This window comes from Rhinolophus sinicus, chromosome 1, assembly GCF_057876585.1.
Source record: "Rhinolophus sinicus isolate RSI-liver-muscle chromosome 1, RSI-T2T, whole genome shotgun sequence".
NCBI lineage: Eukaryota > Metazoa > Chordata > Mammalia > Chiroptera > Rhinolophidae > Rhinolophus > Rhinolophus sinicus.
This window is the reverse complement of record NC_142501.1, coordinates 105,263,994-105,321,154: the sequence shown is the minus strand read 5'-3', so window position 1 is coordinate 105,321,154 and position 57,161 is coordinate 105,263,994. Positions and strand designations below refer to the sequence as shown.

The 57,161-nt window shown below is 40.9% G+C and overlaps 1 protein-coding gene and 1 long non-coding RNA gene across 2 annotated transcripts; both read right to left on the bottom strand.

Annotated features, from left to right (window-relative positions):
* Positions 1–9,293: 9,293 nt before the first annotated feature.
* LOC148759159 (optineurin-like) lies at positions 9,294–23,911 on the bottom strand. The gene is made up of 4 exons (XM_088800896.1): positions 23,730–23,911; positions 16,261–16,437; positions 15,374–15,577; positions 9,294–11,466 (listed from the first exon to the last, which is right to left on the bottom strand). Exons 2-4 carry the CDS (start codon positions 16,424–16,426, stop codon positions 11,387–11,389), a joined length of 450 nt encoding a protein of 149 aa, XP_088657022.1. The 5' UTR covers positions 16,427–16,437; positions 23,730–23,911; the 3' UTR covers positions 9,294–11,386.
* An 8,113-nt stretch (positions 23,912–32,024) lies between these two features.
* LOC148759158 (uncharacterized) lies at positions 32,025–35,080 on the bottom strand. Its single transcript, XR_016021354.1, has 3 exons — positions 34,760–35,080; positions 33,468–33,605; positions 32,025–32,051 (listed from the first exon to the last, which is right to left on the bottom strand). It is a non-coding gene; the product is annotated as an uncharacterized LOC148759158 (long non-coding RNA).
* Positions 35,081–57,161: the final 22,081 nt, after the last annotated feature.

The window sequence follows — 57,161 nt, the reverse complement described above, 5'->3', positions numbered from 1 at the left end:
GCAGATACTTCCTTGACATCAGACTTCTTTCAACCAGGAAATTCCAATTTCCTGAAAAAATGTTTCTGTGGTTATAATTTGATTTTCGAATCGGAGGCAGACCTTAATTTCCGGTGCTAAGGAATTCTTTCATGGAAAATGAGCTCTAAATCATCTTTTGAGGCATTAACAGCAAATGTCTTTGAGAGATGCTCCAGAGCCCCAGAAACAGGATGTCACTTGAGTTTTGAGACCGTGTAAGTGCAGGTTCACTTCCAGAAAACAGTGCTGTAGGAGGAGGTGTCAAACGCCTTCTTACCAGAAATTTCTGGATTGATCAAAGAAATGAGATCAACAGGAGCCAAGATGCCACCCAAATGGCCCACATTTTGTAGAGGAGACTGAAGGAAAATGCCAAGAGCTGAGTCATATGCATCCTTGCTGTGATTACAAAATGGTGCCATGGAAGCAGAAGCAGTCCTTTCTCTACGTTCTAGACTCAGTCGGCTACACCACAGGCAGATCAGTTCTTGAAGATTAGAGGAATCTCCCCATAAGCGATGATATTTGGGTGATATGCATTCATACTGTCAGACCAGACCTCTTAGTCTAAATTGATATAGTGATTTAATGATTTATATTTAAACTTGATAATGTACAACTACATTTAATAGGAAACACTTCCTTACTCTACAGGAATTAAAAATAAACATACCCATTGGCACTAATTGCCTGAGGAAATTATTGATTGAAAGGATGGCAATAAAAGTAGGAGAGGACTTGGAGGATGGTTGTGGAGTTGGCCACAACAAGGGCAGAGAGAAAAAGATGAAGAAGGAGAGAGTCAGGGAAGGAAGAGAAAATGAGAGAGTGAGAACGTATTACAGTAGATAAGGGTAAAATACTGTGCAATGATTGTATGTGGCTGAGCAAAATAAAAGAGTAATAACCATAGAAGCCAACATTTGTTGTCCACTCACCATATGCCAGGCAGAATGTCGCGCCCTGATTGTGCATCATTTTATGTGATCGTTTTTGAAAAAAGAAAAAGAAAATTATGTGGTGGAGGCAGATGGCTCAGCTGGTTAGAGCACAAGCTCTGAACAACACGGTTGCCGGTTCGATTCCCACACGCGCCAGTGAGTTGTGCCCTCCACAACTAGATTGAAGACAATGAGCTGCCACTGAGCTTCCTCCAGAGGGGCAGCTGGATGGCTCAGTTGGTTAGAGAGTGAGCTCTCAACAACAAGATTGCTGGTTCCATTCCCGCATGGGATGGTGGCTGCACCCCCTGCAATGAAACAGCCACTGGACTTGGAGCTGAACTGCACCCTCCACAACTAGATTGAAGGACAATCACTTGGAACTGATGGGCCCTGGAGAAACACACTGTTCCCCAATATTACCCAATAAAACAAAAAATTTTTTAAAAATTATTTTAAAAAAAAGAAAAAGAAAATTAGGTGAGCTTCCCCAAACTGCCAGAATTGGATGGCTTAGATAGGATTTTATCATAGAATTTTTCTCTTTCTTCAAAAATCTAGATCTCACATTTAATATGTGTGCCATTCTTCTTCCTCAGTACCTGGCATGGTGCCATTCATTGACTGAATATGTCAGGCACTTTTTTAAAGAAGAGGCTGAAATATTTGTAAAACTAGATACTACATGGCCATGTTAGTAGAGATTGTTGAAATCTCTTGAAATCACAAGTGAGTTAAGTGAATTGAAAAAGGAGACACAGGTGAGTGGGGGGGCTTTGCCCAGGGTTGGGAAGGTAGAAACAAGTGTTCTCTAGAGTTCTCTGGGGGAAGGTAGGGACTCACCTCTCCAGCTCGTCTAGGAACCTGGCTAGAAAGGTGGCACAAAACTTCAGCTGGCACTGTTTCCAGCCTATGCTGCTGGGTCCTGCCCTTCCAGTTTACTGGAAGGTTTGTGTGTGTTCTGGATCAAAATCTGCTATTCCATTTCTGCCTTATTCTCTGTATCTCAAATGTCATTTATAGTTTTAGGACTTTCTGGGTTGGTTTGGTTTAATTCTTAACCACATAATTTTTGAATGCTGACCTGCTTAAGACCCTATTTTGTGTGAATATAAATAAAAGGAGTCAGACCACTCTAGAAAGAAAGAGAAGACACACAGAGAGAGAGAGAGAGAGAGAGACAGAGAGACAGAGAGAGAGAGAGAGAGAAGTGAGGAGCAGGTCTTCCATGCTGAAGCTAGAAACAGGTCCAATCTCCTATCACAAACCTTGCATCAAATTAAGTTACTACACCAGGAATGAAAAACTAACTCACTTTGCAGAACATATGCACAGCAGCAGCAAATGCGGGGAATTCTGGAAATCCCCACTTAGTGTGGGCAGTTCAGGGAACAGAAAGGGCATACTAGGTTGCCAGCCTGTTTCCCAGCTTCTTGGAGGTACAGAGTGCAAAACCTACCCTGGAAGAGCTGCCAAGTTTATCCTTCACCTTGGCCCAAGGAGAAAACACTGAAGGGCCACATTCTAAGCACCATCGGCACACACTGGCAATAGCAGCAGCAAAGATTCAGCTAAGGGAGAAAAACCAGGGATTTTTTATTTGACATTTTAATGTTTCTGTAATCTAGCTGCTTAATAAATCCAACAGCAAACAAAACTTTCTGTCTTGGAAGATAAGTGATAATATAACGACCATTTCCTGTATGTCTGCCCTTCCTTCTGAATAGACGAGTTATCTTGTGCTACTTTAAAAAATGTATTCCCAATGAGGGTCTCTGTTTCTCTAACATCCTCAAAAGATTACTCAATGAGGTGTCACCAGCATACAACTGTGGTATATACATTTACCATAGTGAAGAAATATTTGTTATAAGAACTGTCCTTCCGTACTAATTAGTGCATTATCAATCCAAAGAAATTAAAGTCCCAAATGCTAACTTAAGAGTCTAAATCCATTCTCCTGGACTTCTCATCGTGCCAGTTCCAATCAGATGAACTGTCCATGTCGGCATCCCTATGGCAGCTGCAGCCAGGAGTGGGTGCAGTTCAGGGCCTTGCAACTGTGTGTGTTCACTGCTAAGCAGCTCAGGAGCTTTATGATTCAAACAAGTTTTGATTCAAAACAACTGCATGACAATTGTTTTCCACACTTACACATTTTTAGAAAAACAAACAATCCCCAACTCCTAGTATGGTTATCCCAATCATAATTATGTTCCCAAACCCAGTATTTAGTGTAATCAAAGGACATAGTAGAGACTCAGAAGTATTATTTATATATATATATATATATATATATATATATATATATATATACACACACACACACACACACACACACACTATATATGTATATATACACACACACACACACACAAACACACACACACTTTACTAGTGTGCTGGTCAACCAAGACGCTTGTTTGGGGTCTATGATCACGACCCTGAAAATCAATTAGCATCTCACGCCCATGTTCATACCATCATTACGTGTCATAGTGCCCAAATGGAAAAACAATCCATGCCCATCAACTGACAAATGGATAGACAAATGCAGTATATGCACACAGTGGAATATTATTCAGCTGTTCTAAGGAATCTGTAATGCTACACATTACAATAAGGATACAAATTGAAAACATGATGCTAAGGGAAATCATCTAGTCATAAAAAGCCACACCCTGTATGGTTCCATATACGTGAAATGTCCAGAAGAGACAAATCTGCAGAAAAAAAGAGTATTAAAGGTTGTCAGGGAGTCGGGGAGAGGAGAATTGGAACTCCACTCAGCAGGCATCCTGCCTCTCCTCCCCTCTAACTTGCTGGGGCCCAGTCACCTTTCTGATCTAGTAACAATGAAAGCACCACCCCTTTCCTGAAACCCTCTGTGACAGCAGGTAGACCACCCACATCTCACTCCCCTGAACTATGGAGCTCAATTCCCCCTCACATCTGTTGAGTCTGACCCTCCAAATTTCAACCATTATCATGAGGAAACCTTTCACTTCCTCCAGCGAAATCAACCTGAATTTCTTTACTCTGTTATTATTCGATTGCACCTATTCTTATAACAAGGTTGAAGCACACTTTTAGTGTGTCCTCCTAAGAACAGCTGATTCCTTGAGGATGAACCCTCCAGGCATGGGCTTTCTGAATTGCTTTTGGGGGCATCGGGCTATGGAAGCTTCATTGAGGTGATTTTCTATTATACTTCAAACCAAGAAAATGTGTGCTTTTGTTTTCATAATAAGGCTCAGATCTTTTTCTTTGTTGTTAATAAAATTCTACCACCTTTCTATGGTCAAAGCCATACTTTCAGTCTCAGATGTCACATCAATGATCAGTGTGTATCTAAATAAACAAATCTAGAGCCAACTTGAAACTACAAAGTGGGGAGTGACTCTTAAAAGCCTGTTGATATACCCATGGGTCGGCCCCTGCAGACATTGCCCCCTTGCGTGTTATTTCAGTTCAAAACACCACCAAAAGGGAACAACCTGTATTCACAGTTTAAAGCTAACTTATACACTAGTTGTTTGCCTCACTCACGGAATTTATTGCACTAAATGTCTGGCCTGCACACGTGGTTGAAAATTCAGATTGTAAAAGCAGCAATAATTATCCTCCTGTCCTTATAAGTGAATCCATGCTCCGGCTGCACTTGTTACCTAGGCCCCGATGGCACACCGTCTGCAGAGACCCAGTGAAGCTTGTTAAACAGGAGTGCAGTTCAAGATAAAACTGCAGTCATCCAAATTCTAAAGCCAGCCCTCTGGGCACCGTGAGCGAACACCAGCAGGAAAGACCAGCACGTGTCACAGCATCTGGCTGCATAACGACCACCACTTCCCCGGGCTCAGTGTGGCCAGGAATTACAGTGGTCACCAAGGTCAAAATACACAGCCTAAGACGGAAAGCGTTTGCAGGGGTCATGGGAGGTCAGAAAGAAAATAAAAGTCTCCACGATCACAGGGCACAAATAGGCCATTGCAAACTTGTCAGGGCATGAATCCCAATGGCCTGGCACTACAATAGCTCCAATCTCTGAATATTACTTTGTTCCTGATTCATGAACCAAAGCAAAGAGTAAAACCTTAAACGCAACCAAAGATTGTGGGGACAGGGGCAGGGTGTGGAATAGATTATGTTCAAAAAACGAACAGTTGGAGAACCAATTACTCAACAGCAATTATGGAAGCCAAAGTGCAACAGAATGTCATCTTCCATATCATCAAAGACACTAACTACCAACGTGGAATTCTCTACGAAGTGAAAATATGTGCCAACACTCAGACAAAATAAAAACAGAGATTCACCACCAGGCATTTCTCACTGATGAAAATTCTAAGGGATGTTGTCGTGCGGGGCAGCCTGCAGGGTCTCTGCTCCCGCTCCCCACATAAGAACGCAGGAAGTGGCTATGCCAAAAAAGAACACCCACGGAGCCATAGGTAGGGGAGTCATACCACTATAGTCTCACTGGTGGCTTGATTCACACGACGTGCAACCTGCTGTCCGCTTTTCTGCCAACTGACCGACTTCCTCTTGCTAGCTGCAATCTGCCGTGCTAACTGCAATCCGCTCTTGCTCATTCAGCCACCATCTTCTTGCTAGCCCCCATTTGCTGCTAGCGTAGCCACAGCAGTTATATTAGTGGCCAATGGCTCACTGGGTACAGCTGATGGCCAACTAGCCACAGCTGATGGCCATGCAATCACAGTTGATGGCCATTTACTACCTGAGCCAGCACCTTTCCACGTGAGGCCGAGAGCCTGGAAACTGCACTCCTGGCTCTGTCCCCACAGATGTAGTGTGGATTGCAGATTGCAGAGAAGAGGATTGCTAGCAAGTGAGATTGTTTGGCAGAGATACGTGGATGGCAGGTTGCGGATAGTGTGGCTCCTGCTTCCTGTGTCTCCAACCCAGCCGCCAGTGAGACTATGGTGGTATGACTCCCTTAGCTATGGCTCCATGGGTGTTCCTTTTTGGCCTCACCATGTCCTCCGTTCTTATGTGGGGAGGGGGGCTGAGACCCCGTGTGACTCCCTGCATGATACAAGACCAAGGCATTTGCACATGCAGTGTCTGGTGAGGGCCCACTTCCTGGTCCATGGACACCGGTCTTCTTGCTGTGACACATGGCAGAGGGGCAAGGGCTCTCTCTTAGGCCTTTTATAAGGGCACTCGTCCCATTCATGAGAGCTCCATCCTCACGACCTAATCATCTCCCAAAGGCTCTGTTTCCAAAGACTTTCACGTGGGGCATCAGGACTTCACCTATGAATTTCAGGGGGACATGACATGAGCATTCAGCCTATGGCAGAGCCCTTCACGGTTCGTGGCCATGTGCGCTCACTCAGGATGGCTGAGACTTCAGGAGGCAGCCAAGGGAGCCTCTCACTTCCCGGAGCAGGGCTCAGTCTTCTTTTAAAGGTTTTCAGCTGATGAAATCAAGCTCACTCAGATTCATTCCCCTTTTGATTGACTCACAATGATCTGAGTTACTTACATGTGCAAAATTCCTTCACTTTTTGCCACATTCTGAGCGTTAGAGGCAAGGGACAGATCCTGCTCATTCTCAATGGGAAAGGATTATGAAAGGTGAGCACAGCAAAAGGCAGATGTTATGAACTGACCTGAGGGTCTCTTCCTTCAGTTGTGTGAAGGAAGTTTTCTGAGTTTTATCATGCTTATTTTGAATCTGTTGAGAAGAAAATTTTTTAAAAATTTGTCATGTGAATTATATTGTTTGTTTGCATTAAATGATTCGGAAGGCAATTTAAGTGTGAAAAAAGCTGAAGTTTAAAATATTCATCATCATCAATATGGATTGAAATAAATCAGAATTATGAAAATATTTTGAATCATCTCATCTGACTGTTCCAAAAAGGGAATTAATTTTAAATTTTACAAATTGAAAAATATGACTTAATAATCTAACAGTATGGTGCAATTTTTAAACCACCCTTTTTATTTACTACCTAATAGTCTCGTTTTATATCAACTGGTCTTAAAAATAAAATGATTTTCCAGAAAGAATGATTCTCACAGATTAACTGAGTGATAATAATGATGGGAACTGAAATATTAAAAAAGAGAAGCAAACACCAACTTAGTTCCCAAAATCTAAAAATAAAAATGTAACTGCTGTTAACGGGAGTAGAGGAATGACATACAATATGTATATCAAAAATGTAATTTGCAGTGAAATGAATTAAGGCATGTTAAAAATCAATGAATTAACCTCTAAAAATAAATTTAAAAAATTTTTTCCAGTACATCGTGCCTTGCACAGTCTTCAATATCCCAGAATTTTTAGTGTTCTGCTTCACGCTTTTCCCCCTCATTCGTGACTATATGAATTTTGAGGTTTAATAATTTTTATCTCCACTTCTTTTTATTCTCTAGTTTTTCACATGACTTTTGTACTCCTTTATAGATAATAACTCCTGTTAAGATTGATTTTCTTCAACAAGTTGTAGACATCCTTTTTAAAAAAACTGTTTAAAACAAAATTTGTTTAACAATTGGGGAACAGTGTTTTTTCCAGGACCCATCAGCTCCATGTCAAGTAATTGTTTCCAATCTAGTTGTGGGATGCGCAGCTCAGCTCCAAGTGAAATCGTTCTCTTCAATCTACTAGTTATGGAGGGTCCAGCTCACTGACCCATGCGGGAATCGAACCGGCAACCTTGGTGTTATGAGCACGATGCTCTAACCATTGACCCAACTGGCCACCCCACAGATGGAGACATTCTGAAGATGCAGTTTCCAGGTTTGCTGTGAGATCATCATTCTGAACGAGTAAGATAGTATAATTTGGTTACGAAGGAAGTTGACTGAGAATAGGCTAACCCCAAACCAGTATCAACTTTTGAAATAAATTCAGTTGCAATAAAATGTCATCGACACTGTAGCAGAGTCTTAGAATGTGGAACCTTGAATTACTCAGAATGAAGAATAAACATAAAAGCACCAGGAGTCTCAAAAATGCATCCTTTATTGTCATCGACTTTGCCACATATCTGCACTTGATTTTCTACTATTTCTTGAATGATTGTTTCAAAACTTTCTTCTATAAAATGACTACAAGTCACCTCTCAGTTGATAGTCTCTCATCTGTTCCCCATTTTAACTCTCCATAATTTCTTAAGAAGTTGTAGGGAGTTACAAGTAACTCATCTTGAGTAACTTAGGCCTCAGTCAGCTACAAATGTTTTATGGTAATTTGAATTGCTTTCCAAGAAGAATTGATTCCCAAGGTTAAGGAGAAATCACATCTCACACTGTGAATGTTTAATGAGATGATCACTGCATTTTTTTCAACAAAAAAAGTCTTAATTCGATAATGCTGTCTGTAATCTTCTCTTACTTTTTGTTTTTTTGTTTTTTGTTGTTGAGTTGCATGAGTTCCTTGTATATTTTGGATATTAGCCCCTTATCGGAGGCACTGTTTGCAAAAATCTTCTCCCATTCAGTTGGTTGCCTCTTTATTTTGTCGATGGTTTCTTTTGCTGTGCAGCAGCTTTTAAGTTTCATATAGTCCCATTCATTTATTTTAGCTTTTACTTCCCTTGCCTTTGGAGTCAAATTCATAAAATGCTCTGTGAACCCAAGGTCCATAAGTTTAGTGCCAATGTTTTCTTCCATGCAGTTTATTGTTTCAGGTCTGATGCTTAAGTCTTTGATCCATTTTGAATTAATTTTGGTACACGGTGACAGATAGCAGTACAGTTTCATTCTTTTGCACGTGGCTTTCCAATTCTGCCAGCACCATTTATTGAAGAGGCTACCTTTTCTCCATTGCATTTTTGCTTCTTTCTCAAAAATTATCTGTCCATATTTATGTGGTTTTATTTCTGGGTTCTCAATTCTATTCCATTGGTCTACGTGTCTGTTTTTCTGCCAATACCATACTGTTTTGATTATTGTTGCCCTGTAGTACAAGCTGAAGTCATGGATTGTGATACTTCCAGCATTGTTCTTTTTCCTTAAGATTGCTTTGGCTATTCGGGGCCTATTGTGGTTCCAAGCAAATCTGATTAATTTTTTTGTTCTATTTCTTTAAAAAATGCCATTTGGATTTTGATGGGGATTATATTAAATCCGTATATTGATTTGGGTAATATGGCCATTTTAACTATGTTGATTCTCCAATCCATGAACGCAGAATGTCTTTCCATTTCTTTGAGTCTTCTTCAATTTCTTTTAAAAATGTCTTGTAGTTTTCAGCATATAGGTCTTTCACATCCTTGGTTAAGTTTATTCCTAGGTATTTTATTCTTTTTGCTGCAATTGCAAAAGGCATTGTTTTTTGCATTTCTTTTTCTGAGATTTCATTGATAGTATATAGGAATGCAATGGACTTTTGTACGTTGATTTTGTAGCCGGCAGCTTTACCATATTCGTTGATTATTTCTGCATCAATTGATATAATCATATGATTTTTGTCCTTTATTTTGTTTATGTGATGTAGCACATTGATGGATTTGCAGATGTTGAACCATCTTTGTGCCCCTGGGATGAACCCTGCTTGGTTGTGATGGATAATCTTTTTAATGCATTGTTGCATTCAATTTGCTAGAATTTTGTTTTAGGATTTTTGCATCTGTATTCATCAGAGATATTGGTCTGTAGTTTTCTTTTTTGTGTTGTCCTTACCAGGTGTTGGTATCAGGGTAAAGTTGGCCACATAAAATGAGTTAGGGAGTACTGTCTCTTCTTCAATTTTTTGGAAGAGTTTGAGCAGGATTGGTATTAGATCCTCTTTGAAGGTTTGGTAGAACTCACTGGTGAAGCCATCTGGTCCCGGACTTTTGGTTTTGGGAAGGTTTTGGAAGACTGGTTCAATTTCGTTACTGGTGATCGGTCTGTTTAGATTTTCCAGTTCTTCATGGTTCAGCCTAGGAAGGCTATATGTATGTATGTAAGAACTTGTCCATTTCTTCTAGGTTATTGGATTTGGTGGCATACAGTCTTTCATAGTATTCTCGGATGATCCTTTCTATTTGCACCCATGATAACTTCCCCTTTTTCATTTCTGATTTTGTTAATTAGTGTCTTCTCTCTTTTTATCTTAGTGAGTCTAGCATGTGTGTGTGATGACGATGATGGGGATGAAAGACAGTTAAATATTCATCCTTCATAGTGGGAGATCAATAAACTATGTTGAAAACAGGGGGGATATTTTAAGTGGCAATTTAAGCCTGATATGTGGAGGTAAATATGGAAAGAACCAGCTAAATTTGTTGAAAGTGGTTATCTGGGGAAGCAGGAAAAGCAGGTGGGGCGTGGCCCAGGAGCTGCAGTTTTTCTATACAGAGTTGTGGAAAAACCGAATCTTAAACTGTGTGACAGCAAAACTGGTTTTTAAAAAAGAACTTAGTGGTGATAAAAAGTAAAACAAACAATATTGGTATCTTGCAAATTGCCAAACCTAACTGGGGCACAGGCTCAGTTCCTGGCTCAGCAAGTAAGTGGGTTAAGAGCCATTTGGTGCAGGGTTGAAGGAGAGCCTTTGTCATACCACTCACTCATCCACAGTGTTTTGACCTACATTTGAACTACAGCTTATTTTCATTTTCTAGGGCGAATTTTCCAATTCGGGTTGAATTTCCTTGCTGCTTCTCAATTCTCCTGGGTCACACTTCTTACACACTTCCCCTCTCCTTACTGGCTGTCAGTTTAAGTTTGTTTAGAAAACACAAGTTACGTGACATATTAAACTTGACAAACAATGAAAGAAAGACAAATCTACTGTTCCCTCTCCCCACAAACCACCTAATTTTTTCAGAATCAATTTTATACTGTCTACACCCCTATTTCTTGTGATTATTGAAAATGAAGATTAACTTACTTCTTTGAGAAAAACACATGCTGAGTCTTGGGATGTGCTTTCATCATATCTTACATAGTATGTAAATCAAGCCAGGATGTTCCGGTATCAGGGATTTTAGTTCTAGGTTTCAGCCCTACCTTAGTTAGGAGGAACTCGTCAACCTGATACCCACGTAGAAAACATTAGTCTTGGCAACTAATCACTGACTTACCGGTTGTTAAATACTGAGAAGGCCGGTTGTCAGGACATACTGGAAAAAAGAAGGACGATCTCTTTTGTCATAAAAGGTAGTCGATATTTTTCCATTTCAGCAATGATCACCCTTACAAGCATTATGTGATACTTAAGAAATAAGAGCCAATTTATCTTTGCTACACTGAAATTTTCCCACTACTTGGCTCCTCTGTGTTGAAAAGAAATGGTGGTATTTGTATCAACTGTCCAGGTGAGGTTTTGTAATTTGCTTAAAACAAAACCAAAGCCAAAACACTTACAGCCATCCTAATTTCAACAAAGGAGTCTTCAGAGTGCTTTTGAGTTCAGCTTGAGTTGTAATTCAGACACAATGCCCAGCAGATCTGCCTTTTCAGCTTGAAGGCACGCCACCTGGGTCTTTAGCTGTTCTACTTCCTGTTCTGCTACTGCCTTGGGGTCCCCAGTGGGGTCCTGGAAATGACGAGGAACAAAGCAAATTAACTAATCAAACTAAGAACCTGGCTTTCAAACTCAAGTGCTCCACACCCACTGGGAAGGCAGTTTTTCAACATCTTTGTCACCTATGCTTTATAACAGAATATTCCAGCTTGTCCTTGGCAATTTATTTTGACATAACATTTTCATATCATTTTACTGTATTCAAATAATAGCAAATTAAAATCACCTCATGAAAGAAAGGCTTCCTCAGCATGCTGGAATAATCTGATATTATGAAAATAACCAACCAGACCTTGGCAATGGTAGACTTGCAAATTTTAGTCCAGAATATCAGAAAATAAGGATAAAATGCTGCCAAAATTCAACCTCTTGCTTTTTTACTTTACTCCACAAGTGCACACCCACCCCCTCGCTCCCCATACCTGTCATGTCCACTTAGAAGCCAAAGCATCAAGGACATCACTTGGCACAGTAACAGCAAAACACAATGAAAGGTCCAAAATTCTCCCAGGTATATAGTCTGGATACTATAATACTCTGGGTTGGTGCTTTAAGATGCTAAACTTAAGTCTGGTGAGAAATAAGCAAACTAAAAGTTCAGAGGCTGGTATGAAAGCTCAAAAAAAATTAAATTTCAGGCTCTATAAACATTAATATTTCACCAATACATCAAGTACGTGTTGTGTTCAGCCAGATGCAATCACTGCATACGACAAAGTCGGAAGAAAGACCCTGTTTAGAGGCAAGGTTTTACTTGGGAGCAGGGAGAACAGACTCGACTCCACACTCAGCTAATCAGTGTACGTGCTGCCATGAGCACATTCACTTAATGTCTTGGCCTCAGTTTACTTGAGTTAGAAAGAAAGACATGGCACACAGGGTCTCTGGTCTCTTCCAGCTCTGACCTTCTCGGCCTCTCTGATTTCCTCCTCAGGAAACCTTCACTACTCTTGAGGGCATGGCACCACCAGAAATATGTACACTTGAGATTGTCAGAGGAGGCAACACATCAGAAAACTGACATGCACCGCACACATACCCCTCTCTGTGACAGCTTTCCTAAGGGATGGTAACCAGGCCCAAAGGTTCGCAGTGGAACCAAAAAGTATCAGAAGGGCATGTGCCTGGAACATAAACCAGCTCGTCCATGAAATGTTAAAAACTGATGGACGGGTATTAGCTTGCAGCAGGGAGGTGCCCCTCCTACCATCGAGATCATGCTCTTCCTTCATTTGCAGCATTTCCTTGCTGGGAAACTAGCACAGGACTTTGAGCAAAGCAACTCCTTGTGAAACGGAAGAGTCAGGTCTGCAAGGAAAGATTAAGAGCCTGTGCCATCTCTCTTAGTAATGACTCACACCAAAGAAACGTACATGTAAAGGAAGGACAACATACAAGGAAAGGTACCACTGAGCCTGGAACCAGGAAGCAGACAGATGAAGGCAAGACTACATAGGATCATTAGGAATCTTCACATTTACCCACCTGATCTGTCAGAGAACATTTTATGGAATGGATTTTTTAAAACTACCTTGGCAGGAAGGTAGGAAATAGAGTTTTATTTTTTTTAAAAAGGAAGAGGCTTAGAGCTTTATTTGACTTTTCTGTCTCCTTATAAAAGAATGTTCCTGGAATGAAGTTTTAAACAAGTGTCTGAGGACCAGGGCTATAAGGCCGTGACACTAGAACCTCCGACTGTCAGGTTAATTTTCTTTTTCACAATTCTGAGCATCTCTTAAATGCCTTTGAGAAAATATGAATCTATTTGTTTGGCCATAGACACCTTGTACTCTAACACTTTAAATGTCTCTCTATTTTACCCCCGAGAGTCTGTTCACTGACTTCCTGGACTAGAACTCCCATGGTTTATTTTCTAGGATCTCAGCCCCAATTCCACCATTTGTCACACTGTCCTCACTTTTAGTCACTTACCATTGACTTTGTGAAACACAGCAACTTCTCTGTCTTTCTCTGTATTTAGATAATATCTCCATCCTACTGTCCTAGCAACGTGCCCAGTTGATATCCCATTCTATAATCCAAGAAGAAAAGCCTGTCTAATGACCTTCGCCTAGCAGTCTGCAATTAAAATTTAAAAACTACTCTGTAGAGACATTATATAAAGTATAATTCAGTGAAATCAAACAGAACCATTAATGCCTCTGCCTCACCCTGAGGATAGGAAGGCAGATCTCTAGAGGAAATTTCCAACTCTCTTCCCTGTGTAGGACAAAACACTTGAGAAGCCCTGATGCTGAGGGGGGATTCCCCCCTGTGGGAACAGTGGCAAACATGGGCCAGCATGAGTGAGACAAGTCCCAGGCCTTGAGAGATTTACTAAGTGAGGAAGATGACCGCCTAACCTCAAAACCACCTAAAAACCACCTCAAGGGAGGCAAGGGGTCAGCCCGGGAGGCACAGTTTGGGGGGGAGAAGGCTGATGACCAAGGGTATTAAAGAGCCCCAAGTATCTCATTGTCGCAAATACCCAAGTCTTGTGTCCCAAGGACTCGTTTCTGAGTCCTGCTTGTAGCTCACTTCGACAGATCGCCTACACTGACACAAGCTGTCCACAGTTTCAACTTCTGATCTCAACTTCTTCCAATGCTGGGCTCTGTAAGAAAACCTCCAGGCAGACAGTCTCAAACTGCTTCTGGAAGCTTCCTTTTTGGCTTCAATGTGCTAGGTCCCAGCCGGCTGAAGCCAACTGTCAGTTCACCTCCCAAAAGCCAAGGGAGGAAAACCATATAAGACATTTTCTTCCAGAGAATAGAAAATTACTCATATGTCCCAGGTGTAATCATTTCTTCAGAGTATTACACCTCAAAAACATTCAGACAATGAGCGATTTCCCCCCAAACGTGACTTAATGCTCTTCCAACTGGAAGACACGTTGAAGCATCAGATGTGGTAAGCCTTATCCACAGTGAAACATTTCCAACACTAACATGAATGTATTAAAGCTCAATGTTTCCATTGTCTCACGAGCACGAGTTGATGAGTAGATCACTGATACCAACTGATACTTTTCTAAACAACTTTTCATTCTTTAGATTATTCTATACCATCCCCTTTTCATTACTTTCTTTCCATTTTATTTCTCTGTTCACATTCTTTACCCATTCAAGGAATTAGAGATCATCAAAGTTCAAGGTAAAGTCTCAAGAAAGATCACTGATATCTGGAGTTACGTCCTCCCTGAATCAACCCAGTGCTCTGTCCTCCAAAGAGTTAAGATCCAGGTTTGGAAGAAAATGAACAGCAGTTGTGTCCATGTAAACAAATAATACCCAGTGAGCGCGAGCAACCAGGCAGAGGCTGCACATCTGCTCTGCTTTGTTTTTCACTAACATCTTTGATACCCACTCTTGGCTGTGAGCGTATTTCCCAGGTTCTTTGGGTCAGTGAAAACACGGCAACCCTGTATAATCTTCTATCACAAGATGACATTTCTTAAACCATCTTTCAGAAGTAAATGTACAATGAAAAGTGATGAATCTATCTTAGACAGAGAGGAAGGACAAGGTCAACAAGTAACACTTCTGAGTAACAGATTTCTTAAAATGCAATTTTATATCACAGACACACACTAAAAACACACTTGGATGGTTCTAGGTAGAGGTCCTTCTGCACTGTCTGTAATGAATACAAAATGTTAGTTTATAACTGCAACATTCTTTTGACTATAATCAATACGGTCAAAGCTTTACAAATTTCTTTCCCCCAACAGTGATTATTCATGGCCCTTAAAACTGCAACCAATCTTCTCAGCAAGAACACTTCTTTCAAGGTAATGCAAAACATCTGTCTAACCTGAACCATGAAAGGCTTTGATCTAGAAGTCCAGACAAATAAGGTTCTACAAATAAGATACTACAAATATTAGTAAAATAAAATCACAGCCAATCAGTCTGCTCACCTGGAATGACATTTCTGTTTTCCCCTTTTAGTTTTCCAAGTTCTTCCTTCAATTTTTCATTTTCATGACTCAAGGCCATTAGGCGTTCTTTGGCTTCTTTGCTCTGGATCTCAAATAACAGGCGTTCTTCTTTCCGTTTCTCTGTCCAGGCTGAAAGCTCCTCAAATCGTCCTTTCATAGCTTGGTTATTTAGCTTCATGGCTTCTGTATGGGGTTCAGAGTGAGGGTGTCACACACCAGGGGACTGAACCTGACTTCATGAATCTCACTGCCCCTCAGACCCCTTCACCAGGAGGCTCTGGATCTAAAGATGCCATGTTGGGCCTGGGCCTAAGGGTCAGCCAGAAGAAGACTGTAGCAAGATGAGGGGCTTTTGTTTTCAGACAGGACCAGCGGGTCTAAGGGTATTTCTAGTCCTCATAAGACTCAAGACAATAAAATTGATTTGGGTACCTCCATATAGCACAAGTACCTGTGTATAACTACAAAGACTAACCAGATTCAAACACAGGTCCTGCCAAAAGCCATGGCTTGAGATATTAGAATGCTTCCTCTTAACAAAGTAATGATATTTAGGACTAACTCTACAATAATAGCAGCCTTCTTTCGTTCTGTTTCCTTTCTTTCGTTCTGTTTCCTTTCAAATTAGCTAAATGTCATTATGCCATTTCCCTGAGACACATAAAATACTTTTTATTCTTACCTTCACCCAAAAGTAAACAATGAAAGCAGCTTTAGCCTTACTGAAAGCTTAATTCTGTGCTCTTTCTGCTCCTTGGGAACCAGACAGAGAGCAGGGAGTTCACCAACAAGCCTTATTACAAAGGGTATTATATTCAGGAAGGTCCAGGGTGAATGGAGAAACACGGGGGCCAGGTGTTGCTTACCTTTCAGCTGATGGTTCTCCATCAGCAGCTTCTTCATTTGCCGCAGCAGCTCCTCTGGGGTGAATGTGTCCAGGTTTGGGTGAGCCAGATTGGGGGGTCCATTTCCTGTGGTTTCGTTGGGGCTGTCCCCCTTTTCAGTTAGGCAGTTAAGCTGTTGGTGGGACATGGCAACAGATCCTATGGAAAAGTTACAAACAGAAAATATAGCTGTCCGTCCTCTGCAAGGGCTCCCCATGAATCCCCCCAAATCCATTAGCAATTGCTAATATGTATTCCAAAAGTTGCCTACTTTCCCTCCCATCATATTTTGAATATTTTTTGACTCTTTTAAACAAAGGCTATCCTAGCTCAGTGTGTATGTGTGTGCACTTGGATGCCTGTGCATATGGGTGTGTAAAGGGGTACAGTGAGGAGCTGGGAAATGGAGGAGGAAAAAAAGGGCAAAAGGGCACGGCATCATGATGATCAGGAATCTTAGCAAGAGTCATTCAAGAGGATTTCCATATATATATATATATATATATATATATATATATATATATATATATATGTATGTATGTAAATATATGTATATCTGTGGATATGGGCAAAGCATCAATAAGCTGATTTTCCCATGCACATCATTCCATTCGAGTCTCCATATTGTGGGTGAATTGCATGGTATGTTAAGTATATTTCAATAAGCTGTTAACCTCCATATTTTATTTCTTGTATTTTTGGCTAAGAAGAAAGGGAGAACTAACACATTTCAGATACTCACTATGTCCCGAATCACTGCATCAGACACGTCAGTTTCTAATCCTCACGGAAACTCAATTATATTTATTTTACAGGTGACAGAGCTGAGTTCACTGAGGTTTTATAGCTCTTCCAAGGTCACTTAAGAGGCACAACCAAGTAGCAAGGATGACTCCAAACCCAGACCTATAGGACCATAAAGGGATGACTGAATATTTAGGCTTCAATATTGGATCATTTTGCAAAGCACACTAAAAAGACTAAGAAATCTCGCCTAGTTATTGCATGTTCTGAGACTGTTTTAAGCATACCATTAACCTCTAGCGGGGGCAAAGCCGACGTCAATAAGAGACAAGTGTATCCCCACTCCACCTCTGTGGGGCCTATCACCTGGGCAAACAGAACTCTCTTCTCATGACTGGCTACATGCTACAGGCAAACATTTTCTTTTACACATTTCATGAAGAAGATGATAAGCCTTTTCACGAAACCCTGCAGTCAGTGAAGACGAGGAGAGAGAAGTCCACTCTCTGATGTCTCACTGCATCATCACGACTAAGAGTGCTCTCCCAGTGCCCATACAAGAAAAGGCAACCAAACACACTAATGCAGGGCGGTACTTCCACCCGATCCAACAGGAGGCGGCACCTGGGCTCTCTGGGGGTCCCCTGGAACCAGGAGACCGGCGACCTGCCTTTGGTCTAAAGGTACTTGTAGGAAATCAGAGATGGAGCTACTACTGATGGGACAGCAGGCCCCCAACAGTGTCACCTGTGTGACGTCTCCCTAGGGCAGCTAGCACAAGGAAAGGCATTCTCATGAGATTCTTTAATGAAGATGGCAATGTTGGGAAGTGAAAAAACACTGATAAAGTACAATATTCAAGTGTGAGCCGTTGAAGTCACCAATGTGCCCCATATCCCAATTCGTTTAGCAAAGAGGATACTGCTGACGTGTGCTCTCTGATAGTATCAGGGGACGAGAACGAACTGCTTTTGTTTTCCACAATAAAATAATCTGGATTATTTTGCATAAAATAATTTGGACAAAAATAATTTGAATAAAGCCAGTTTCTGGCTTTCTGTAAAATTCAGTTTTATACAGAATGATGTTGGTGCTAACATTTCATAAAATGGGTTTTTACTTAGTATCGGTGTTCCCATCAATTTTGCAGAGGAATACTAAAATTCTAGGTAATAGACCGAAAGATAAAATCCTTGTAACGTGTATCATTTACTTGTCCACATTAAATTTCCTCAGGTATTCAGTGATTACACTACACTTCGAAAAAGTAAATGGAAATATTTTACAGATTTTTTGAAAAAGTACCTAAGCAGGTATCCACAAATGTGTTTCGTTCCATTTTATTATATGCACACATTTCTCCTTAATAGTTTTTCCAAGAGAGGGGAAAGAGAAGGAAAGGAGAGGGGAGGAGAGAGGGAGGAAAGAAAACCACCCAGATATTTTTCCTCTTTGACTATCCTTTATGCCTCTACCAAGTCTTCAGACACACCACAAAGAAGTTAAACAGGTTCTAATTATTACATTGGTGCTTCTCACTTTTCCATGTTGCCCAGATTTTATAAGGACACCAGGAAAAAAATAGGGTTATACTAAGGAAGACATAGAATAAACACTGGGTGCCAATAACCAGATGTGTGACCTCCAGATGTCACCTGACCTCTTGTGATGGTTAGCAAATGTGACTTATGTAGCAAATGGTCATTACAGTACTTTTCAGCTCAAAAAGTGTTCTTAAGCTTCTAATAAGGTCACAGTCCAACCCATACCATTCAACACATGCACCCTAACAGCCTCAGGGCCATGCCACCCTCTCACACTAATAATACACATGCCTATCCTAGTTATAGTAAAGCCTTTGCTATTCAGCACTGTTAGGAAAACTTATTTGGTAATGCAGATGTCACAGTAAATAAACAGTTAGCCTGTATGCTGAATATAAGTATGTAAATACCAAAATGATAAGCATGTCAATTAGTACCAAAATATTACTAACAGCAATTTAACTGACTTGTGGTGACTCAAAGAGAACTTTATGATTTTAGAATATTTCAAGGGGCCTCATTATGAATTATCACAGTACAGTGCATATGTGAAAAGTCTCTTGCTAGAATGCCACTTAGAAGAAGCTGAGTACTTACCCTGTTTTTGACAACACCTAGAGCTACTTTCAATGAAACAGAGATGTATTATACATCCTTGAACGCATCTTCAAAGGTTATGGAAATTGGCACTAAGCCATTTATTCCAAGGTTCTACCTGATTCCAGATTTTTCCATAAAAGTCCAACTAATGTGGACCTGAAATGTGTCATTTACAAGCAAAGGTGATATTTAACTACAGAATGCTGAATTAATTTAACACGGGATTTGTCAAGATTTCCCTGATGAGGAAGAAAGAGAGCTACATAGAAGGTCCAAAGATCAAAAGCAAAATCTCGGGGATTTTATTCCCAGATCCACTATTTGAATTCCCGATTATATATTTTTATCATTCTTAACTCCAGAATGATAAATTCTGGAATTGCTTAACTACTTGTAGTTACAGCAATGGCTTGACTTTGTAGGCATGAGCTTAAATCTCATCCCTGAGTTGGGCTTTAAAATGATCCAGTCCAACTCCTTATTCTGGCTCTGGCGGCCCAAGATGGCGGATCAGACATTTAACCCTGGTCTTGAACAAAAGAAAAATAAGACAAAATAAGTCTTGTCTGGCTTTTGCGGCAGATGGTCATATAGACCAGGCGTAAATGACATCAATGACAGAAACTATGAGCAATGACCTTAGCAGGCAACTGCCCATTATATTACAGGATGGTTCTGATTGTCAGAAAGTCATTTTGTATTGAACTTAAATCTGCCTTATACTGACTTCCACCCACTAGACATTGGACCAGTGGGAATACCGTTGTTTCCCCAAAAATAAAACCTGGCCGGGCAATCAACTCTAATGCATCTTGCGGAGCAAAAATTAATATAAGACCCGGTCTGATTTTACTATAAGACCCAGTCTTATCTAACATAATACCTGTCTTATATTAATTTTTGCTCCACAAGACGCTTTAGAGCTAATTGTCCAGCTAGGTCTTATTTTCGGGGAAGCACAATAATACAGAATAAGTCTAACCCTACACTGTTGTGGTTGATTCTCCAAATTTGCTGATTAAGTATTCATAGGTTCAATCCCCATGTGAATGAAGAAATTTTAAACAGTGAAAACCTATTTGGTGATCGGAGACAAAAGCTGGTTATTGGCAAATTCCGGTTTGGGTTCACAAGGAAGCTGAGTCACATTCTGTCACATCCAGCGCAACAGGGGCAGTGAGGGTGCGAGAAGGGGCGGTTTGGGTTAAGTTTTTAAGAAAGAAACAAACAGAGACTTAATGCAGTTAAATCTCTCTGAAGGCCAGGGGTCTCTCAGTCTCAGAGGACTGGAGCCCAGAATAAGGCCTACTGGGGGTTTTTATTGAATAGGTATACAAAAACAAGAGAAACCAACCTTGTTTCTTACACAGTCTCTGAAACTCACACATCATAACAGAAAAACATTTATCTCAATCACCCATTGTCAGTCAACAGCTGAAGCACAAGGTCCCACAATGTCCTAATTAAGGTATGTACCCTTTGTCAGTCAACAGCTGAAGCACAAGGTCCCACAATGTCCTAATTAAGGTTATTTTGTAACAGTGCCCTTGAGCTAAGTGGAGAGAACTGATCTTTATTGTTTTTGTAACTTCTCTCACAAACAGGTGCCAGGGAAAAGCCAGAGCCGGCAACAGCTTTTCCCAGGCAGGGGGAAGGGGAGGCAAGGCCCCTTCCCATATTTTTCTAAGGCAGCTCATTGGGGGTCCCCACTCGGTTCCGCCTGGCTTAGGTTGTATCTCCTGTGAGATATCTTAGCCATCTTTGGCTGCAAACCTTCTTTTGGGGACCAGACAGAGAGACCTAAGGTGTAAACTTGAGGATGGAACAAAGTCCCAGAAAGGCACAGTCTCACAGACTCTTCTTTCCTTAAGGAAAGACACGGGGGGACAGTTGGCTAGGCTGTTGTGTGACTACAACATTCCAAGACTGCATCAACTAAACCCATCCCCATCCTGGGGAAATAACTCTAACTACGTATCCTTCTAGGGGGATAAAAACAACGCTCATCTTTTATGCCAGAAATGGTATTCTGATTTTGTAATTGGCTAATATACGGAAAATGGAAATAGATTTCACCTCATCATCCAGGCAGAAACCTGGGAGTTGTGTTTGATTCTTCCCATTTCCTCTTCCTCTAAGTCTAATGGGTCACTAATGGGTCACCAAAGGCTGTCACTTCCGCCCCCTCTCCATCCTCGCCAGCTTAGGTCAGACCCTTCTTGTATTGTCTGGACTATAGATATCAACGTTGCACTCTACAGAGTACAGGATTTCTGCCTATTTTGTCCACAGCACCTAGGACATTACCTGGTATATTTGGGGGTCCAACAAATACTTGCTGAATGAAATTTCATAGCCTCCTACACAGTCTGACTCTCAGATCGTTCCCTCTCAGCCCACTGTTTTTTTTCCCCAACATGAGCTCATCTGGCTGCTTAAAACCCTTCCCATACAAGACAGAGGTCCAGCTCCTTCCTGAGAGACAAATAGGGCCTTTCAGGATCTGTCACTTAGTCACCAATATCATCTCCTGTCGCCATGCCACTCACACCCAGAGGACATTACAGAGCTCACAGTTCCCTGCACTCTTGCTTCTACGCCCTTGTATCTGTGTTTTACCCTGTGCTTCAAATGAATGGCCCCCTTTTGCCCTGACAAACAGCCACTGGACAGTTCAATGTCCAGCTCAAGGAGATGTCCCGTTCTTTCCTCTGTGTACCCAATAGCGCGTTCCACCTGTGTTCCACCTCCCTGGCCCTTTTCTGCAAAGTGTTCACCCCATGCCCGTCCATCTTCCTGTCCAACTTAGGCCATGGTCTCTATTTCATTCTTCCCAGATAATGGCACACAGCAGGCCCTCAGGAAATGTTTGTTGAAATGATATGAAAATATAGTTTAACAAGGTATTTTAAAGTCTAACACTAATGAAACACTTCCTGCTGTGTAGGTGACAAACCCACACGCTAGTATTATGAGTTTTACTACAGTTCTACGGCATTCACTTCCAGATTCTTAAATTCAACTTTTAAAACTTACCTTGAAAATTAGTACTGTTTTTTATATTACTATTAGGTTGGTGCAAAAGTAATTGAGGTTTTTGCATTCATTTTTAACCTTTTAAACCACAATTACTTTTGCACCAACTTAATGCAAAGGTATCTGGACATCATTTCATAACATATATTCTGTTATTCAATCCTCATGCACATCAAAGTGAAAACAATGAAAACTTGTAATATATTTTTTTCTGCATGAAATAGATGTTAATTTCAAAAAGACAAAGTTTACTTTTTTCCTTTTCCTTTGTATTTACTGTTCCATAGATTCCAAAGAACATATCACACAGTTCAAGTATCTAGAAAACTCACAAGAAGCAGGGCTCGGAGATCTACTTAAAGGGGGGGCTTCCACAGTAAGGTAATAAATACAATGACCAGTTCCTTTCAACAATAAGTTTCCTTTGGTTTTTGGAGGGTTTATTTGGATTCCATAGCATAAGACGCAACCTGAGGTCAATTACAAAAAGACACTACTTTTATAATGCTGTTCACAGTATCTAAAGAACTACTGAAACCGTCCCAGTAGAAAAGCGGACCGTTCATCCCAAAGACTCTAATCATTGTCTCCTCTCTCCAGGGTAGTCCATTCCAGGGCGGTCCCTGGCCCGGCCTCCTCAGGGTCTCCCAGCTGACTACAGACTGGGCAGGGCCTGAGGGTTAGCCTGGCCCCTAGACAAAGAGCAAGGGGGGTTTGCCGTTCACATTGCCACTTGCTGAACCAGATCTCAGGCTTTCCATGTCCTACCACCACCTTACGGGCCTACAGCTTTGGTTTTCCTTAAATATGTCTGTGGCACACATTTCCGTACAACAGTTTTCCTGGTGGAGGAGGCAGACGAACCTGGTTTCATTTTCTCTGTTCCATGTTTATTGTCTCCAGCTTACACATCTCCAACAGTAAAAGCAATTCCTCAGCCTCATGAAACATTCACATTCTCTGTCTAAATACAAGTATAAAAGTATGTATATACACATTTACACACACACACACACACACACACGTACTAGACACAACGGTTTATGAAGATTCCTTTCAGGTGGCTGTTCAGTATCCCACCACCTGAGAGAAGTCATTTGTTCTCCAGTGTTCCTGGGCCGTTTCCTAAAGCTCGAGTAGTTTCAGTTTTTCACGTCTCCCAAAGGTGTACCCTGAACCACTTCCCTTGTAATGAGGCACTAGCTGCACAGTGATTCCCAACCCGCGGGAGGGTATCACTTTAAACCACGTTTGCGACCTACAGAGGAAAGTCACCTGCCGCCAGCCAGGCCGGTGCAGAGGGGGGAAGGGCGCTCAGGGATGGCCGCCCTCGCGGCCCTTTCCCACCAGGTGAGGATCCCCAGGGAACTGGAAACCCTCCCACAGGAGGGGACGCCCCACCCCTCGCCACCCACTCCCCTACTGGCTCAGGATGGCAGGGAAGGGGTCTGCGGGAACAGCTTCCAGGGTAGATAGAGAAGGAGCCACCGCCTCGCCCAACCCCTACCCGCCCCCGGCCCGGATCACCCCGCGCGCGCGCTCCCGCCTTTTCCCGGTCACTGCTTCCTCGGCATCGTGCCCGCCGGGGGAGGCTCGGTACCCGGATGCAAACGCGGACCAGAGGACACGCGGGAGGGCGGCGGCGGGGACTCGGGGAGCCTCGGGCTGACTTGCCGCCTTGCGACCCCGCCCAGCGACGCTCAGCTGACTGCCGTATGGGCTTCCCCGCCGCGGCGGGGAATGTCCCGAGCCCCGCCCCGACAGGCCCCGCGCCCCGACAGGCCCCGCCCCGACAGGCCCCGCCCCGACAGGCCCCGCCCCGACAGGCCCCGCCCCCGACAGGCCCCGCCCCCGACAGGCCCCGCCCCGACAGGCCGCCCCGCCCCCGACAGGCCCCGCCCTCCGAAGGCTCCAGCCCACCGAGGGCCCTGCCCCAAGTGTCCTTCCGCCCCTCTTCCCTGTGCCGACTCCCGCTGGCTCTAGGCGCCGACCGGGATAATGAGGATTGCGCCAAGGTGTCAGTGTGATAACCGTGACGAACGGCGTTCATCAAAATAAATTATTAATTAAACCATGTGTGCGGAGTCGTTCTTCCCCGCGGGGGTCCCTATATAAAGCCATATCCACAGGGGGTCGCTGCACCCCGTGGAAAGAGGAGGATGGTCCCAAGCATCCTTGGAACTAGGCGTCGATCTCTATTAAAAGCCTTACATCTGGATGTAGGTAACTGAGCACGCGTGGCTTTCCACCTGATTTTACGCTTAAAATAGACCTTTAATTCTAAACAGAAAGGCTGCGGGATGCTTTTTCCGCTTTTGTTACCAGGGAACAAAACACCTGGTTTTGTTCCTGGATGTGTCAGCTGCCCCAGGCAGGGGGATTACTGCATTGACCTGGATTGTACCTGGGAAGCAGGGGTATTGCTCTACTGGACCAGAGGAGGGAAGATGCTTCCGGATTTGTCAGAATTAAAAGGAAGGAAACAAGACGAGGAAGGAGGGAGAACCGCGCGAGTTTGCAGTCTAAGCACGGTGAGCAGGAACGAGCACACCTGACGCAGAAGTCATCTGATCTCAGCGGTCGGAGCACCAGGCAGGCAATGGGACCCTCGAGCAAGACTGGAAAACAGCAATTAGGGCGGGGTTGCAGGTGGTCTGGAAGAGTGTCTGGGAGCCGGTTTGCGCTGAAGACCAAGAAGGACGTCATACCTGGCAGCCTTGATTTTGGAATGAAGGAGCTGACGCTGCTGAAATCAGTGGGAATAAGCAGCGTGTGGATGAGCATCCACGCTGCTCACTGATGAGATGGAAATGAGCCGCAGGCACGGGGATGCGGGGGAATCCTAATACAAGTGGCAAGAGGCATATGCTCCCTTTCCTGGCATCCTGGAAAGATCCCGCAGGATTCTGCTTCGCTATCTAGACCGCCTGCTCCGGGCCGGCTCCTCCTGCCTGGCCCTTCACACCACCCTGAGGTTAACCCCCGGGAGCAGAGCAGGGGCAGCTAGCGAGTTAGTAACTGCCCCCAGACTCACTTCCAGAGCGCCCCTCCTGGGCCTGGTAGGCGTGCCTGGGCTGAGTCACACTCCACTGGGCTTTCTTCTATTTTAAACCATAGTAAGGTAAGATGAACTGAGTATGAGAGAAGCTGGGGAGGGGGTAGGGGATAGGGGGTGGGACTGGAGGAAGCTCATATGCAATGCTGCCCATGCTACAGAGTGGGAAGGTTGGGGATGAGTTTCTGGTACAGAAAGTGGTCAAGGGAATTTTCTCTCCACCTCCTTGCTCCCAGCAGGAAGGGCCTCTGAGGCATTGAGCACCTCCACCACTTCTTACTATGCAGCTATGTGACCTTGGACAAATTACACGCTGGTGCTGTGCCTCATTCGCTCTCTGTAAAATGGGGGCAGGACTACGGATCCCTAATAACAAAAAGTTCCGAGAACCAAACCCTTTCTTAATTCACTTAAAGACAAAACCTGGCCTAAACTGATGTAAATAAAGCCTTTTACAGGCTTTAGACCACTTGTGATTATTTGTTTCCCTGAAGGCACATTGACTAGTTTGTATGAGAAGTGCTTCAGATCCTCTTGGGGAGTTATGTTATATAAATTCCAGGCATGTGTTACCTTGCTAACATCCAAACAATTCTGAATTCTGAATCAGAGCTTGCTGCAAAGGCTTGAAATCTACAGCACCTACTGCCTCGTGTCCTGGTGAGGATTAAAGGAAGAATGCATGTAAAATGCTCAGAACAATGCCTGGTGCAGTGTTAATTGTATTATTAGATTGCTAGTGTTAGAGCCGGCTTTGTTTCTCAGCCTGACTAGTCCAGGCGGTACCTCATTCCTCTGTCACACTTCCAGGAGTAGATGGACTCTAAGTGCCCCTAAGAAAACTGAAACTGTACCTTGCTTTTAGCTGTTCGCTGATGTGGTTTTGTGGTAGGGTATTTAGGGAGGTACTCCTTCGTTTATGTAAATGATCTCTGTGCTCCTCCCCACCCCCTAGCTCCTTCTGTTTGAAGAAGGCAGCTAATCCCTGTGTTTCCTACTTCAAGGGCATTTGCACCATCCTTTTGAGAGAGCTCATTCTCACTAAACACCTTATATATCCCAGGTGTCATGGTGGGGAAAGGGGAGATAGGCTGGATGGGGTAGGGGGCTTTTCAGCAGTTGGAGAGAAGAATGACTACTCTAGAGTGGAAGGGGTGGGGATTGGTGGTCTCCTGAGCCCCTGCCGCACCAGGCAAGCTCTTGGTGTCACACAGCTGTGTGATGCATCTATTAGATCTAGAGAACCTGGCCCCACAGTTTTGGCAGATTCTGGAGTCCACACTTGTCACTGGAAATAATAGAGCAGCCTGCCTTCTCCTTAGAAGAACCCTTGTGTTGGGTAATGAGGGTATCAGCAGCAAGATTAATGGGCTGAAGAACAAGTGGTCCTGATTCCAATGGTACTGAAGGCCCTTCTAGATTTTTGCAAGACCCTAGAGAAGGAGAACCTCCACTCCAGGCCGCAGTGATGCCTGACAGTGGATCTCCCTACATCCCTACTGGCACGGGCTGAGTGGAAAGTAAAGCTATGTAATATTTTTATGTACATCTGAGCTAGTAAACTAATATTCATACTTGGGACACCAGATCCAAAAGATCTACCTAGACCATGATTGTATATATATAGATATGAAATGTCTGGAAAAGGGAAACAGAGACAGAAAGCAGACCTGGGCTTGGCTGGTGCTGGGAGTAGCTTTGACTGCAAACAAGCTCGAGGGTATTTTTGGGGTGATGAAAATATTCTAAAACTGGATTGTAATGACTGCACAACTATTAGTGTAATTAAAATCACTGAGTTTACAGTTATAATGGATGAATTTTGTGGCATGTAAATTATCCTTCAGTCGAGTTGCAGAAAAACACCAAAAAGAACATTAGAGCCTGAGGTAAATAATCATATTGTCCCAGAAAGGATATGTCCCTTCTCCTGTTGGGCCAACATCTACTCAGTAGCTGAGCTGGTCTGGGCTTCCTTTGAGCTTTAGATTCAGTTCACCATTGACTCCAAATATTCTGAGGATGGGTTCCTCGAAAAGTTCAACAGAATTACCACATGACCCAGCAATCCCACTTCTAGACATACACCTGAATGAATTGGAAAGAGGGACTCAGACTGATTTCCTCTTACTCATATGCAGCATCTGCCTGTACAGTCTGAGGAGTGAGGTGTGTAATCGAGGCCTCCATCAGAAAGAGGCTCTGGGAGTAGACTCTCAACTGCCGCCAATTTGCAGCAGATTCAGCCAAGTATCTTGAATTCCAGGGAAAATGGCGCTGCTTTATGAAATGCCAGAGTGTGTGTGTGTATGTGTGTGTGTGGGTGGGGGGGGTCCTTGTTCCTCTCCTTCATCCTATGTCCCTAAATCATGAAACAATAAACTCATTGGGAAGGAGTTGGGTATTTATCCTTTAGGGGATTGTTGGTCCTCTGTGAATATTAAATAGGAATACCATAGTAATAATACTACTTATTAATGGCTTCCTACTCCTTTCCCATTGCGTATACAGAGAAGCTGTCTTAGTGCCTGCCATCTTTGCTATCAAATCAAGGCAGAACATGGAGTTAACATTAAATCTTTGATTCCCTGTTTTGCTGTAAAACTGTTGAGTTCTTGGAGCAAAATTTTCTGTTAAAGTCTTAATTAGCCAGAGCCAGTGATTTGGAAAAATAATCATGATATCACAATGCTTTGTCATGGTCTGAAAAGTATTGTCATTATCTTCTATGTATGTTTGAGGAGTGAGAAATAGTCTCAGTACTTCATTTTCTGCATAAGTTCTTGCTTCTGATTAAATAATTCACCTGTCAGTGTTGACACACATGTGATTTGTCTGTTTTCCATCTCATTTATTTTTTCCACAATGAGACATCTCTCTTCTCAGAAGTCCCTGGTGGAGTGGGGGACACAGGCCTGGGTGTCAGGCTACCTGGGCCCAGCCTGAGACGCAGGAAGGGGCAGAGTACCCTGGGACTTACCTCTCTATCAGTGAGGTAAAGAGGCCAGGACAGGTGAACTCTTAGCTTCCGTCTAGCTCTAAAAAAAACGTGAATTCCTTTTGGTTCATTGTATTTGGTGTCCTATGTCACCAAATTAACTTAATTTCAGTTTAGGCTTTTTGTTTGTATTAGTCAGGGTTGTTCAGAGAAACAGAACTACCATGTTTCCCCGAAAATAAGACCTAGCCGGTCAATCAGCGATAATGCGTCTCTTGGAGTAAAAATTAATATAAGATCCAGTCTTATGTTAGATAAGACCTGGTCTTATAGTATAGTAAAATAAGACCGGGTCTTATATTAATTTTTGCTCCAAAAGATGCATTAGAGCTTATTGTCTGGATAGGTCTTATTTTCGGGGAAACACGGTAATAGAATGTAATATATTCATTTTCTGGGACAGATATCTACACCGTGTAAGCATGTCTGACTTTATATGAGGTAGAAACCCTAAGAATGTTAGGATGGGTGGTTGATAATTAGAGGATTGGGTGTTTGAATACTAAAGAAATGCCACTTTTTTTTTTAAAGATTTTATTGGGGAAGGGGAACAGAACTTTATTGGGGAACACTGTGTACTTCCAGACCTTTTTTTTTTTTTTTCCCAAGTAAAGTTGTTGTCCTTTTTCAGTCTTAGTTGTGAGGGCACAGCTCAGCTGCAGGTCCAGTTGCCGTTTTTCTAGTTGCAGGGGGCACAGCCCACCATCCTTTGCAGGAGTCGAACCGGCAACCTTGTGGTTCAGAGGACGCATTCCAACCAACTGAGCCATCCGGGAGCTCAGTGGCAGCTCAGCTCAATGTGCCGTGTTCAATCTTAGTTGCAGGGGGCGGAGCCCACCATCCCTTGTGGGACTCCAGGGATTGAACTGGCAACCTTGTGGCTGAAAGCCCACTGGCCCATGTGGGAATCGAACCGGCAGCCTTCGGAGTTAGGAGCATGGAGCTCTATCCACCTGAGCCACCGTGCCGGCCCCGAAATGTCACTTTTTATACCTCAAGATGGTGAAATGGGACACATCACTTACAGGTACTTACCGTTGAATTATTTTATTGACCCTCTCTGCTGCATTTGACACCTGTGATCACATGCTCTGTGCTTTCCCCGCTGCTCCGAATGCCCCATCTGAGAGCTCGCTCACAGCTGAAATCTTTGTGTTCCTGACACTCCCCCTCAGCACCCTTTAATGCTTAATGCTTCTATGCTCTCCTTCCCCACCCTGGACAATCTCACTGACCCTCATGGCCTTCGCATACCCTCCTCCAAGCTTCAGACGTCTGCAATCAATTGCTTGCTGGCATCTCAAAATCAACATGTTACAACCGCGAAATTCATTATCTTGGCCAAACTGTCTTGTCCTCGCTATTCTCCATCGCAACTCACGTCATTGACATTCACCCATTTGTATACATTAGAAATTTGGAGGCACCTCTGACTCTTCCCCCATAGTGAATTAATCATCAAGGCTTGCCCCTTGTTACTTCTTAACTTTTCTGGAATCTATTAGCATCTCTACCTCCATCAGTGATGTGCTGGTAAATGGTTAACCACCTGCTCTGGAGGGATGCCTTGCTTTACAGCAATTATTAATTTCTGTAGAGCAAATATTCCTACTGTGGATGATTTCAAGCTATCCAAGGTTTCACAGTCTCTCCCCCAAATTCCTGGAGACTTAATTGTCTTCTGTGAGATGATAAAAGCCAGCTCCCACGCACACTGGCCCCAGCTCCCATTGATGCTTTCTCAACCTGTGCATCCTGCTCCGACCTTCTTTTGCCTCAGCCATTCCATAGCCCATGCCAAAGAGGTCTGCTCCAAACTGAGACCTGACCATGCTGGTCCCCTGCTGAGATGCCCTTGGGAGATTCGATCCCCATCTCCTACCAGCTTACGCATTCATGCCCACCGCACCCGTGTCATTTCCAGTCACCTTGCAGTGTTGTCCCTGTCATACTGCGTGTATGTCTTTCCTTGCTACCCTTCTCATGCTGTCTGCCCACTTCCATTCCCTTCCTCTGTTCCTGGCTTCTATCCTTTTCTTCTTTGAGGCTCAGCTCAGCTGAAACCTCCTCCAGCCATTCTTCAGATTGGGTTGGTTGCCCCATCCCTGTGTGTCTATAATAACATTAGCAGGCTTTGATTGCTGCGCATACAACCTTGCACCCATGGGGCTTTGTTCTGTTTGTTTGTTTTGATCTTTTTTCTTTCTATTCTGTAAGCGACATAGGGAGAAATCACGTATTGAGATTCTCACCCCCATCTCTACCCCAGCTTTATGGCTACAGAGCATAGAACAGTGGCTCTCTCATTGAAATCAATCAATAAATGCTTCTTAATTATCAAATGTGTGTGTGTGTGTGTGTGTGTGTGTGTGTGTGTGTGTGTGTGTGTGTGTTTGGGATATGGCGGAGGTTAACAGTTGTCCAATTATCTATTGCTATTAATCCACTTAATTGAACCCTTATCTCTAAAAACTCTGTTTGCATAGGAGCATTTCCATTTATCTGCTTCATAATGGTACTGCAATGTGGTAACAGAAAGATGAAAATTATTAGTGAAGCGGTCTAAGACTAAATCATTCATATCAATGTGTATCTATCAACAATTTATACCTTAAAATTTCATAGTCAACACAATGCCTTTACTCACAGGAAAGCACCTCACAGGTCTAAGTTTTATTGGCTGGATACAATGTATGCTTTTAAGCTGTTAGAGCAAATACATTTGTAATCTATATATTTTTAATATTCAGCTAGTTTTCAACATTCAGCCATCATCAAATATTTGAACACTGAATTTTCTTTCAGGAAATTTGAAAACTATCTTTCTGGATACTTATTTCTCTTTCTGATTTATCCTTTTCATACTGGCATATTCTTCCTTCCAATTGATTCAATTTGTTGACTGCCTCCTTATGTCTCTCTTTCACAATACGATCTTGTTTTTCACATTCAGCTTGAAGCGCTTTTTTGAGCTGCTGAAGCTGCTCTTGAATATTCATTCCTGAGTTTTCCTTATTGTCACTTTTGTTGAACGCATCACCCAGTTGCCGTGGAAGAAGCATCTTTCCACTTTGCAGGTCAGAACCTTTCTCCTTTGGGGAGTCCGGCTCTCCAGTATATGTGCTCACTTTTCCTTGTTTCCTTTCATGCATGTGTTCAATGTCCTCCTCTTGACACTGAGTTTGGTTTGGGTCTTTCAGTACAGGTTCAAAAACCAATGTCCTTTCTCTGACAGCATATCTAGTGTGAGGGAGCTCAGTGTCTAAGCTATTGGATTTACTTTGAGCTTTAGAAAGTTGCTGAAAAAGAATCTCAGTGTTTTCTTTTAGGTTACACCTAGCAAACCTGATTTTGTCCATGAAATGCAAGCATTCATCTCTTGATCCCTGGAAAGCATTTTGTGGGTGTCTTATTAATTGCTTACAAAGCTCATAATGATGGAGAGAAGCACTAGCCAGCATATAAAGGTCGGATTCCGCTTCTATTTTCAATCTTTCTTTGCTTCGACTTTCATTCTCCAGTTGAGAATTCAGCATTGTATTGTCGGCTGTTGGAACATTAAGCTGTCTGTTATATTCAAATACTGTTTTTGTTAGTGTTTTGTCATTCAGTTTTATCATCTTTTGAAGACGGTCATCCTTTTGTTTTACATTTGCAGTGTCCTCAAGTATTTTTTTTCCATTTCCTGATTCTGAGGTTTCAGTGTGTCCAGTTGCAGTCTTAGTATGGCGATTTCATCCCGCAACATCTGATTTTCACGCAACAGGTCTTTTTCTTTTTCGTAACTCTCAGAAACCTAAGTAAAACAAAGGAGACTTGTAGCTAGCACTCAATGAAACGGCATATCATGATATCGTCTGAAATTAAAGAAGAACCTAAATGTTTATATAATGAAAAGGTTGTAGTAAGTGGATATCCCATTGGAAAAATACAACATTGAATGCAAACCTCCAACTTTATACAAGCATAAATTCCCCAGAGTTAAAAAAAAATTAATGTAAGATGCTGAATCCATGAAAGTGAAAAAGAGAACTTTAAAATCATAAGAGAATTTTAAGAGTCTCAGAACTGGAAAGGCAGCAAACCCAGAAGGCATGAAATAAAAGAGTAAGAAGTTTGACTACATTTTAAAATAGAGGTTACCGTCTGAATATACACCTATCCCACAGTAAGAGTATTCACTCTGCATATATTTGGACTGATTACATTTCCTAGAATTCTTTTTCCAAGAATACTCAAAATATATTTTACCTTTCTAATATTTTCAGAGTCACCTATAAGATTAAATCTACTAATCACTGATAAATCTAGGCATTGCGCTAAGCACTTCTTTATACATCAATGAACTCATTTCGTTATCACAATCTCGAACAGAATGATTAAAAAGATGAGCAAGGTCAGGATTTTCCCCAGGACTTTGGACTCTACAATAGTATGCTTGCTGCTCTTCTAGTGTAAACATATAAATTCAAAAGACGCCTTAGATTTCAAAATACTCAGGGAAAATAAGCTAAAAATTATAGAGCTCTTCTTAGAAAATAGTGAGATTATTTGCTGCTGCAATAAGTGTTATTTCCCTTTCATGATGTTGAAAGGAGAAATAAATGTGAAATAGGGGAAAATACACTGACTTCTTTGAATAAAATACTCACCGCTAAATTATCACTAAGTATGTATCGTGGCATCCAATATCTTCAAAAGTTCCTAGTACTGAAGTAGGACTCTACTGGGAGCAAATTGTTCCTTTTCTCAAAAGCAGGACAAGGAGATCTAAAAGACGGTCTCTGACCTGGCTATGCTTCTACTCCTTACAATCAGTGGAAGTGAAAACTAACCTCTCTGCTAACACAGCAAGGGGATGAAATCCCTGCCTCAAACTGAAACTTCTGTTCTCAGTAGCAATAGATTTGAGATTGTAAAAAGCTCATTGATCCATGTAAAAAGTATTGAAAGCCTCCCCTATAGATGAGACATTGGGAACGTCACTACTTGATTGTTGGACATAAATGGATTTCAGTCAAGAATATCATTTATTGCAATGGACGGAAAATCTCACTTCCCCTAAAATACACACACACACACACACACACACACACACACACACACACACCTTTAACATCCTCTAGAATTCCCATAGGTACAACATTGGTTTTCAAAATATGTCCATACACAAATACGCACACACGTATTTGAAAATAACTAAACAAAATACCTCAGAATTCATTTTCTTAAGATTTATTTTTGTCTCCTTTTGTTGTTGAAGGCAATTGGTCAGAATTGCATCTTCTAATATTCTGTTGTCCTGTTCTTGAGAAAGTGGCCTCTGCGTGTCGTTTTCCTTTTGTACAACCTAGAGAATCGAATAGGAACAAAGAAAAATTAGAATGTAACTAAAATTTAACTGTTAAAAATCTTAATCTACGTTTACTTATTCCTAAATTATTGGATTGTAACTAGAGAGTGAAAAATAAGTTGCCTTAGTCTAAATTAGAAGAAAAACATGAACCCGCAAAACTAATTTTGTCACCGTTTGCACTAAACAATCGCTTATATGTTAAACCCACCCCAAAAATGAAATAGTAAATGATTTTTAATGTCACAGAGGCTTCCTCACTTAAAATAGTTCACCACACCACATCTTAAATAGTGAGCCCCTATAGTGAATTTAAGAATATCTTTTGAAGATTAATAACTGGAGAATAGGCAAACTTTAATTAGGAGCCCACATCATTAACATCAATCAGTAAGAGAAGTAAATTCCTACATATTAATACAAATTATACACTATGATAGTGTTATACATTGACATAGTTATCTGTTGCATCCAATTCTAACTTATTCAACACCCACTAATAAGAGCAGATCAAAAATTAAGTCACATTTACTGATTTCCTACACTGAAATGAAAGGAATTAGAAAGTTATTGTTTGTGCCCTAATAACCAAAGGTCCCATCCTGGAAGGCGTGATTCTCTTAAAAGTCAGTTGAGTTGATTGCATGACCCCATTCTCTCTCTGAATGTAGACTCAGACGTCCATTACACAGAGGTCACAAGGAAGAATCCATCTCTAACCTTGGCCTTAGTGACAAGCCATAGGGAACTGCACATTTTGAACCACTGACTCCTTTCACGTGAGCCCGAATCAGTGGCCATCATTTTCACATGGTTCATAATTTCAACTGTCTCATCACGTGATTCAATATTTGATGTTACTTTCTTTATTATGTAAGGGAGTTATAAAAATTAAAGGAGCAAACAATATTCAGGACTTTATTATTATTATTGTTTGCCTCAATTCAAGGATAAAGTTGAGCTGTGAATATGTATAGATGCTAACAATATTTTAAGTTTTCTAACTAGTTCAAATGTTATACATATCATTCAATTATGACCGTGTGACTCTAAAAGGCTAGCTTGAAAGGTAATTTCAATTGGATTCTATTATATTATTAAAGCACAGAAAACCATATTATACTAGAAATTTAAGCTTAATTTTTATATACACGTGTGTAGTTCTTTTCATTTCCATCAAGCCTCGCTTGCCCTTCCTCCGATGTCATTCCTAGGTGTTGTCCTGCTGACAAGTCTACATATTAGTTAAAACGAACTACTTAGAACAGTCAGATAAAAGCTATCATCTTTATAGATACAGAAAATAACATCTTATCAATTGAGAGTTCAAATTAAGCGTAATCTTTTCCTGAATACTTTACTTTACTTAAGAAATACTTCTAATTAGCTCACACTTCAACAAACCATTTGGGTAATATGTCACAAAGTAAAAGGCATACAAACGTGTCAAAAATGAATCCACCAATTCATTCATTGAACATCGATGGAAAAACAATCAGAAACAAAACGCAATTTAGAAATACAGGACAAACATATCGAATCGCACTATATACTCTGTTCTCTACCTCGTAATTGTACCTTTTGAACAACACTCTAAGATTCAACTGCAACGTCATTCATTGTTTCCACAATGACTGTTACTTCTGATGCATTTATCTGTGTACACCCTTCCTTATATCTGAAATGTTTTCCTCTACTATTCTGAAAATTTCTTTTCACCATTGAGGATTCAGCACTGGGGTTTAAGGAAGAAGGGAGAGAAGAGGAGACAGACTGCGGACACAGCTGGGAAGGAAGTGCTATGCACTAAATTTTCAATGAATCCCAATACTGCTGCAAAAGTCAATTCTAAACTATATAATGCCATAGAAAATCCAAGAAATATTTGATTGTTGGTTTCAAAGGTGCTTTTTCATTTACAACTATCAGTTTTAACTGATAGTTGTGAAGTCAGAATATAAAACTAAAGCTAAGAAATTATGTTTTGTTTCACTAGGCAACCTTTAGATCTTTCTGAAGTTTGCCCATCTGGTCCCTATGTGGTACATATAATCCTGCTGCCCACTCCCCAGTGTACGCTAAATACTAGTCTAAAGGAAATCACCCTTTCACCTCATTCTCTTTCTTATTTCCATATGTTACTGTGCTTCAGGAAGAATGGCAATGTCTTGCTAAAAGTCATTCTGTTTGGTTGTAAGTTGCATAAACAGACTAAACATAAAGTAGACTTTGCCACAAAATGACTGTTGGAAAGTCAGAACTATGATGGGGCTACATAGAGGTGGGCGGGGTTGAACACTTTCTGTATCTTTATTTCCTTCTTTGCTTTCTCTGTTTTCTGGTAGCGGTGATTCACACAAGTCATGGAGCCTATGATTACCTAACAGAAACACACCTACAATCTGAGTCTTTCGTTTGTCTATTACGGTCATCTGTCCAAACTCTGTGGATGCTGACAGAGGTTTGCTCATCGAGTGTGATGCAAACGGCCTTTTATCACCAACTTTCCAATCCCCGGATCTCTGACAAGTTTCATGATTGGAGGTCAAAGAAGTAGAATCCCAGTCTTAATTCTGGGATTATGTTTTCGTTTATTAGGATTTAAAATTACACAAAGTTGACTATCTTGTAAACTTCCTTTTTCACGGAAGCAGTCACACATCCTCCTTTCCTCCAAACACTACTCCTTCAGAGCACATTTTATTTTAGGTGTCCTATACTTGCCATTTACATAGGTAAGTTTAATTAACTATTGTCACGCAGCAATTTCTATTACATAATGTGTTTCCAATTAAAAATTTATTTCTTAATATTTAAGATGGTGCAGGGTATGATTTTTTTTTGTTATTATCAAAAGTTATGTGTAACCACTTAAGTTTAAATATGTGTGACAAGCATGGGTTTACAAAAACTTTTAATGAATGGTACTACTTCAAATAAGAAAATACTTATTATAAGAAAATGGTCTTTTCTAAATGCTCCAATATCTTCAGAATTCATTTTTTTAAGCCTTAGATAAACAGATATTCATATGACAAATGACAGTCTTGGGTGACTTTATTGTTTCCAAGGAAAAATAGGATCAAACTAGGTCCACATGAGCTCCAAAGAACACAGGGCACCATGAGACAGAAAATGAATGTATAACAAAACGACTTTCTTTTTGTTTTTTAAACAATATTCTCAGCTTAAAACTTTTTAAGACAAGTGAAAGAAACCACAATTGTAGAAGTGAAGCTTTAAAACCTGTTTCATCAATTGACATTCAGGAAGCCCGTACATCATTTAAAACGGTGGTTTTCAATGTCATGTGAGAATCCGTGAAGTCCCAAGATCTGCCAGTTGAGGGGCCCGAAAAGGTCAAAACTATATTCACAGAAATACTGAATGTCATTTGCCATTTTCTCCCTCATTCTCTTCTAAGTACGGTAGAGTTTTCCAAGGCTGTGATATCACAGCTCTGATGGTAACATCATAGGTCTGATGGTGACTGGCTCGTAGCTCTAATGGCTCATGGAATGCATGCCTGTGTGTGCTCGTATGTTAAACTTTTCAGTTTTTATTTCTAATATACTTTTCAGTTTTTATTTCTAATATTGTAACTATCAATGGAGACTACCGACTTAAAAATATTCTTTCGAATTCTCAATAATTTTTAATAGCATAGAACCATCTCAAGGCACAAAAGCTTCAGAATTACTGTTTTCAAAGATTGTGGCTATCAAGTATTCATTACGATTAATTACATCTCCCATTTTTAATAATCGAAGACACCATAAGCTCACGTACACGCACAGCCAATGTCTGCTCAGCAGAACATCTGGTTGTCTTAAGACCATCAGTGTTACAACACTAACAGGAAGTACAGTTAATAAACAATTGACATGGTAGCAACTGAGGCTTACTTGGGTAAACATAAAAATTCAAAGAACCATTTGAAAACACTGGTAAAATCTTCCAGTGTGATAATTGACCTCTGGTAGCCACTATTAAGTACAGGGATTCCAAACTGGTACATTTAGTGTATCGAAAAAATGGAGAAATATCTTAGTAAAGTCACAGTTTTAAAATCTCATTTTCTTATTCCTGTAAATACCTTTTCTCAAACATTGATACCAACAATGACATCACGTTTATGTCAAATCCTTCAATTAAATTTGTAACAAAAGAAAGGAATTCTGAATAGAAGACTGCAAGCATGTCAAATGTCCTCGCCTACTCCTTCCCAAAATTAAACTGGTGTTACAAAGTGCACCTGGTCTGAAGGGTTGCACGTCGTCCATTCCTACAGCTTCGTCAGGAACAGGATCTTTCTCTTCAATTCTCAGCTGAAGGGGTTACAAAACAAGATGATTAGTAACTAATGGACACTTTATACCATCTCTAGTTAACAATTCAGGATAGCAATATTAATGTTATAACCTCCAAGAAAAGGACTTTTTGAAAAATTGGTATTTAAGCAAATATTAGGTTGGTGCAAATGTAATTGCAGTTTTGCAATGGTTTTAACCTTTTAAACCACAATTACTTTCGCACTGACCTAATATTTTGATAAGTGTACTTGATATAACTGTTAAATGTTTCAATGACAGATTTGTTTTTTAGTGTTAAAACAAGATACTTGCTTGACATGGTAAGAAACGTTGGTGTATATCCTATTGAGTCTAAACAGAACATTTTAGAACCTACTTCATCTAAGTCAACAAGAGCTTGGAAAAACCGAACTGTTATTTGACAACAATATTGATAGAAAAAATGATTGAACAAAGTGGCAAAGTGATAAGAAAAACTTTTCATTAAATTACGTTTCAATAAATAATAGGAAAAATGTTACATATAGTTATGCAACATTTCAAAAAAGTATAAGAATTTCTAATCAGGAAAAAATAAGAACATTTATTTATTATAATCATCTAAAATGTACCAGACACTTACTATGCACATTTTATTTCTTTCCCACAAAAAACAACAAATATAAAAATGGTTTGATGATGGTTACCCCACTCCTGCTTGGGGGCCATTCCAAGATATTAGAATAAAATGATGGACAGGTGCGATCCATTGTTGTCTCTGTCCAGCAGGTTTTGCTCCTAGATATTCACACGACTGGCTCCTTCTCATGCTTCACTTGGCAGTTTTTGTCACACTCACAAAGATCTTTCCTGACCACTGATATTCCACTCCCACTCCTATTCCAAGTACAACTATGCACACCCCCCCCACCGCATGACAATATTCTCTAACCCAGCATTCACCACACTCTTTAAATGAAGCACATATAATGGACTTATAGTGACTTATAATGGACTGTTGTTCACTTGGTTTCCTGCGCCTATAACTACAGGTGAACCCCTCAATTTTTCCATTCAGTGTCTAAATCGCCAGCACATAGTTGGTATCCAACTAGAAATTTACTCAAGGTGAAAACATTGAGCTCGCACCAACAAGCCTCAAGTACCAAAACACTACACATCTACAGGGTATCGCCAATCACAGTCTCCTGAAACTTAACATTCCCCAGATTAGAAATCCACACGCCCCTTCTAACTTTTCCACTCTGTTCTTGACACTACTGCCATTTGATTGTCCTTCAGGGTTATAAAACGTGTCCCCGATATTTACTAAGTCATTGTATTCCCACTGTGATCATTGTGTTTTACATTCTATAGCTCCCTTTACAGTTTTCGAAGTGTTTTCACATTTGTTACCACATTTGTGCATTCCACACACCTGAAATGTAGTCATTAGTACCATTATGACAAATGAGGGCACTGACATCTGACAGGTTAAAAAGAAGTTTCCCCAAGACCCCATAGCTAGTAAGTGAGCCATCCAGAATTCTAGTCTGTTCTCATCATCAAACACAGTGTCTGTACCAGCAGGCAGCAGTTGCCTATATCACAAGATCACACCTTTCTTATGTCTTTCCACAGCTGTCATCTCACATTGGCTCATCATTACTTTGTACTTCTATTACTACAAGTACAGTTGCCATCAAGTTACTCAATGCATGCTATTTTAACTGAACAAGACAGTTGTTACATAGTAAAGCAGCGCTCAGCCAAATTGTTGTTAGTGTAATCCAACATATTAGTATTCACCATGCTTTTCATACCGTAAAAAGTTCCTTGTGGATTTATTTGACAGTAGAAATATAGTAATACTTTGATGTCCCAGAACTTTTCAAGTTACAAATTACAAGCAAACCCTAATATCCAAATTCTTTCTTTCTGAGTCTCATTAGGACATTTACACATCCACAAAAAACACAAAATCATGCATTTGGGCATAGTTCAAGCTGGAATAATTCTTTAGCTTTTAGGTAAACTTCATTTCAGTACCCAAACTGATTCCTTATGACTTGGAAGCCTTAGTGTTTTATACTATTCTACACTGACTTCCTTAAGTGAAACTTACAAGTTAGCAGAATTATACTACGCTGTCTTATTAGATTAACCCCATAGCCAGTTTATTAATTATAAGTATACCATAAAAAAATGGTTCGTATGGGGAAATGTAGAGGTGAGAAAGTAAAGTCAAAGCACACCTTTTCATTTTAACATCACAGAATGGTGATATTTAAAATAATAATCACAATAATAATCATATTGAAAGACACTACCTCAGAATGCCAAGGTGATTCTATATCTTCTCCTTGTCCTAATCCTAATGATGACTTTTAACTATAAAATGTAGTCACAGGCACATTAATGTGAACATATATTACTATGCATTTTAAATACACATTCAGTCATGCTTATTTCCATAAAAGTAATAGCAGAAAAGAATTTCAGGGGGTCAAAGCATTTGCAAGAAGAAGCAGTTGTTAATAGTGGGGATACTTTTGCAAAAAAAGATAGGAAAGAATGCTTAAAAGAAGTGAATATCACATTTGGGTCGACACATGTTAGATTTGTTTATAGCAGAGCTTAAGCTAGAAAGAATTCATAGATAGTCACTAAATTACCACGTATATTATCCTGGTGTGCACTGTCAACACAAGTCAAATTATCATTGTTTGTTTGGTCTTGTGGAGCACTTTCAATAATAGCCACACGATTTTCTCTTTTTCCAATTGCCGGCTTGGTTGCTTCTTTCTAGTAAAAAAAAAAAAAAGAAAGAAAGAAAAACCCAACTTCAGAAAACATCATATTCATTTACTCGTTCACTCACTCACTCAGTCCATCCATCGGTGGGACAAGAAAACTTTACTGTAGGCAACAAATCATAGGCACAGACCCAGGGGAAGCTGGAAATACAAATGAAACATTTTGTCCTACATTCTAGTAGGAGTAGAGATATTATAATACAGGAAAAAATAAGAACAGAAAAGTACCGCTCGCTGCTTGTACACCTGAAGTGAATAAAGTATCGTAAGGGCATCACATAAAAGAGACAACAATCAGTTGTGCCCGGCAAGCTCAGCAGATGCGGCAAAGATAGGGCTGCATCTCGACAGTTATACGAGGGCTGAGGGAAGGCATGAAGGGGAATCCAGAAGGGCAGAGGGAGCAAAAGCCTGAGGATGAAACAACATGTTGCAAGTGAGGGCCGCAAAGGGATGGGGTAAGCCTGGAACACTGAGAATGGGATGGAGATACCGCTGCCGTTTCAGAACCAAATCAAAGAAGGCACGTGTCATGCTAGCATATGAATTTTACCCTCACATACTGGGGAGTCACCCAGTAAGCAGAGGTGTTGCATCATCACAACTCTGTTTTAAGACAGTCAATAAGGCCGCAACTTATGCTATTGAGGACCTCCGTTTCTTTCTAGTATCCTATGCATCATCCTGTCTTGTGTCACAGCATAGCCTCTCCCAGGGGCCTCCAAACCCACAAAGGCAGCTACCAAAAGTAGGTCAGTTTGTGGCTTCTATTAGGTGGCTCCGGGTTGGGCACAAGCAGCAGCTGACCTGGGCCTGCCCCACAGCCCCTCCCAAGAGGCCCCAAATCCAACACACCTGGTGATCAGCTTCAGCAACACCAGAACAACACCCAATTAGCTCCACAAATGACACGCCCAAGCAATGGACTGAGCAGACACCAGAGCCGTGCTACAGCCGATCCCACTCTGTGACATCAGCCCACACACATCAGCTCATCTACTGTAGTCACAGCCAGTCGTCCTGAGCGTCCATTCCACACACTGATGCGCCAACAGCAATAAGGCTCAAGTACAACAGGAGGGCACACACCACCCACACGAGCTTCTGGAACTCCTGGCTCCGGTGACCAGGGAGACTGTACCACTGGACACACAGGACACCTGTTATATGAGCCAATGCTGCCAAGATGAGGAGAATTAGCAGATCTACATAATACATAGAAACAAACACAGAGAGGCAGTGAAAAAACAAGAGAGAAAGAAACATTTCCCTAATGAAAGAACAGGATAAAACTCTAGAAAAAGAGGTAAACCAAATGGAGACAAGCAATATACCAGATACAGAGTTTAAAATACTAGTTATAAGGATGCGAGATGAAATGAGGGGAAGAATCCATAAAGTAGGTAAAACTTCAACAGAGAGACAGCAAATATAAAAAGGACATAGAAATCCTTAAAAAAAAAAGTCTGAAATGAAAAATACAGTATTAAAATGAATAATTTATAGATGGAATCAGCAGCACATTTGGTGAAGCAGAGGTTCCAATAGTGATTTGGTAGACAAGGTAGCAGAAAACACCCAATCAGATCAGAAAAAAGAAATTTATATAAAGAAAAAAATAAAGACAGAGAATACTTTAAGGGATGTCTGGGACAACATCAATTACAACAATTCGTAAGAGTATCAAAAGGAGAAGAGAGAGAGAGAGAGCAAGGAATTGAAAACCTATTGGAATACACAATGATGGAAACCTTTCCTAACCTGGAGAAGGAAATACACACACAAGCGCACGAAACACAAAGAGTTCCAAACAAAATGAACCCAAATAGGCTCACACAAAAACATATCATAATTAAAATGCCAAAGGGTAAGGACAGAGAGAGGATATTAAAACCGTCAAGAGAAAAGTAGTTAGTCACGTACAATGGAGATCTCATAAGATTGTCAGGTGATCTCTCAATAGAAAATTTGCAGGTCAGAAGAGATTGGAAAATATTGAAAGTGATGAAAAGCATAATCTACAACCAAGATTACTGTATCCAGCTAGGCTTTTATTTAGAATCAATGGAGAGGTAAAGACTTTCCAGAGATAAAGACGGTGGAGTTCAGCACCAACAAGCCAGTATTACAAGAAATGTGAAACGAGAAGGAGGAGGAGGAGGAGGAGGAGGAAAAACAGAAAGAGGAGGAAAAGGAGGAGAATGAGGACGAAGAGGAGGAGAAGAAATATGAATAATAAAATGGCAATAATCACATACCTATAAATAATTACTTTAAATGTAAATAGGTTAAATGCTCCAGTCAAGACATAAGGTGGCTGAATGGATAGGACTACAAGACCCATATATATGACATCAAACTGAAAAATTTTTGCACAGCAATGGAAACCATCAACAAAATGAAAACACGACCAGACGAATGGGAGAAGATATTTGCCAATCATATATCGGATAAAGGGGTTGATATCCAAAACATATAAGGAACTCATAAAACTTAACACTGAAAGACAAATAATGCAATTAAAAAATCTTAAGAGTACCTGAATAGACTTTTCTCCAAAGAGATCACACAGATAGCCAAGAAACATACGAAACCATGCTCAGTGCACTAATCATTAGAGCAATGCAAATTAAAAACACAATGAGCTATCACCTCACAACTGTCAGAATCGCCATCATCAATAAATCAACAAACAACAACTGTTGGTGAGGATGTGAAGGGAACCCCCATGCGCTGTTGGTGTGACTGCAAATCCGACCAGCCACAATGGAAAACAATATGGAAGTTCCTCAAAAGTTTGAAAACAGAACTACCATGTGGCACAGCAATCCCACTTCTGGGCTTTTCTCCACAGAAATCCAAAACACTGATTTGAAAACATGTATGCATCTGTATGGTCCTTGTCACATTATTTACAATAGTACAGATAAAGAAGCAACCGAAGTATCCATTGTCTTGGATAAAGAAGAAGTGGTATATATATACAACAACATACTACTTGGCTGTTACAAAGAATGAAATCTTACAATCTGTGACAATGTGGGTCGACCTAGAGGGTATTATTCAAAGTGAAATAAGTCAGACAGAGAAAGACAAATATCACATTATTTCACGTATTTGTGATATCTAAAAAAAAATAAATGGACATAGAAAAGAGAAACAAACTCATATGTGCAGAGAACGAACTGATCGTTGCCCAGTTCGAGGATTGTTGGGGGAATGCTTGACAAGGTAAAAGGATTAAGTAGTACAAATTGGCAGTTATAAAATAGTCATGAACATGTCAATTACAGTACAAGGAATAAAGTAAAAAGATTGTAATAACTAAGTATGTTGTCAGGGATACCAGACTAATCGGGCTACCAGTTTATACATTATATAAATGCCTAACCACTATGCTGTACACCTGAGGCTAACATAATATTCAACGTCAACTCTAACATAAATGAAAAACTTCACATTTAAAAAACAAAAACAAAAAAAATTCTGAAATTTGGTATTTTACTATATGGTTTTCAAGAATGTCTGCTTCTAAAATTGGTTATTATTTTATGCAAAACATGCACTCCTCAATTAGATAAAGACATTTAAATATAGTCATAATGCAATGATTTAGAACATAGTGGAATCCCTTTACAATATGGGGTTTGATTCCCAAGAAATGATTCCCAAGGTTAAGGAGAAATCACATCTCACACTGTGAATGTTTAGTGAGATGATTGCTACTTTTTTTCAACAACAAAAAATGTCTTAATTCAATAATGCTGTCTCGTAATCCTCTCTTACTTTTTGTTTTTGTTTTTTTGTTGTTGTTGTGTTGCATGAGTTCCTTGTATATTTTGGATATTAGCCCCTTATTAGAGGCACTGTTTGCAGAAATCTTCTCCCATTCAGTTGGTTGCCTCTTTATTTTGTCGATGGTTTCTTTTGCTGTGCAGAAGCTTTTAAGTTTCATATAGTCTCATTCATTTATTTTAGCTTTTACTTACCCTGCCTTTGGAGTCAAATTCATAAAATGCTCTTTGAACCCAAGGTCCATAAGTTTAGTACCTATGTTTTCTTCCATGCAGTTTATTGTGTCTGGTCTTATGCTTAAGTCTTTGATCCATTTTGAATTAACTTTGGTACATGGTGACAGACAGCAGTCCAGTTTTTCTTTTGCACATCACTTTCCAATTCTCCCAGCACCATTTACTGAAGAGCCTACCTTTTCTCCATTGTATGTTTTGTGCTTCTTTGTCAAAAATTATCTTTCCATATTTATGTGGTTTTATTTCTGGGTTCTCAATTCTATTCCATTGGTCTACGTGTCTGTTTTTCTGCCAATACCATGCTGTTTTGATTATTGTTGCCCTGTAATACAAGCTAAAGTCATGGAGTGTGATAACCTCCAGCATTGTTCTTTTTTCTTAAGATTGCTTTGGCTATTCAGGGCCCTTTCTGGTTCCAAACAAATCTGATGATTTTTTTGTTCCATTTCTTTAAAAAATGCCATTGGGATTTTTTTTATTATTATTAAATTTACTGAGGTGACAATTGTTAGTAAAATTACATAGATTTCAGGTATACAATTCTGTATTACATCATCTATAAATCCCATTGGGATTTTGATGGGGAGTGCATTGAATCTGTATATTGCTTGGGTAATATGGCCATTTTAACTATGTTGATTCTTCCAATCCATGAGCACGGAATGTCTTTCCATTTCTTTGTGTCTTCTTCAATTTCTTTTAAATATGTCTTATAGTTATCAGCATATAGGTCTTTCAATCCTTGGTTAAGTTTATTCCTAGGTATTTTATTCTTTTTGCTGCAATTGCAAAAGGAATTGTTTTTTGCACTTCTTTTTCTGAAATTTCATTGATAGTATATGGGAATGCAATGGACTTTTGTACGTTGATTTTGTAGCCGGCAACTTTACTGTATTCGTTGATTGTTTCTAATAGCTTTTTGGTGGAGTCTTTAGGGTTTTCTATATATAGCATCAGGTCATCTGCAAAGAGTGACAAATTTAACTTCTTCATTCCTAACTTGGATGCCTTTTATTTCTTTCTTTTGCCCTATTGCTCTGGCGAGGACTTCCAACACTATGTTGAAAAGCAGAGGTGATAGGGGACAGCCCTGTCGTGTTCCTGAACGTAGAGCAAAGGGCTTAAGTTTGTCACCATTAATTACGAGATTAGCTAAGGGTTTGTCATATATAGCCTTTATTAAGTTCCAGTATTTTCCTTCTATACCTATTTTATTAAGTGTTTTAATCATAAATGGATGTTGTATCTTGTCAAATGCTTTTTCTGCATCAATTGATATAATCATATGATTTTTTTCCTTTATTTAGTTTAGGTGATGTATCACATCAATGGATTTGCAGATGTTGAACCATCTTTGTGCTCCTGGGATGAACCCCGCTTGGTCATGATGAATAATCTTTTTAATGCGTTTCTGCATTCGATTTGCTAGAATTTTGTTTAGGATTTTTGCATCTATATTCATCAGAAATATTGGTCTGTAGTTTTCTTTTTTTGTGTTATCCTTACCAGGTTTTGGTATCAGGGTAAAGTTGGCCACATAAAATGAGTTGGGGAGTACTGTCTCTTCTTCAATTTTTTGGAAGAGTTTGAGCAGGAACTAAAACTCAATTATATTTACTATACAGGTAACAGAGCTGAGTTCACTGAGGTTTTATAGCTCTTCCAAGGTCACTTAAGAGGCACAACCAAGTAGCAAGGATGACTCCAAACCCAGACCTATAGGACCATAAAGGGATGACTGAATATTTAGGCTTCAATATTGGATCATTTTGCAAAGCACACTAAAAAGACTAAGAAATCTCGCCTAGTTATTGCATGTTCTGAGACTGTTTTAAGCATACCATTAACCTCTAGCGGGGGCAAAGCCGACGTCAATAAGAGACAAGTGTATCCCCACTCCACCTCTGTAGGGCCTATCACCTGGGCAAACAGAACTCTCTTCTCATGACTGGCTACATGCTACAGGCAAACATTTTCTTTTACACATTTCATGAAGAAGATGATAAGCCTTTTCACGAAACCCTGCAGTCAGTGAAGACGAGGAGAGAGAAGTCCACTCTCTGATGTCTCACTGCATCATCACGACTAAGAGTGCTCTCCCAGTGCCCATACAAGAAAAGGCAACCAAACACACTAATGCAGGGTGGTACTTCCTCCCGATCCAACAGGAGGCGGCACCTGGGCTCTCTGGGGGTCCCCTGGAACCAAGAGACCGGCGACCTGCCTTTGGTCTAAAGGTACTTGTAGGAAATCAGAGATGGAGCTACTACTGATGGGACAGCAGGCCCCCAACAGTGTCACCTGTGTGACGTCTCCCTAGGGCAGCTAGCACAAGGAAAGGCATTCTCATGAGATTCTTTAATGAAGATGGCAATGTTGGGAAGTAAAAAAACACTGATAAAGTACAATATTCAAGTGTGAGCCGTTGAAGTCACCAATGTGCCCCATATCCCAATTCGTTTAGCAAAGAGGATACTGCTGACGTGTGCTCTCTGATAGTATCAGGGGACGAGAACGAACTGCTTTTGTTTTCCACAATAAAATAATCTGGATTATTTTGCATAAAATAATTTGGACAAAAATAATTTGAATAAAGCCAGTTTCTGGCTTTCTGTAAAATTCAGTTTTATACAGAATGATGTTGGTGCTAACATTTCATAAAATGGGTTTTTACTTAGTATCGGTGTTCCCATCAATTTTGCAGAGGAATACTAAAATTCTAGGTAATAGACCTAAAGATAAAATCCTTGTAACGTGTATCATTTACTTGTCCACATTAAATTTCCTCAGGTATTCGGTGATTACACTACACTTCGAAAAAGTAAATGGAAATATTTTACAGATTTTTTGAAAAAGTACCTAAGCAGGTATCCACAAATGTGTTTCGTTCCATTTTATTATATGCACACATTTCTCCTTAATAGTTTTTCCAAGAGAGGGGAAAGAGAAGGAAAGGAGAGGGGAGGGGAGAGGGAGGAAAGAAAACCACCCAGATATTTGTCCTCTTTGACTATCCTTTATGCCTCTACCAAGTCTTCAGACACACCACAAAGAAGTTAAACAGGTTCTAATTATTACATTGGTGCTTCTCACTTTTCCAGGTTGCCCAGATTTTATAAGGACACCAGGAAAAAAATAGGGTTATACTAAGGGAGACAGTAGAATAAACACTGGGTGCCAATAACCAGATGTGTGACCTCCAGATGTCACCTGACCTCTTGTGATGGTTAGCAAATGTGACTTATCTAGCAAATGGTCATTACAGTACTTTTCAGCTCAAAAAGTGTTCTTAAGCTTCTAATAAGGTCACAGTCCAACCCATACCATTCAACACATGCACCCTAACAGCCTCAGGGCCATGCCACCCTCTCACACTAATAATACACATGCCTATCCTAGTTATAGTAAAGCCTTTGCTATTCAGCACTGTTAGGAAAACTTATTTGGTAATGCAGATGTCACAGTAAATAAACAGTTAGCCTGTATGCTGAATATAAGTATGTAAATACCAAAATGATAAGCATGTAAATTAGTACCAAAATATTACTAACAGCAATGTAACTGACTTGTGGTGACTCAAAGAGAACTTTATGATTTTAGAATATTTCAAGGGGCCTCATTATGAATTATCACAGTACAGTGCATATGTGAAAAGTCTCTTGCTAGAATGCCACTTAGAAGAAGCTGAGTACTTACCCTGTTTTTGACAACACCTTGAGCTACTTTCAATGAAACAGAGATGTATTATACATCCTTGAACGCATCTTCAAAGGTTATGGAAATTGGCACTAAGCCATTTATTCCAAGGTTCTACCTGATTCCAGATTTTTCCATAAAAGTCCAACTAATGTGGATCTGAAATGTGTCATTTACAAGCAAAGGTGATATTTAACTACAGAATGCTGAATTAATTTAACACGGGATTTGTCAAGATTTCCCTGATGAGGAAGAAAGAGAGCTACATAGAAGGTCCAAAGATCAAAAGCAAAATCTCGGGGATTTTATTCCCAGATCCACTATTTGAATTCCCGATTATATATTTTTATCATTCTTAACTCCAGAATGATAAATTCTGGAATTGCTTAACTACTTGTAGTTACAGCAATGGCTTGACTTTGTAGGCATGAGCTTAAATCTCATCCCTGAGTTGGGCTTTAAAATGATCCAGTCCAACTCCTTATTCTGGCTCTGGTGGCCCAAGATGGCGGATCAGACATTTAACCCTGGTCTTGAACAAAAGAAAAATAAGACAAAATAAGTCTTGTCTGGCTTTTGCGGCAGATGGTCATATAGACCAGGCGTAAATGACATCAATGACAGAAACAATGAGCAATGACCTTAGCAGGCAACTGCCCATTATATTACAGGATGGTTCTGATTGTCAGAAAGTCATTTTGTATTGAACTTAAATCTGCCTTATACTGACTTCCACCCACTAGACATTGGACCAGTGGGAATACCGTTGTTTCCCCAAAAATAAAACCTGGCCGGGCAATCAACTCTAATGCATCTTGCGGAGCAAAAATTAATATAAGACCCAGACTTATTTTACTATAAGACCCAGTCTTATCTAACATAATACCTGTCTTATATTAATTTTTGCTCCACAAGACGCTTTAGAGCTAATTGTCCGGCTAGGTCTTATTTTCGGGGAAGCACAATAATACAGAATAAGTCTAACCCTACGCTGTTGTGGTTGATTCTCCAAATTTGCTGATTAAGTATTCATAGGTTCAATCCCCATGTGAATGAAGAAATTTTAAACAGTGAAAACCTATTTGGTGATCGGAGACAAAAGCTGGTTATTGGCAAATTCCGGTTTGGGTTCACAAGGAAGCTGAGTCACATTCTGTCACATCCAGCGCAACAGGGGCAGTGAGGGTGAGAGAAGGGGCGGTTTGGGTTAAGTTTTTAAGAAAGAAACAAACAGAGACTTAATGCAGTTAAATCTCTCTGAAGGCCAGGGGTCTCTCAGTCTCAGAGGACTGGAGCCCAGAATAAGGCCTACTGGGGGTTTTTATTGAATAGGTATACAAAAACAAGAGAAACCAACCTTGTTTCTTACACAGTCTCTGAAACTCACACATCATAACAGAAAAACATTTATCTCAATCACCCATTGTCAGTCAACAGCTGAAGCACAAGGTCCCACAATGTCCTAATTAAGGTATGTACCCTTTGTCAGTCAACAGCTGAAGCACAAGGTCCCACAATGTCCTAATTAAGGTTATTTTGTAACAGTGCCCTTGAGCTAAGTGGAGAGAACTGATCTTTATTGTTTTTGTAACTTCTCTCACAAACAGGTGCCAGGGAAAAGCCAGAGCCGGCAACAGCTTTTCCCAGGCAGGGGGAAGGGGAGGCAAGGCCCCTTCCCATATTTTTCTAAAGCAGCTCATTGGGGGTCCCCACTCGGTTCCGCCTGGCTTAGGTTGTATCTCCTGTGAGATATCTTAGCCGTCTTTGGCTGCAAACCTTCTTTTGGGGACCAGACAGAGAGACCTAAGGTGTAAACTTGAGGATGGAACAAAGTCCCAGAAAGGCACAGTCTCACAGACTCTTCTTTCCTTAAGGAAAGACACGGGGGGACAGTTGGCTAGGCTGTTGTGTGACTACAACATTCCAAGACTGCATCAACTAAACCCATCCCCATCCTGGGGAAATAACTCTAACTACGTATCCTTCTAGGGGGATAAAAACAACGCTCATCTTTTATGCCAGAAATGGTATTCTGATTTTGTAATTGGCTAATATACGGAAAATGGAAATAGATTTCACCTCATCATCCAGGCAGAAACCTGGGAGTTGTGTTTGATTCTTCCCATTTCCTCTTCCTCTAAGTCTAATGGGTCACTAATGGGTCACCAAAGGCTGTCGCTTCCGCCCCCTCTCCATCCTCGCCAGCTTAGGTCAGACCCTTCTTGTATTGTCTGGACTATAGATATCAACGTTGCACTCTACAGAGTACAGGATTTCTGCCTATTTTGTCCACAGCACCTAGGACATTACCTGGTATATTTGGGGGTCCAACAAATACTTGCTGAATGAAATTTCATAGCCTCCTACACAGTCTGACTCTCAGATCGTTCCCTCTCAGCCCACTGTTTTTTTTCCCCAACATGAGCTCATCTGGCTGCTTAAAACCCTTCCCATACAAGACAGAGGTCCAGCTCCTTCCTGAGAGACAAATAGGGCCTTTCAGGATCTGTCTGTCACTTAGTCACCAATATCATCTCCTGTCGCCATGCCACTCACACCCAGAGGACATTACAGAGCTCACAGTTCCCTGCACTCTTGCTTCTACGCCCTTGTATCTGTGTTCTGCCCTGTGCTTCAAATGAATGGCCCCCTTTTGCCCTGACAAACAGCCACTGGACAGTTCAATGTCCAGCTCAAGGAGATGTCCCGTTCTTTCCTCTGTGTACCCAATAGCGCATTCCACCTGTGTTCCACCTCCCTGGTCCTTTTCTGCAAAGTGTTCACCCCATGCCCGTCCATCTTCCTGTCCAACTTAGGCCAAGATCTCTATTACATTCTTCCCAGAGACTGGCACACAGCAGGCCCTCAGGAAATGTTTGTTGAAATGAAATGAAAATATAGTTTAACAAGGTATTTTAAAGTCTAACACTAGTGAAACACTTCCTGCTGTGTAGGTGACAAACCCACACGCTAGTATTACGAGTTTTACTACAGTTCTACGGCATTCACTTCCAGATTCTTAAATTCAACTTTTAAAACTTACCTTGAAAATCAGTACTGTTTTTTATATTACTATTAGGTTGGTGCAAAAGTAACTGAGGTTTTCGCATTCATTTTTAACCTTTTAAACCACAATTACTTTTGCACCAACTTAATGCAAAGGTATCTGGACATCATTTCATAACATATATTCTGTTATTCAATCCTCATGCACATCAAAGTGAAAACAATGAAAACTTTTAATACATTTTTTTTCTGAATGAAATAGATGTTATTTTCAAAAAACAAAGTTTACCTTTTCCTTTTCCTTTGTATTTACTGTTCCATAGATTCCAAAGAACATACCACATTGTTCAAGTATCTATAAAGTTCACAAGAAACAGGGCTTGGAGATCTACTTAAAGGTGGGGCTTTCATGGTAAGGTAATAAACAGTGACCAATTCCTTTCAACAATAAGTTTCTTTTGGTTTTTGGAGGGTTTATTTGGATTCCATAGCATAAGACGCAACCTGAGGTCAATTACAAAAAGACACTACTTTTATAATGCTGTTCACAGTATCTAAAGAACTACTGAAACCGTCCCAGTAGAAAAGCTGACCGTTCATCCCAAAGACTCTAATCATTGTCTCCTCTCTCCAGGGTAGTCCATTCCAGGGCGGTCCCTGGCCCGGCCTCCTCAGGGTCTCCCAGCTGACTACAGACTGGGCAGGGCCTGAGGGTTAGCCTGGCCCCTAGACAAAGAGCAAGGGGGGTTTGCCGTTCACATTGCCACTTGCTGAACCAGATCTCAGGCTTTCCATGTCCTACCACCACCTTACGGGCCTACAGCTTTGGTTTTCCTTAAATATGTCTGTGGCACACATTTCCGTACAACAGTTTTCCTGGTGGAGGAGGCAGACGAACCTGGTTTCATTTTCTCTGTTCCATGTTTATTGTCTCCAGCTTACACATCTCCAACAGTAAAAGCAATTCCTCAGCCTCATGAAACATTCACATTCTCTGTCTAAATACAAGTATAAAAGTATGTATATACACATTGACACACACACACACACGTGCTAGACACAACGGTTTATGAAGATTCCTTTCAGGTGGCTGTTCAGTATCCCACCACCTGAGAGAAGTCATTTGTTCTCCAGTGTTCCTGGGCCGTTTCCTAAAGCTCGAGTAGTTTTCAGTTTTTCACGTCTCCCAAAGGTGTACCCTGAACCACTTCCCTTGTAATGAGGCACTAGCTGCACAGTGATTCCCAACCCGCGGGAGGGTATCACTTTAAACCACGTTTGCGACCTACAGAGGAAAGTCACCTGCCGCCAGCCAGGCCGGTGCAGAGGGGGGAAGGGCGCTCAGGGATGGCCGCCCTCGCGGCCCTTTCCCACCAGGTGAGGATCCCCAGGGAACTGGAAACCCTCCCACAGGAGGGGACGCCCCACCCCTCGCCACCCACTCCCCTACTGGCTCAGGATGGCAGGGAAGGGGTCTGCGGGAACAGCTTCCAGGGTAGATAGAGAAGGAGCCACCGCCTCGCCCAACCCCTACCCGCCCCCGGCCCGGCTCACCCCGCGCGCGCGCTCCCGCCTTTTCCCGGTCACTGCTTCCTCGGCATCGTGCCCGCCGGGGGAGGCTCCTAACAAAAACCGAGAGAGTGAAAACTAAGAGGAGGCCTGTGGGGCTTAGGCATTCGCGTGGAGGAATGATGCTGAGGAAAGGGCTGCAAGCACAGGTCGTTTCTTATGAAAAGCACAGAACAAAGAGCTCACAGGCCACAGCAAAGGGCCATGGAGAAGCCCTGGCAAGGTTACCACTGAGTCCTAATCCAAGAACGGACAGCACACATCAGGCTGTATTTCAGAATTGCTATGGACTAAGGTGCCTTCCACTTTCCATTTCTGCAGGGGAAACTTCAGCAGTCGAGCAGAATGTTGGGTGTGTGGGTGGTAGATACCTTGTCCCTTCCATTCTCATGTTTTCATACTGAAAGGAATTGTCCTCAAGGGGCTTTATCCTAGAAACCAAAAACCAGGCCCTTCATCCCCATTTGCACCAGACTCACATGGTAAAATCTTAGACTCGAACCTGAGCCTGATGCCATAAACTTGAGACTTGTGGGGAGTATTGTGTAGGGATGAGTGTATTTTCCATGTGGGAGGAATATAAAGAATTGTGGACAGTGGATAGATCAAGCTGGTTTTTAAATGTGTCCGTAAATTTTGAAATATTCATTGCATACACACAGTGGAATATGGGTCAACATTAGTGCCTTGCTCCTAATGAACAGAATATGTTGAAAGAGATTCCGTGTGAATTCCAAGACTCCTTCACAAAGGGCAACACAGCTCCTGTTGGTTATGTCTCTGAGGATCTGAACCTTGGAACCCAGCCCCGTGTTGTGGGGAGGCTCGGGCCACAATGCGAGCCGGCTGTTCAGGTGTGGGTGTCCCTGCTGTCTGCCCCAGCTAGAGTGCTGACCAACAGTAGGCACCAACAACCGGACACATTGCTGAACAGACTTTCAAATGATTCCAGCCACCAGCCATGGAGCTGCCCCAGTTGAAGCTGAGGGGAACAGAGACAGACGGCCCTGGCCACACTCTTCTTAAGTATGGATTTGTGAACCAAATAACTGTGGTTTATTTCAGCCACTCCATTGCGGAGTTAAGGAAAAAACTGGATACATCTATTGGATTAAAAAAAGAGATAATAAGTAACATAACTTATAGAGTATAAATTACAGACATATCTTCTTTTATTGCACTTTGCTTTATTGTGTTTTGCAACTATTATTATTATTATTATTATTATTATTATTATGTTTTACAAATTGAAAGCTTGTAACAATCATGCATTCACCAAGTATATGAACACCACTTTTCTGTCAAACTTGGATTATGTTTGGCATTTTTTAGCAATAAAGTACTTTCTAATTAAGGTATGTACACTGTTTGTTTAGACATAATGCCGCCACGCACTTAATACACTACAGACTAGCGTAAGGATAAATTTATATGCACAATTCTTGTGATTCACTTTATTGGGTTACTAGCTCTATTGCCGTGGTCAAAACCAAACCTTCAATATCTCCGAGGTATGCCTTTAGTCTCCTTTATAGTGGAATCTAAGAAATGTGGAGATTGACTTATTAATGGCACACAATGCTAATGAGAAGAAGCAGTGAATACAAGGAAGACACAAGAAGGTGTCTCAGGGTTCCCTTCAATGAGAGCGAGGCAGGTATGCATCTTTAGAAGCTTCCCTCAACTTACGGGATAAGGAAGACTGGCAAGGAGACATATGATTTGTAGTATGATAGTTGAAAAACTAGAAATAGCCACTTAATAGCCAAAATCAAACCTTTTTCCTGATTTCCATTCCCTAAAATTCTAAGAGATCGGCAGCTTTGACTATTTAGTCCTCAATCTAGTACTCAATCTTCATTTCCTTACCCTCGGTGAGGAAAGAGAGAGCATTATGGAATCATTTTTAATCTCAGTAATAAAACAATCATAGTCTCCTCTGGCACTGTTTAAATACAATTTCTATTCTACCTTACTTCAAGCTTGTTTGTATGGGAAGGGAAGACAATGTCTTCTGTATCTTATACCACAATGCTTCTCCGTATCATACAAATAGGCTTTGAAATTTTCTGATTCACATCACTAATCTATTATTTGTTTCTGATTGATTGATTTCTTCCTGATTTTTAACAGCTGTACTCTCGACATATTTTCTTTGGATGGGATGAAATATTTGTTCCATTCTTTATATATGAAGCTAATGGTACAACTATGCATCCCTATTTAAGGAAAAGAAGTAGATACAGGGAACTGCGTTTCTGAGAATGTAGGATCTATGCCAAGAACAAGATTGGCACCAGTGTTTTAGAAAAGAACCAGGTTAAACAGAATCTACTTTTCAATTGCAAGATGACAGATTAGAGAGATTCCCAAAGAGGAATGCAGACTGTCCAGGTTTCATCTTCTCCTTCCTAGACAGTGAAGTCTATGGAAGAGGCTATGGATTAGGAGATAGACAAACTGAAGAAGGTGGTCCACCAAGTAAGCAGATCTTACTACTGTCATTTGATAGAAATGGGAGTGAAGGGGGAGGCACTGGGTTAAAGACTAATGTTTTGAATGAAGGAAATAAAAGGAATGAGTCGACTTTGTAAGCCTAATATCCCATCATGTCATAGAGTCACCAAGGCATAAGCAGGCCACAGGCTCCATCAAGAAGCAAAACATCTCCACAGAAGTGGAATTAAAGATATTCCACTACACTGACATTGTATTATTCCATAAGATATCCTGTAATATCCAAGATGACTGGGAAAGAGTTCTCATAACATTTGATTCAGTAATGGAATAAGGACAGATCCATAGATCAATGAGTTGGAATAGATGATCCAAAAATTAACCCACTTATATATAGCTAAGTGATTTTTGACAAGGGTGCCGAAAATTCCAACTGGGCATGAATAGTCTTTTGAACAAACGATACTGGGTCAACTGGATATCCACATGCAAAAGAAAAAATTAAACCTCTACATCATAACATATATAAAAATTATTTCAAAATGTAAAAGCGAAAACTATAAAAGCTTAGAAGAAGCTTCATGTCTTCATGACTGGAATTGGCATTGTGTCTTAGATATGACAGCACCAAACAAAAGTAGATTAACTGGACTTCATTAAAATAGAAAAATTCTATGCTTTAAAGGACACCATTGAAAAACTAAAAAGGCAAGCTAATGAAAGGGAGAAATATTTGGAAATCCAATATGTGATAAGCATTTGGTATCTAGGATACACAAAGAATTCTTACAATTCAACAAGAAAAAGACGATGCAATTTTAATGGGCAATGGAATTGAATAATCAATTCTTTAAAGAAGCTATACAAATGGATAATAAGCATGGGAAAAAATTGCTCAGCATCATTAGTCATCAGAAAAAAATAAATCAAAACCACAATATGGAGCAGAGAGTACACTAGTGGTTCCCTAGGGCTAGGAAGAGTGGGAAGGGCGACTGGCACACAGTGAGGGCTAACAGGTACAAGGATACTTTCCAGGGTGATGAAAATGTTCTAAAACTGATTGTGATGACGACTACATAAAGCTTTGAACACACTAAAAGCACTGCACTGGACAGTTTAAATGAGTGAACTGCATGCTATGTTCATTATATCTCAATCAAGCTGTTACGAATGAACGGAAGGAAGGAAGGGAGGAAGGAAGGAAGGAAGGAAGGAAGGAAGGAAGGAAGGAAGGAAGGAAGGAAGGAAGACAGAAAGACAGAAGGGAAGGGAAGGGAAGGGAAGGGAAGGGAAGGGAAGGGAAGGGAAGGGAAGGGAAGGGAAGGGAAGGGAAGGGAGAGGAAGGAAGTACGGAAGGACGGAAGGACGGACAGAAGGAAGGAAGGAAGGAAGGAAGGAAGGAAGGAAGGAAGGAAGGAAGGAAGGAAGAAAGGAAGAAAGGAAGAAAGAGAAAGAAAGAAAGGCGCTGATTTGGAGCCAGTGCTTTGGGGGTCATGCAACAGTGTCCTTCTTGGCTTTAGATAACTAGCCAGGGTTGAGACATAGGAGAGGTAACAGAATGCCCTTTTAAAGAAAAATTATATAGAAAAATAGCGGTCTTTTTCACTGCTTCTGTCTATGAAATTAAGGAAAAATCTATATCATACTGCTAAAAGCATTGAGTGGTTTATATTTCCCCAAATT

Coding starts and splice junctions, on each gene's coding strand:
- LOC148759159 (XM_088800896.1), bottom strand. CDS start 16,426: ATGTCCCACCAACAGCTTAACTGCCTAACTGAAAAGGGGGACAGCCCC. Junction 15,578..16,260: donor GGAGAACCATCAGCTGAAAG/GTAAGCAACACC, acceptor AACCCCATACAG/AAGCCATGAAGCTAAATAAC. Junction 11,467..15,373: donor AAACAGAAATGTCATTCCAG/GTGAGCAGACTG, acceptor CGTCATTTCCAG/GACCCCACTGGGGACCCCAA.